The sequence below is a fragment of the Pipra filicauda genome, unplaced genomic scaffold (assembly GCF_003945595.2).
Source record: "Pipra filicauda isolate LSUMZ 115617 unplaced genomic scaffold, ASM394559v2 scaffold83_size3615187_pilon, whole genome shotgun sequence".
NCBI classification, from domain to species: domain Eukaryota; kingdom Metazoa; phylum Chordata; class Aves; order Passeriformes; family Pipridae; genus Pipra; species Pipra filicauda.
Genome location: NW_024105020.1, coordinates 2,252,997 through 2,313,326, shown reverse-complemented (window position 1 = coordinate 2,313,326; position 60,330 = coordinate 2,252,997). Strand labels below are relative to the sequence as shown.

Below are 60,330 nucleotides of genomic sequence, written 5' to 3'. Positions count from 1 at the left end.
TAAATAAATGAGAAAAAACAAATTCCCAAACCCCACAACTCTCAGGAAAAATCCTTTTCTGTAAGTGGCAGCCTCGCCGGCGCAGCTTGGGATCCGCGAGTCATGCTGAGCGCTGGCTTGTGCATCGGCAACAACAATAAAGATAATGCAGCTGGAAGTTAGTTAATCATGCGTGAGTCAGAAAGGAATCCAACTCGCTCCGCAGGGATAACAGGAGTAAAAAAAAAAAAAAAAGGCAACGTTTATTTTAGACACAGCTGTAAACAAACCGCTTGGAGAAGCGGAGAGCCTGTCAGTCCAACTGGAAGGTACCCACATCCAGCTGCTTTTTAGACTGCAGCTAGACAGTGGAGGGTATTTTCAGCTTAGCCTCTCTCCTGCTAGGCCTCCAGCCCCCAAATGTTGGCCTCGTAGCCCACGTCAGGAAAATCTCATTCATTAACTATTGTACCAAATAGTCTTTATCCTATGAAAGGATATTATTTTTGATAGAATATTATTGATTTTCTAAATAGTATGACATTATCTTTCTTTAGATATATGTAGTTTATGTCATATACTGCACAGTCAGGCATAACTAAGGATCAGTATTCACGGTGAAATAAGCATGACCAAAGGACCCAGCTCACGGCAAGGAGCAGGACCTTTGTTTCTCAGATCCTCAAAGCCATCCATGATGGATAAAGGATACCTCCGGACTACCAAAGTCGTGCCAGCCATCCTAACCCCTCCGATACCTCTGTGAAACTCTCCCCTTATCTGGCATAATAGATTAGAAACTCTAGCAAGACTGATTCCAGGGATGTTCAGATCAATAAAGAAGCAGGTGGATGATGTCTGTAGAAGTATTGTTGTTTTCCGGAATGGTGATATGTTTGTGGTAAGTTGCTGCGTGACTTACCCATTTTTCACTGTTTGTGTTTCTAGCAGTTGATTCTTTGAGCAATGCTCACTGCTCTAACACTTGTACTGTCTTCTTTGGCTCACAGTTTCTATCCAGAAGGTGACCTCAGCAGCCTGTCACTATTTCATCATTCTCTTTCTTGACATGTTCACTTGGAATTAGGATGGAATCCCATTACCATTTTACCAAAGTCACCTGGGGACATGATTCATAGGTTAGAGGACAGAAACGGTGCAGCCAGTTCTACTCTGAGGTATCAAGGACAAGGCATGGCATCTTGGACAGATGATGAAAATGTGGACTCACTGCTTAAGCCACCCTACAGCGTTATTTTCTGGTTCCTATAACCCTGACAAGGAGCAATGGCATTTTTGCTGATTGCTCCCATCCCACTCACTTGGCCATTAGGCTCTTTGGCTGGGAACTCCCCAGCAGCCCTCCTTGCTTTCCTGCACGAGACAGCAAGGAAGTCCGTCCTGGTGTGCTGCTTTTCCCCATGTGTCTTGGGATTGCTGCATGATGGTCCTTCAGCTCTAGCTGTCCCTTCTGATGGGTGACTCGGGAGGCAACGGCTCAGATGGTGGTATTGAACATTGCCTGTCAGCCCCTCCATTTGCTGCTGTGCTTGTGTCAGCTCATGCTGTGCTGGCATGCTGGAATGGCTGCAGTCCTTTCCTCATCAATGCTTAGCAGGTGCTTCTAGAAGAACCTACTGTGAAGCAAGGCTACTACTTTATTTAGCAACGTGATCAATAGCCTCTTGGCACACAGCATCTATTTTTTCCCAAGACATCTATTTGCAAGGAACAAAATTACCTCACTGCTGTTCAAACCGACTCAGTGTGCCATCTTTTCCCTGTTTCCCATGTGCAGAATTGCTTGCCACCTGCGTCTGAACGCACCTGCGTCACTCTTCTCCTCAATGTCTATTTTGGGGCCCGTGTTCTTTCACAAGTTTTCTTGCTCCAGAGCATGGTTCGTTTGTACATCTGTCTGCACTTTGTTGTTTCCCTATCTGAGCGACAAAGCCACTTTAATACAATTGCCTTTTGCAAAATCGATAAGAATTCACTGAGCTGCAGATCTTGGAGGGATGATGAAAACGTGGACTCACCACTTGAGCCACCCCAAAGTATTCCTAATTTTCAGGAAAGATGAAAGGATTAAGAAACAGCAAGAACCAGGGTTAAAGAAACCAAAGTAAAATTATTAATAATCTATACTTAAGAAGCTCATGCTTCTCACTGAAATTATCAGTATTATGACTACCCCACTGAATGTGACATAGGAGACTCCTGCCAAGAAATTCCAGTGGAACAGGTACTCCATGACATGGTCATGTGGTTTATGGCTTCTTGCTGGATAAACTACAAGCAAAAAATTGCAACAGCCACAAAACAGAATGAATTGGCCATAAAGGACCTGAAAGCTGACACCAAAAGAAACACCAAAGTTGGTTTATAACTTTTATTAGAAGAAAAGCTGTAGCTACTGCATAGGACTGAAATGTTGTCTACCACAGGAGATAAAGGACCTTCTCTTGTTCTCACCAAAACCATGGCAAAACTTCTGCTGGCTTCATCAACTTAAAAAAACCCCATGCAAACCTGTTACCCAAAATTAGCTCCTGTGTAGAAGGCTGTTAAGAGGTGCTCCCCGTTATCAGTACTATTTTCCTGTTAATAGTACACTTCCCCTTAGGAGTGGCCTCATCACGCTCTCTCAAGCAACGTGTAGAAGTCCATCTGCTTTCCAAGGGGAGAATTATAGGTACTTACTCCACTGAGTCACTGTTACACAGTTCAAAGTTGTCATGAGGTTTCCTTTAAGTTCATAGCCTAATTTTCAACTTCCTCCTGAGGCCCAGCTTCCACAGGGTTTTCCCCAGGGTAGAATTTACTTGAAGCTTGAAGGGGAAAGGAGAAGATGAAGCAACTTTGAAATGACAGCATTTACATATTTGGAGGGCATTTTTAATTTCTCTAACACTTTTCTAATCCAAGGTAGTTTGAAGTATTAAACTCCATTTTGTTTTGATGATTTTTTTGAGGAAATCTGTCTTTTATTGTTTCAAGATGAGTTAATTAGGATATAATCAGTCCACAGGGTCACATACAGGTACCGTGCTAAAATGTTACAGAAATTGTAAAGTCAAAGACACAAAAATTAGGGTACATAATAATTAAGGCTGTATATGCTTATTTAATATAGCCTTCGTGCATTAACCTGATACGATTTTAATTAATGACATACTATTTTCTCAGCAGGATGCATGTCTGTTGTGGTTTAACCACAGGAAAGAAGATAATTAATGGGCATCCAAATTGTAATGTTCTCTCTGGTCACTGTGCAGCCCCCTTACACCTTTTGATTTGTATTAGTCATACTTTGCTGTGGTAGCACAATTACAGATTTCCTTGTGTGCTTTTCTATAAAATTCAGGGTACAGCACTGGAATATTCCCAAATATGCACATATTTATATTTGCAGCAAGAGCGTGAGTCAAAAGGAATAATAATTTGCCCTTTAGCAGCTGGGAACTTGAGGTAAGTCCAGAGTGGCCACTAACTTGGGGCACTGGATTTAGGGGATGAAATTTCAGAATATGATTTTTCAGATGTGCAGATTATTTCAGAAGTACATCTTCCTTCTGCTGAGCAGCAACTGGACGGAGGTGCTGAGACTTCAGCCTGAGTTTGGGCTTCAGCTAGAGCACTCTGCAAACAAGAGCTATGCAAAATATAGACACCACCACCACCACCCAACACACGATGTAAATGCCTCACACTTCGGCAGAGAGGAAACTCACAGCAGAGTGCCAAATGCAGTCCTTCCAGCCAGCACTCAACCTGCTTTTCTCTTTCTTTAATCACTGACTCATTTATTACAAGCTTTCCAGCTTTTAAAAGAAAAGGTCACTGTATGATTATTACTACTAAAGTCTTTGCCAGTTTAATGAATTTGCCCCAACTGAAAATGCAAAAATGTATTTTTTTTTCAAGAAAGCCTTTTTTTTCAGAAGTATTTTATAAGAAAGTTGCAGGATAGTGCCAATGATGAAAAAGTTGCAAAGGTGCTACTTAAAATCTACCAATGTTAAACACAACAAAGATATTTCCTCCCCCCTGAAGAAATACAATATGTTAATCCAGCTGCTGTGAATCGCAGGAGCTAGGATTATTTCTGGAGATTCTCTTGGTTTTTTGCAACATTCCAAAGAGAGAGATGGGTATTGTCTTTTCAGAGTGACACATGTATATTGTGTACAAAAGGTGTTATTCATAACTACACCCTTCATGGGCTGACGGGAAGATTAAACAGCTTAATAATTGTCCAACAAATCATTAACACATCCTATGATGCAAAAGGAGCCAATTAAAGTGTACTACCATATTCTCTTTCAATAGCTTCTGAGATAAGCACTGCAAAGAAAATCCCCTTCCCTAACTATGATAACAATCAGTCTTTATAGAATGAGAATGTATTAGCTTTTGTAATTTATGTATTAGTTCACATTATACACTGTAATGTAATGAGGTGGTATTGTTCATTCTTAAGTAAAACAAACTAAAGGACAGCCCAGTCCCAGTGGCTGTGCTACTTCCTAGCATAGAATCAGGGAATTTTTCAGTCTCATTCAGTAAACATCAGCTTGGATTTTTTGGAATAATACACAAATATTTCCCACTGTGGTGATTCACATACCTGAATAAATATCAAGACTTGTGTTTCTTTCTGTTGCTGGTGCCACCAGGGCTGTTGTCAGGCACAGAGCTGAAGGAGGATGCCCTCGGGTTGAGTGCTGATCTCCATCCACCTCTGGTTACACAGGGTCAGTTTGCCCACTGAGTGGGAGGGGGTTCTGCAAGCAAATCCATGGTGAAACTGGGTGAAGTTACACCTCTATGCAATCCCTGTTTAAACTGTGGCTTAGCAAAGCAGCACTTGCACTACTCTGGACTCCTGTACATGCTTAAGTGCAGCAGCACCTGGCCCAGGCTGAAAGCTAGCAGCCCAAGCATTTACCCTGCATGGGTGGAAAGCGCTGTTGCCCATGCTCATGTCACACCAGGGTGTCCTGGAGTTCAGTGAGATGACACACACTCTGGCAAGGGACTCTCCTGGCATCTGGTAATGAGCTCACTTTAAAAAGCAGGATAGCACACTGCAGTTCATGACATCACAAATCCCTTCTGGTGCCAGCCACCCACATGGGTGGTCATCCAGCTGGATGGTGGCACAGCAGTGGCATCTCCATGGGTACAGCAGACATCTATTGGCATCTGAGGACCTCTCCCATTTCTGGAGCCGTGCACAAATATTTTTCAGGGAGATGGCCTGCCTTGGAAATATGGATGGGGAGAAGCTTTTCTCGAGGTATGATCTCTCCCAGTCCTGCTAGGCCACCATTTTCTTCTCAGATGTTTTATCTCCTTCATGGTATGCTTGACTTTTGAAACATCATTAATCTTACATCTCTCTTTTTACATGGCATTTTTTTCATCCTGTTTTCTGGCTAGTGTTACCAGCGGGAAAAGGACCCATTGAAATGCAGCACCTTGATCCAATTCATAAGGGGTTTCCCTATAGTTTTACAGTGTTGGTGTGACACCACCAGCAAGTCTTCCCTGAGAATGTGTTTGGGAACAAATTTTCTAGAAGCCTGGAGAAGGACATCCTGGTGTTGTGTTCGAGCATCTTATCCTTGGTCAAAGCTTCTCATGCCTTACGGGCTGTGGCCCAGGTACTACCCTTATTGATAGAGGTGTGAGGGCTTTCATTTCAGGAGTGCTGCCTGGGATTCACCAAAGGGAAAGCTGGACCTCAGGCATGAACTTCTTTCCCAAATTTAAAATTCTTGGTTGGTGGCAATCTAGCATGAGAAAGGCAAATGACATCAGTTAGATGCACACATGAAATACTGTTTTGCCTGAAATTTTCTTGTTCTGTTTCAATCAATTCTTTACTGTGAGTCAGCCTATGACACATTTTCAAAAAAACTCCCAGTCATTATGCTAACAAAATTAAATGTGGGTCAAATGGGAAAAACATTGCAAAGAGCTGACAGTGTTAGGGCAGAAGAGAAATCACGTTCTTACAGGTAGAGAGCACTGCCATGTCTTGTCCCCCCTGTAAACTGCTGATTGCTGTCTTCATGACCCTGCTCAAGGAATACACTCTGGGAGTCTCTGCTGCAGCTATCAGTGATTCCTGGTAAGGTGTTTAGCGTGGGTCCCTTACAGACCACCCATCACCTTGAGCCTCATTGCTGTCATCAGCTCAAGCACCAGAAACCTCCTGATGACATCCCTGGCCCTAGAAGTCGAGCAGCCTACAAAACGCATAGGCAGGTTGGACAATAAAATCTGGAGACAATACAGCAAAATAAAAATACATCTGCTGATCTTTTCCAGCCAAGCCCAAACAGGACAAGGCAAGTTTCCACCTTCTAAACAAAAGTATCTTTTTTTTTTTTTTTTTTTTTGTCAGAGTCAATTATTGAAAGAAGAGTATAGTGTTTTTTCATATTTTGATTAAACACTGATTTTGGGTCACCACAGCAGAGCAGGCTGCTACAGTGGAAAGGTCAGCCATCCTGTTCTACAGGGTGCAGCTGAGGGGGTGAATTTCATCAGCTGCCCAAATCAGGGCATCGCTATTTCCGAGTCAGAACCTCCAAAATTTCTACTGAGTGGGCTGGGCTGTGGAAACATGGGCTCAGAGAAGATCACTGGATGGTCACTGGGTGACTTAGAGAAGGAGCTGGCTCCAAGCACCCAGGCCAAGAAGGCAAACTGGATGTTTGCTACTCCAAGAAATGAAAACCCATGTGCTGAGACTCTCCTGCAGCACGAGGAGGATGCTGAGCCATGAAGAAGAGTGAGGTTACATGGCGGGGATCAGCACGGATGACAGCTTTAGGATGGTGTCACCAAGCCAGTAGGTTTGGTTGCACACATCTCCCCAAACTCAGCCATCAGGACACAGGCAGGACCATCTGCCTCCTTTGCCAGGCATTGGGGAGGGCAGCAGCACCACAGCCACGTTATCCTTCAGCAAGGGAGCGGCCATTACCTCAGAAGCCAAAAAGCCAGGCAAGCAGGGCTGAACAAAGCTACAGAAGAGTCTGAGGGGATTTCTGCTCACACAGAAGTGAGGCAATAAGATGACCTGAAGAAGGAATAAGAGAGTAACAAACAGGGAGGGAAGAAGGTTTGAAGAACTGATTAGTAAATGGCTACCATCAGAAAATAGGCCAACTCAGTTGTGGGAACAGCATGACTGAGACCAGGAAAATGCTACAAGAGTGTGAAGAGACAGGATATCTTGTTTGGAAAACGCAGTGCAGACAGGAATAAAAATATTTAGACAAAACCAGAACATTAGGGCCAAACTGTAGGAAACCAAGATTACAGGTCTGAGTAACAAGAAATACAATGATACAGATGGTTCTGATCAAACAGGTTAGCCAAGGCTAGGTACCCACCAAGGACTGTAATGAGCATGCATCATGACTTATTTTAGCTGTGGGGAGAAAGAAGCTAATAGCTGAAGCTGTGTTTGGGCTGACATCACTCAGAGGGGCATTGAAGAGAAAAGCTCCAAGGGACAGCATCCTTCTGCCTTAGGACATGAAAGAAAGGGAATCAGGAGACAACGGCCAGAACACTTCCATGGAGGACAGGATGTAACTGCAAAACACATTGGGTAGGACAAAAAAAACAGACTGGGATGACCTATAGTAGAATTAAGAGTAGCACATTGATAGCATTTGGAGGTGAAGGGGCAGGCAGGCAGGAAGGGCAGTGTTATGTGACAGCTGCAAAAAATGACGTTTACCACATAGGCTGGTAAGAAGCTGAGGGGAAGAACAAGGTAAAGGGTAAGAGAAGGCAGGAGGTGAGAGGCTGCAGTCTCTGGGGAAGGAGAGGCTGAAGATGGCAAGCACTTTTAAGCTTCTATAGCAGCAGTGCCATGGGGAGATGAAACACAACAGGTTCCTTCAGACACCTGGGATGTCTTCTCAAATGTCTTTTAGCTTTGAAGAAATTAGCCAGATTCCAAGTTGGAGAGCATTTTGAGCAAAAAACACTGGATTCAGCCACAGGACCAGAAAGACGGAAGAACAGAAGTAGAAAAAGATAAAATCCTTGCTTTGTTTGATTGATTATTTTTTTAACCTATGTCCACTGGACTCATGTATTAATTACTGAAGAAAAACAAGATCACGTAAAGGAGTTCACAGCCAAAAATAAGGTTATGTGCATGTAGATTGGCTCAGTCACAACAAAGATAATCCTTTATTCTGCTTTATTCACCATCCAGATTCATCGGGTGTTATCCAGCTAAGAATTATTAGTTTTAAAACTAATCCAGATTTAAGGAAGCCAATAGTAAAACTTCAAAGGATTAGATCAGCCCCTTTAATGAAATATCTGAATGCAACCCTATCAAAAGAACTGAAAAAGCAAAATATAGGTATTGACTCCACCATAAACAAGTGGCTATTTTGTGAATCACCCTGTTAGGGAACAAAAGAAGAACACTGGGAAGTGAATGCCTGTGTAATAATCACCATTGCCCCAGTTAAAACTAATTATTTGGAAAGAAGTTAAGACAAGAAGGGAAAAACACTTCTGTGATTAATTGCATTTGCAGTGTGTTAGCTAGCATACAAGCAAAAACCTTTTGTACATGGAAAGTACAAAAATAAGTGTAGGACGTTTGTAGCCATTTTGATTCAAAATACTTTTTAATGAATGCAGCAGTGACTAAAATGAGTAAGAACACAAGAGTGTCTTCCATTAAGATATTTAGAATGAGATCTCTTAAAGCTGTTAAGGTTTCCAGTGAAATGTAGTCTGAACAGCTAGCAGGGTCATGCAGAACCAGATACGGCTTTCAAATGTGTGTGAAGTTCATACATAAAGCTCATTCTTCTATTCATGCAACAACATAAGTAAAAAATTTGTAGTCTCTCAGTCATGGAAATACATGGTACTTACTTCTAAGGGCTATAGGTGCATTTTAAATGGTCATTCTTATAAAGTCCTATTATGGAATATCCATAGCTGACTGCTAAAGCTGACCATTCATTTACTGATTATCACATGAATAAATCCTTTTCCAGCCTACTCTCAAGCAAACCATGCACAATACGTAGTCTTAATCCTCCCTGCATACATACACACACCTACCTTCTGGTTTTATTAAACTAGTAATCAGCAGACTACACACCACTCTGATCTGTTATAGCAGTCTCTTCTCCCCAGACTGCTTGGCTCAAATCCTCTGTAAACATTATTTAGATGGTGTCTTTCAATGTCTTTATTTTTCTAGGTGGGGCAGCAAACCCAATCCTTTAATAAAGTCAGCAGATTTCATGGACCACAGAGTCAGTGTCAGCTAACCAGGTAAAGTAATACAGGCAGGTGTCACTGATGACTTACAACTATATTCAAGGCTAAAAAGGTGTGCCATATCTCACTAGGCGGTCAACTGGCTCACTTCCACCTGAAATTCAAATTGGTCACTAAGAAAAAAGACTCACGGTGTCTGGAAACTTAATCCTCATGTCTCTGGTTTGTCAGGTCAAAGAGAACAAACAACAGTGTAATTAAGTGTGAATCGATGCAAGTGATTTGCAGAAAGATACAGACTGCTGCTACATAGCCGCAAAATTAAATGTCTTCTGGATATCATGCCAGGGGTTTAGATTTACACCACAAAGGAATAAAAGACATCCTAGTGCTTCTCTCTTGAATTCCCTGCTAGGTCAGCTTGATTTGATTTTTAAAACAAATTTCTGGAAACAGGGATTGATAAACAAAACAATGCAATTTTTTTTCTTTTAATTTATCCCTTTCCATTTCTCTTCAGCCCACATATCATGGGACTGACATACAAGGTCGAAGAAGTTGAAAAGCTGACTGTTTCTTCAGTGCATGCCAAGAACAGAGCTTTATTCCATGAGGATTACTAGAGTGGTGATGTACATGAGAGTACTAGGACATAAACCCCACTGCTACAAGTCAGTCCCAGTTCTTCCCACCTCTGATGATTGTTGTGGTAAGGCGCAGGATCCTCCACCAGCATCTATGCCAGAACAGACATCACATCTGATCTCCTGGCTGTAGTGAACTGAAGCATCCCACATTTGATCAGATGAAGCTTGAAGAAAGTTTAGAGTGCAAATGAATAATAAATATTTAACTGTGATGATAATGGAAGGTAAGTACCTGTCAAGGTAATTAAAACTAAGACCTTTTACCAAGAGCTGTGATGACTTCTCTGGTAATGGACCTTTGTAAATTCAGGTCAGGTTCCTTTCTCCTCCCCTTTCCTAAATGTACACCTGTGGTCAAAATAGAGTCAATTCAGGAGTACAGTTTAATGGCTGTGTGATGTAGAAAGTCAGAAAAGATGACTACAGAGTCTCTGTACAACCTGTGAATCAGTCCAGGACAGAGATCCCTAACACAACTTTTCCCTAGCTTCTCTGTGGTCGTTCTGGTTCACAAGTCTCTCTTGGAGTTGTTTGCCCATGTTTGGGTGAAGTTTCACTCAGAGCTTGCACAGCAGCATTAATATTGTCCTGTCTTCACCAGAAACCCCGAAGTACATGCCTAAATAACAAATACTAGGCACAGGAGTGGAGGAGTGGTGACAATGCTTGACTCGCTGCCAGGAGATCTGTGTAAAAGCATTCGCAGCAGGGCAGCTTAAGGGTATTCTGATTTAATTTAGAACTCAAGCATAATTTTTCTTAATTAACTAAAAATACTCTCTTTGTTTCCAAAGTCTGATCCTGGCCCTCATCCTAACCCATAAAATGACCAAAAACCCCCACTTTAGGCCAAATAAGCAATAGTGATGTAAGCTAGTCATTACCCATTTACAAGGATTTTCTCCATGCACATTTCATTACCTTCACACAAATACCTTATGGCTTCTGCAACTGTAAAAGGATTACTAACAGTGGCTTCCCTTCCTACCATACACTGAACATCCCAGTTTCTATGTGCGTGTCAATCAAGGCAATGAGTAGCAGCCATCAAGCACTTACTGTGTTTCTTTGAAAGGCACAGCACAGCACACGCACAGTGCCATTCAGGTGTTCCAGAGGCACTGTCCTCCAGTAAAACTGGGTCCCATAGCAGTAGTGCTCCAGGTTAAAAACCTCCCAGTGAGTCAACAGCATGAGCTGTCAGGCCAAAGGAACTCCCTGACAAGTGAAATTGCTGTTTGTGTTCTGCTCAGCACACCACACCCAGTCTTATGTTACTTGGAAAAGAGCGTGTGAGCAGGAGATCACATTGCCTGGGTACGAAGGTGGTGGTGGAAAACAAGGTAAGAAGGTCAAGAGTACAGCCAAGCAAATGTTGCTTTCTTTGTGTCTCAAAAAGGGGGGTTTGAATGCAAGGAATTCTACAAAGAGCCTTGCTTGCATGCCAAGAGGTTGGAGAGAGTAATGTTAATCAGATGGAGAAAAAAAGGTAGCAGCAGATAGGATCACTAAATGTTCCTTTCTAGCCCACTTACACTGACCGGCACTTGGCAAGCATTTCACCTTCTGCACAGGTCACTTCATGGAACTACATGTTCCATGGGCTCATCCTCCATATAACTTCTGTTTTCAAGAGAAAAAGGACAGAAAGGTAAAGTTAAGCAGTAAGTTGAGGAGAACTATGCTTGCTGCCTCCCTAGACCATAGTAACAGAACAATGTGGATTGTGAAGGATCTCTGGAGATCATCTGCTACAAACCCTGTTCAACACAGGGAAAAACGCAGAGTTAGATGAAGGCACTCCCTGGAGAAGGTTGCTGTGTACAACTGAGTTTCACCTCCAAGGATGGCAATTTTTCAGCTGTCCTGGGCACATGCTCCAGCACTGACCCACCATTGCTACCTGTTTGGTAGTTTAAGAACACAGTCTGTACAGCTGAGGAAAATACAGTGTATAAAAGGGATGGGGGGGTAAGTTTATATACAGTGTGCTCCCCAGCAGGTTGGTCTCCAGCCTGTGCTGATGCCTGGATTGTTCTAACCCAGGTGCTGAACTCTGCACTTCTTGGTGAGTTTCAAGAGGTTTCCACTGGCCCAGACCTCAGGTTTTTCGCTGCTGCTCTACCATCCACAGCATAGCCTTCTCCTGCCCAGCACACAATTTAGTGCCATCCTCAAAAATGGCTGAAGGTGCGCTCTGGCTCATCATCTGAGATCAGTGATGAACATATGAAATAATACTGACCCTTTGCATTGACCTTAGGACACTCTTTTTACTATGCTTTGCCACCTGGACATTGAGTCATTGATTATTACCTTTGAGTCTGGCAATCTGGACAACTTCTAATCCATCTTCCCACTCCCTCACCCACCCTGCATTTCATTAGGAGAGTCCTGTGGGACACCACATCAAAAGACATTTTAGAGAGAAGATAAATGATACCCACCGCTGTCCCCATGTTTCCAGAGCCAGCTGTTCCTGCACATCCAGGCTGACCAGGAGTGACATGCATGTGGTGAAACCATGCTGACTGGTCCTGACTGGCCACCCCGTACTTCATGAGTCTGAAAATGGATTCCCAGGGCATGTGCTGTGTGATTCTTGCCACCCAATGGACGGAGAGAGGCTGCTCACCCTGCTGCTCCCTAGATCCTAATTCACTAGTATTAGTCTTTTTCCCCATCATCAGAGAGATCTCCATGATTTTCCACTGATGATCAGCAGCAGTCTTATACTCACACCACCCTCCAGCCCCAAGTATTTGTGAGGAAAACTCATGCAGTGTATGAAGACTTGTGGAGTGCATTAATGCACGTACCATAAGAGACTCACAGAGACAAATCCTTCCTGGAATTCAGATTGAGATGAATGGCAGCCCTGGCATCCTTCATAGGTTCTTAATGCCAGTCTTCTTGCACAGTCAGTCCCTTGCTTCTCCTCCATCTCCCACCCTGTTGGATTTCAGTCCTGTTATTTTTCTCTCCCAAGCTTTCCTGAAGTGGTCAGTCTCCTTATCTATGCCTATATCCCAGATTCTGTACTGTGGCTCTGGTGCATGCCTTTCACATATTCACCACCAGAGCAAACTGGTGTGACTGGCCCTTAAGAAATACCCTGAGCCCATGCCCATTGGTATACATCCTTATTCATACCAACCCCCTTTCCCCCAAAACCCGAGTATCAAGGGTGCAAAGCCAAGGTCAAAAGTTCAGTAGCACTGAAGTTAGAGTGGCCTGAACAGGTGGGAATTTACTAAGAGAGATCCTAGGAGCTGATCTGCAGAGCCAAGGGTGCTGAGGTCACTACATCCATACTCAAGGGGTTTCTGTTCAGCATGGTATGTTAGATGCTTACATGCATCTGAGGAGCCCACTTCTTGTGCCCCAGGAACAAGACATTTGAACCACAGCATCAAAGGAATGGCCAGTCAGAGGTTTATTTCACAGGAATGCTCCTGACCCACACTGTAACTTCTATCACAAAGTGATAGATAGTCTGTGGATAGATAGCTCTGGATAGTCTGTGATTTCATAGCCAACATTAATACCAGCAACTCTGGGCTCCAGGGAAATGTGCCTGCTAGTCCTGGCTCCCTTTCACCTTACAGCTATGCATTATGCTTGTTTCTCCTCCTTCATGGCTGAGCAGCTTTCCTCTGATTAGTTTTGTCCTTTCAGGGCATGTTTATATGACACTGCCCAGAGCAGGACTGAGAAACTCCCCATCTTTTCTTTTTCCAGCCAGTAATTATTTTTCCAAAATGCCTGTTACCTACTGCACAGAAGGCCTTAAGAAAGAAAACCCACCCATTTTGGAGTGTCAGCTGACGTACCTAAACCTAAGTGTCTTATTCAGACTCCAGCCTTGTCTGACTTCAGTTGCAGCTGTGAACAAACAGGGCTCATACATGTCATATCTGAAGGTTTGCAGTTAAAGAATGAGGAACCTGTAACCAGTGACATGATTAGTGAGAGTCGGGGTTTGGTGACATAATAAGCATCATGCAAAACTTTTGCAGCAACTGCTGGCAGATTGTAAGATCATAATTTTTCTTCATGCAGTTCTCCCCTCTCTTAGTATCCACCTTCTATTTTCTGAGAGAGGTAACAAAGCAGAACCACAGGCATTTTAATTGTCTTCAAGACCTGCTCAAGCGAAGAGCTCCATTTCTCCAGTACAATGAATGAGACATGAATTCTGTGGAAAATATTGTAACGTGACAATAGAATGAAAATAACTTCTATGCTAAGAAGTGTGGGCAAGAGGGGCACAGGGGAAGCCCCTAATATTGGCATTTCCTGGCCTTTTGTACCAGCTTGTTGCAAACTCATCACTTCCTGAATGTAAATTTCTAGACATAGGCCAAACAAACAAACAAACAAACAAAACAACCACACAAACCACCACCACCAAAAAACCAAGCAGACAAATAAAAAATAAAACAACCTCTCCCCCCCAAAAAAAAATCCACAACAGAAAAAGCAAAGCAAATCCAATCAGCTTTAGTGTCATTCATAGGTTCTTAGTGCAAGTCTTCTTGCACAGTCAATCCCTTACTTCTCGTCCACCTCCCGCTCTGTGGAATTTCAGGCTGATTTGTTTTACGTCAAGTAACAGGTGTTAAACAAAGCAAACTCAAGTAACTGCACAGAAGTCCAGGTTCCCTGACTCTCTCTCAGGTAGAGCAGACTACACTAAATCTTTCTGTTCCTTTAGCTCAAGTAAAGTGCCTAGCAAACTCAGTACGTTTCAGAATAAAACTTTACAAAGAAAGCCCTCAACTACATCTTAGAAGTTTCAGATGGCAAATGAAAGTACCATTTGCGGTCTGGAGCATTAGGTTGCTGCACCGATGGCAAACACATACACCTCTGATGGTTTGTGTGTCAGGAAAAACTAAAACAATGCATCAAATTAAGCTCCTGACAGTATTTGGTGTACCCTGTGTTAGCTCTAAGCACTGGCAGCCTACATGCTAAGTTCACTCTGCATGACTGAACCCAGAGGTTACAATTCTCTTTTAAGGGTATCTGCTGATAATAAAGCCATAAATATTTTAGTCCTGCTCTGTCTCCTACAGGAACTTTTCACCTTTTCTAAACATGTTACAAATACCTTCAGTACTCTTACCCTTATAGCACAAGTTTTGTTTACGGGATTCAGTCATCAATAAAACTTATTTAATATGCTGTCCCTCCAGCGACAGCTTCTTCATGTCTGATGATGGCAGTTCCACTCTGCAGAAAGTGCTCCTTATTCTCCCCTTCAGGGATGGGAAAGAGGAGGTGGATTGAAGCTTCATGATTCATTTTCTGGAGGGGATACCTGTTTGAGTGGGATCAGAAGAGCCTACAGCAGTGATGCCTTGTAGAGGTCCTTCCAAGCTATGACATCTGCCTGTACTGTGCCATGCTGACATTCAAGTCAGTCTGGCCAGTTAGAGAGGGCATATCTGGACTTGGAGCAGAAGTCTAGTTTTAACACACTGTCCAGCCTCTCCCTTGGATTAGGAAGGGAGAGAGACTAGGGATCCCAAAAATGAAGAAGTTACTTCCATGAGACTCTTTACCTTCTGTCTTGTTTCCTACCAAGTCACTTCGGTTTGTGTCAGACATCAACTCAAGACACGGACAGGGGGAAGCACTGTAAGCTTTCCACAAAAACCATAAACTTTTCACTAAAAACAAAGTCAGGGAATTGACTCTGTGCTCCTGGGTCCTTTCAAAATTTGACATTTCTTTCATCATTTCCAAATGTGATGAACAAGAGCTAAAGATGATGAGGCAGGAGATGGCAACATCTCTTCATATATATATATCTCCAGATATATAACCCATCCCTTGGCATACAAGACTGAACTGAATGTACATGGCTGTGTGAGATTGGCACTACGTGCCTCTGCTGATCCTTTTCCTCTCAGCTGGATCACCCAGCACACACACCAACCCTGCTTTGCTGTCCTCTCACAGCCAAAGATCACTGGGCCTCACTCTGCAACTACATGAAAGGAGGCTGTAGTGAGGTATTGGTCTCTTCTCCCAAGTAACAAGTGACAGGACAAGAGGAAGTGGCCTCAATTTGTGCCAGGGGATGTTTAAAATGAATACTAGGAAAAAAATTCTTCACTGAAAGGGTTGTCAAGCATGGGAACAGACTGCCCAGGGAAGTACTGGAGTTACCATCCCTGCAGGTATTTAAAAGCCATGTAGATGTGGCACTCATGGGCATGGTTTAGTAATGACCTGGCAGTGTTAGGTTAATGGCTGGACATGACCTTAGAGGTCTTTTCCAACCTAAATGATTCTACGATTCTATGAAGTCAAGGCCTCTGCTGCTTGAACACAGTGGCGCAGCAGCCTGTTATTATTTTGCTTCCTTTGTATACACCAAAATGACAACACAGAGCCTCAGGATAGGAAATCTCCTCCCATTTTCCAGCTTCAGCTGGCTCCTGGCCAACTCAGACTGGTTTGTCTGTGACTGCATTGTCTTCTGGCTCCCCTCCTTCTCTGGATGTGAGCTTCTCCCACTGCTTCATTTGTCCCAGTACAGATTTAGACAGGAATCATACCCCCTCTCCTTTCTTAGGCTGGAACAGTTTCTGGTTGTTCTGCTCAAATGCCAGCAGCTCTGCATCTCTGCTAATTCCCCCTGGTCACACCTGATGAGAACTGGAAATGAGGTCAAGGCAAGGCCTCTCCACAGCCTTAGTCACCTTATTCATATTTACTGACCACTACTGGAATTATTTATCTGGATGCATGCAGAATTGAGTTGTAGCTTTCTCACAGCCATGTTACACTGTAGTGTAACATGTGGCTTGTAGTTCTTCACGAAAGCCTTCACAGTGCCCTTCTGGTGTACCTATAGTCCAGTTACATACTTTCCAATGCAAAGTGTTTAAACCTGAAACAGCTCCAACTAGAAGCTGAAGAAAGAGGCCCCAAAATAACAGAGGTATGAAATCTCTGCCAACATTACTTTAGAACAGGAGAAGACTGCACAAGACAAATCTACCATGCTCTATCTTAAAGACTCAAATCCACAAGTAAGAGGATTACAATAAAAAAATATCACTATCTAATGAAGTAATTTTTTTGTGACCGGCAAGCAATCATATGACAGACCCTTACATGGAGATAGTAGCAATGCAATTAAGTTGTTTTCCATCAGAATGGCATTTCCAGTGATCTACTAAGTCAACTCTAAACCCACAAAAACCAATTGCAATTTACTGCAGTACCTTGCTGTCACATAGAGATAGATGTATTTAAACAGTGTGCTGAAATTAAAACCTGATTAAAATACTGCTGTTATCACTGGTCATCTTCCAAAAAAGCAAAATTATGTTTATGCTGTCTAGTAGTCAAGAGAAGTAAAACAACACACTGGTACTGCTCAGAAAGTGAGGAAACAACACCTTTGCTCCATCTTTGCTATGCAGTGCTGTAATATTTGATGGGACAAAGGTCTCACCTATGAGAACCTATCCGGCTTCTACCAGAGAAAAGCAAGCGTGTGCATGTGTGCCACTAAGACACCAATGGGAAACCCACCTACACTATCCACTACACTTGACCATAAGGCCAAGAACCCAGGTCCTAAAAGCAGTCAAACAAGATGGAGCAAAAGGTATGTGAAAAAAAAACAACTGTGAAAGGGAGTGTGGAAGCCCCTTACTCCTGCTACTTCTTTCTTGCTGCAACTCTGTTCCTAATCCCTTTCCTCTCATGCATTTCTAAATCTGTAATCTTAACCACAGATATATACCCAATGGGTTTTACAGCAAAGAGCTAAACTGAAAAGATAATGAAAGGAAAGCAGATGCTGGCAGACGAAAGCAGCATACAAATAAAAGTCCACTTTGGAATCCTGTTCTCTCCAGAGTATTTGCTGAGCCTTCTTACTTTTCACAAGTACAAATGCTACAGCATTGCAAAGAACAGTCGGAAATCAAGAGTAAGTGCAGAGTCAACTCTTACTCTACAAAATGCTTAAAGTAGAATGAGACCAAAATAAGTGGATCCAAAGCAAAGATTTGTGATGGCAGACTTCAAATTTTACTTGCTGTAAAACCTTACTGGGAGCTATTCAAAACATAAGAACAAAGATTCCAAATATAGAACAGAACAGTGATAATTTTTCCATAAGTGAACTCCTTCCCAACTCATGAAACATCTAAGAAGTAGGTCATACAATCTTGATGTTCCACAGTCACCACAGGTCATTCATGATTGATAACAACTCCCTCAATTTTCTCTTTGTGTTCCTCAAAATTATGGAGGACATTTTGTATTTCCTACAGCCTCTTCCGCCCTTCTGACAAGAGAAAAATTACGTGTCATACTGTGCTATCATCCAAAGACCTCTCTGGGAAAGAAAACTGAATAAAACAGAAAGGCTGTAGACAAGAGGAAAAAAAAAAAAAGATGTACAAGACAAAATGTTCCTATGTCTTAAATCACAGCAAGTGCATAACACTTAGTTGTTGAGAGAGCCAGTTGTCCCACAAGAGCTTTTTCTTCTCTCTTTGTATGCTTCCAGCATAGCTATACATTTTTCCTAGATGAGATCCACTTACTTAGGCACAATTGGGAGTCTTGGCCAGGTTCAGTATTAAATCACTTTCCAGAGCATGTACAGATGCCCTGTGATCCATATTTACTCTCCCATTTGCAGATTTGCATTTGTCCCTCAAACTGCTCAGAAATTATTTGTACACATTCAGGGCAGGGTGTTTCTGGCAGTTAGTAGTGGGTACTGTATTTCCATGGGTGCAACCTTCAGGAATATTTTTTCCTTACTTCCTTCCCACCCTCTTTTTTTAATCCTTTCTGTGATTTCAAACAGACACCCATAGCAGATGCTTCATGCTTTCAGCCTGCCATGTGCATGCTGTTCCATCAGCATCTGCTCCTCCGGCATGCACACATATCATATGGGGGAGCACACTTGCTCCTCTGACACCTCCCATAAAGCTTCAGCAACCTTCCTTCAGCATGGAGTCCAGCATTTCTGGGGGCTTTGAAACAACTGCCCATGGCTTTTGTCAGCATTGCTCTCCCAGACATCATGGCCTTGCCTGGGTTTTCCAGTCTGGAATTTCTATCAGCATGGCTCTTTTTTATGACTCAAAGCAAACACACATCTTTCTTTCCCTTTCACTCCTGCCTGGATTAAAAGGGAAAATGATGATTTTACAGCAGGAAGCCCCAAACAGCACCATTTTGTGCTTTCACCAGCCAGCTGCCACCAGCTGCATGGCTGCAGGCTTAATGCTGCTCACTTCATAAGGGAAACGTCTCCTGCTGCACAGCAAAACAGGCTGCAGGCCTATCAAAGCTGCTCTGGTGGCGATGAGACACCTCAGGCTACTGCTACACACAGGAAACCAAGCTGACAGCTCAGCTGCACACAATTGCATTAAAAGCACAAAAATAGAGATTTATACAAGGCCGCACCAAAGCTGGCTGCTGCACACATTAACGGGAGCCCAACTCACTCCTCCTCCAGGAGGGAGGCACTCCACTCACCAGCCCAAGCACTGCAGGCTTTGCTGCTAATAGGATCATTTCCTTCTAAAACCTTCCCCAAGGCAGCAGCCCAGGAACATGCACAGCTAACTTGGGCTGAAAGGGAATTTTCCACCACCCACAAGCCTGTTTCTACCTTCCATAAATCTTCTAAAGCACAGGCCACAAAGAATCCACATCAGCCTCTGCAGATGACACATAACAAGTAATTGGACGCGCTAAATATTCAGGAACCAACTCCCACGTCAAGTTTCCTTTACACCTTCATGTTTAAAATAAGCACACATTGAATTTACACCTCCTTCCAGATCCCTTCACGTTTCCGTAATAACAGGATGGGGGCTTAGCGTAAATCACTACAGGGCCATTAAGCAGAAAGATCATTCACACTCTCTCTGTCAATTAAGAGATATCAGATACAGGCAGATATACTGACAAGACATGCCTTTTCATCTGAGAAAATAAGCTTAAGCAATCCCTATACAATCACTGTTTTTCTCAGCAAACTTTCTGGAGCACAGATAAGATCAAAGGCGGCTTTCCCAACCAACAAAGTTATTAAGACCTCAAGGAAAAAGTAATGTTGCAGAAAATCCAGAGCTGTCTGATGGCTTCCTTGATCTGAGGATGGAGACACATGGAGCAGCAGGTAGCCGCTACCCCAGTACAAAGAGGGCAGCAGCTGCGCATGAATCAGAAAATAACATTTTTTTGGTGAGAAATATGTATTTTCAGGACATTTTTTAATTATTACTTGTTCGGCAGAATGGTTGCCAAACTTAAAAAATGCATATATATTTTTAACTACAGAAAAACATCTTCACAGCATGCAACCAGAACGCACATCAGTGGTAATGCACTGTGTGCTGAAGTTAAAAGAAAAGGGGACAGGCATGGCCATAAAGTTGTTTTACAAGCAAGTGAACTCTGGATCCATTTTCACAAGGAAGACAAACCCCCACCACCAAGATACCAAAAAACCCCCCAATCAGTTCAATTTTATTAGGAATGTCAAGATAACAGACCTATGGAATACATTTTAATTTAATGTTTGTCTTTGTTAGCTGATATAAGGCCAAACTGAGCACTAGCGAAGGAAGTCCATTAGAAACAAGGAGCTCCATATGAGCAGACACAGTAAAACTGTTTCCTGTCTATATTTTACCTAGAGGTAACATATAGCATGGATTCCGTAATGTACAAAGAATTTTCAAGAATATTGCTGCAACTCACTATCCTTCGACTTTCCTCTGTAAAATGTGGTTAAAATGGGCCAAAGGATTCAAAAGCTGCTCAGGAGAGACAACAAAGAGACAGAGATGCACAAAGTCAGGATATGAATTTGTTTTCTGAAGCAGTAACAATAAAAAAAGAGAAGGAACGATCTGGGCCAGCAGTTCAAACAATATGACATAAATATCATCTGAAAGTGGTATGCGAATGGCATCTGAACAGGCAAAAGACATTCATGCATGCCACTGAGACTACATTTGTAAAAGCCTTATGTAGAGTACAGTCAAGCTAAAACAAACCACAAGGACCTAATTCATCATAACTATCACGGCAAGAGCCTCTTCCCCAGCACAGTGTGCTCTGACCACCCTACCTGCACTGGAACGACTTAAGGAGAACTCTACCATACCTTGGCAAGGACCTTCGTGGTATCCAAGTTTCCTTAAGAGTCACACCAAAATTGTGCCGTTGTTACTTCAGCCATGTAAGGAAAAAAGCTCCACACTTCTAGAAAGAAAACACAGCTCAGGAAGGTATCATTGAAAGGAGAAAGTCTGCATTTGAATTGAAGAAACAATAAGAAGCATTACAGCCTGAAAAGTGTGGGAACACAGAGAAGGAAGAGCAGTACACACCTCTGCCTAGGTCAGTCCATAGCTCTCTTCATAGATGTCCAAGAGAACTCAATGCAGAGAAAGCTATTAGTAAAAAATATTATTACTTAATATTTATGTAGCACTTTCCACCTGGCAATTTTTAAGCAAGTAATTTACCAAGAAAAATAAAAACATACACTGGCATTCTGTGTGATCAGTAGCTTAGGCTTTCAAAGGAAAACAAGTCTATTTTATCTTTATTAGAATTAAACTTTAAGGCCTGAATTTACTATACATTATTTACTGTTACATTTTAAATTGGCAGCGAGGTAATCAGTCAGGTCATTAGCTCCAAAATGCGTTTAACAGTGCATTTTGCTAAGTTCCCATATTAAGAAAACCACAGAAAAACCTGGAGATGTTAACATCTTTTTTTATCATTGGTTAAGAACTAACAAGTTAGGGCACTGTAATTGTTGCTTTTTTCTTTTTTTTTTAAATCCTCCTGAAAAATATCCTGCCTGCCAGCTTTGCCACCCTGGACTATTCTCATGCTGATGATGCCCAGTTAATGATTCTCCCTTATTTCAATTTGTCTTTTGAGATCTTTCTTAAATCATTTCCAGCTCCAACAGGGCTTCCTTTTTGTGGGTAGCAGCACATGTCAGCTTGGCACAGCTTTCCTTTTACACAAGTGCAAGATGTTTCCTTGTGTTAATACAGGAAGCTATCAAAGACATACTGTGGCTGGATATAAAAGCAGATTCCATAGCACTGGCCATCATTAGCATTTCTAGCCACCAACATTATGCTGATCTGCAAATAACTCTATTGGGACTATGATTTCAAAAATACAGTTCACATGCTCACTGTGACAGAGCAATTCCTGTATTTCAGATACGTGGTCTCTCTCTCATGGCCTGCAGGATGAGGGGGCAGCACACCAATTTTTCTTGCTGGTGAATTCAAACAAGAATCTGCTCTTTATGAGACACAGTGCAAACACAGGCAAATATGATGGCTGCATCCACTCAGTTCTGGGGGTTTTTTTTAACACATAAAATGGGTACACAAATTTAAGTGACATTCAGACTCCTGGCAAGTACCCAACCCACCGCACTGGTAACACAGATGTTGGGCATTTTTGAGTTGGGACATCATGGCAGTGAATCACTGAAAAAAAATCAGTGATTCATCCTGTCTTCTTTTCTCCCTTAGCAGTAGGGAGATGGATTTTCAGAGAGGGATAAACTTTCTATTCTCTGAGGTACTGAACATTGAGCAAGGTTGGATATAAGAAAAAGGTAGATGGTTAATCCAAGTAACTCTAGCAGCTCTTTAATATGACATCTTGCTTTTGTGACTTCTTTATTAATCTTAACTGTTAGAAATAAAAACAAGTTATATTGTGTGAGAGCATCTCGTGATTACTATATGTGCTCCCACAAATACAGTGGATACTTTATTTTTCCTTGAAGTTTCCCTTGCAGTTTCATATTTCCTCTGTGTTCCATTTGCATCTGGTGTTCTCAGATAACTTACACAGCCAGGAATTAAATAATATCTCGAAAATCAAAAGCAGAATTATGAGGCTCAATAGATCAGTAGTAAGTACAGTAAACACTTGACAAAAATACGGAGACAACTGGGGTCTGGAACCAGTCCCATTTTTAACACCTCTAAAGCGTCTGTCTAATTAGGTTCATTTTTTGACAAACAAGAGTGGGATTAGATCAGCATTACAGTTATAGCAGCCACATGACAGAACCTAGACAATTTTTGTCAATTTTTAGTCCTATACTGGCCTCTCATTTACAAAGCTCATGGGAGACTACACTACTTCCTCATGAGTATGAATCATCACGTTTACCCACATGTCAGAGTTAACCTACAGCGAAACTGCCATCTTTATAAATATTTCACAACATTTCAAAAATGGCATTCTGTCTGGGAGAAGGAGAGCAAGATCACAGCCCATTTATTCTCCCTCTTTTTTTCCTGGAGGGGAGAAGGGCAAAGTGAAATTCTGTATTTCAGATAACAGAGACACCATTCCTAACATATTGCAATGTCATATACTGAAAACATGGTCGGTAAACAACTGTAAGCCCCTACTTGTTCATATGACAAATATTTCACTGAAAAATGGAGCAACATCAAAAAGCTAGAAAACAAATGGTCATTCTCTGTCAACATTGCAGCTGGTATTCACGCAGGTTTAGATGAATCCACGAGACACTTCTTCAGAGCTTATCCCAGGTGTCAGTTCAGCAAGAAATCTGGCTCCCGATAACCAAAGAGTTTAAAATCACCTTCAAATCGTGCATAGAGGCGTCTTATGTCTCTCTTGCTAATTCCTGAAAAATACCGCTCTACTTTTGTTCTGTTGTACACTGTTATGCCTGGTGGAATGGTGGGGTATGATACCAGGTGGTCTATGCCGGCTGCTTTCAAGATATACGGAGCATCGTCCTCCAGGGTTTCATGGTGTCCAATCACACTGTACGTGATTTCACAGGGAGCGCAAAGTTCCACATATGTTACCCAATGAATGATGTGGTCACCAAACTGAACATCCAACCATCGGTGATTGGGATCACCGAGGTAGCGCACAAAATCCTCAAACTGCAGCCCTTTGGTCTCTGTGCGGTTCTTTCTGTATTTACGAATGATGCCGGGAGCAATTTCATGCCGGTACCAAGGTTCAAACCGAGGATTGTGCACAAACTTGTCTTTAAATGCAGAAATAAGTCTTTCAAATGGATCTCTAACAATAAAAAACTTGAAGTATAAATTCAGTCTAAACAGAGGAAGAAAAAAAAGAAATTAAATAATTAAGGAACGTGTTTAGCTAAGTGTTTAAATTCTTTTTAGCATATACTTACAAAACATACATAAACTGACCACACACATGGCAATGTGAATCCTACACTACTGGGATAGTCTAGCAATATTATAATCAATAGGACTAGAAATACAATTTGTGTCTTCTTACTGGCAGTTTTCGTATATGGTACAAAGACGAAATAGTTTATCCTAGTTTTCACATTTTATTCAACTGGAGGAGATTAGCTTATCTCAGAACATAAACAGGAGATAAAAGATGCTGAAAGCTCCAAATCAAAGGTATTTTTAATGCCATGTGATTAGGCTCAAAAAGCAAAATACATAAAGACAAGGGGAAAAGTCCCTTGGTGCAGCTAAATGCATACAGAGGGGTGCATTTTTCACTGGCAGGCAATAAGACAAATTGCTGCTTAAGTAAAAAAAAAAATCTACCATTTTATTTACTTTTTTGTTATGCTTTCAGTAATGGTTGACAACATCACTGAAATATGAGACTACAGTTTTCAACAGAATTTCACATTATTATTGTGATACTGTAATATGTAATATTCTGTAGTCAGAGATTAAAATAAATTGAAAACAAAGTTTACCTCAGTAAATAGCCGAAAAAGGAGATTGAGAGCCCAGCCCTCACTGAAATAAGTGGATGGACTCTTTTCAGCCTCTACAAGCACTTAAATCAGTCTTCAGGTTCTCCTGACTTACTCCTAGCCAGGCAGGGCTAGAGGTTAGCAAACTAGATCAACAAATCCACACCATCCCCTCTCTGTACACTTAAATTCTCTGATAAATTCAGAATTCCCAACCAATCCCATGTTATGCATCTCCAGCACAGCTTCTGTCATAAGCTGAATGCAACAACCCAAATCATAATGGCATTCAACTTTAAATATCCTAACTATGGCTCATCCTGCAGATGAACAGTTACTTTTATGCAGGGCTATTCACAGGGAGGGAGAACACATCCACGTTCTCAAGAACTTAGTGTCAATATCTTCTCTTGCACAGTATCAACACAAGCGACTCCAATTCCACAGGTACTGCTGTGATAAATGTATTTGTGCCACTGCATGCAACAAACCTTGCACTGAGCTCTACTGGCAGCTGACACATGTATAAGGGGCTGACTCTTCAAAATGGCTTAATACACACAAACCCCCTGTAAGCACATATTTACAAGTGTCCACTGCCATCTTATGTCCTGTTCTCTCCATGTTGCCACCCCTCACAGGGATTATATATGGCATAGGCTCTAGTAGAGATGAGAGCAGAGAGAGTTAAAAATCTAGCCAAAGTAATGTAGAAGGTTCTACTGCAGAGTATTTTTTCGGCTCTGAAAATAACTAGAAGCATCCAAACAGGAAGACAAAGTGGTTCAGCTGAACAGACAATACTCTCAGGCTAAGAGGCACTAACATTTCAAATCTAATTAGTTCAATCCCGGTAAGTCTGCCTGCAGTGACAATCTTGCCTGTAAGCAGTAATCATCCAAGGCATCATCCATCCTTATCATCCAAGGCATCAGGATGGACCTTCCAACTAAACCTTCCCTTCTGAAAGCCAACTATCTAACAATTACGTATGCATTGAACTATGGAAACCCTATATGCAGAGGGAGTTGGTTGGCTCACCTATCTGTATCACAAATTACACTGGTGTTCTCTTTGAAAGCCAGGAGAAAAGTAGACACAGCAACATCTGTGAGGATAATGGAATAGTGCTATAATACAACTGGTGGAGCAGAAATCCTGCTGTCCTCAATTCCAGATGGAGACTTCAGCTGTACCCCTGACTGCTCGTACCACCACTGACTCCAAACTCTGCCCACACCCATTGGAAGCCACCACTTACCGTTTTTTAATTTCAGAGTCACTGAAAGAGGACAAACGTGGAAGGCCGTTCTTCTCATGATCATGTACAATATTTTCTGGGATCTCTTCTATGGAAGAAAATGCCCCTAGACAAACCAAATCGGAGAGCAAGTTATTCTTTCAAGGGAAGAAACAGTGAGTAAAAGTAAGCGTGTGTGCCTTTGGCTGACACATTTATGTCTTTCTCTTTTCTGTATTCTTACCATTTACAGTTACTATGTGTAAAGCTGTTAAATTATGAGAGATTCTGACTGCAAAGCTAGAACCTGTTAAAATTCTTTAGGGTATGTGACATCAAGATCCAAGACCACATCTGCACTTCCCCATCCTGAACCTCCAAATAACTACTTATGTATTTGGATGTAAATTACTCCCCCTCAAGTATCAGTCCTGCCTGCTGAAACCACTCAAAGAGGAGAAAGTTGGGCCAACTGCAGCAGTAGCCTTCATCAGCAGATACTGGTACACTGGCAGCTTAAGGCAGAAGAGACAAGTGTTTATATAGAAACAATTTTCTATCATTATCTGACATGACTGAACTAGGAAGCTCAAGGTGAAAAGTTCCCTGCTGTTAAGACGTGAGTTATCCTCCACTCGGAGTAGCCAATACACCCCTGCCTGTCCTGAGGCATTCTTCGCATGTTATCTCCGACATCTGATAAGAGTAGATACTTCTAATGCACTCACATAATTCCATATTTAGTACTTTCTTTGTGTGTGGCTTTCATAGGTATTATGACATATGCATGCACATATAGGCATATTTCTGCTCAATTTTTACCTCCCATCCATATATCAAAGATGAAACTAATATTAAAGTTTTTAAACACATACTCCTTGCTACAAAGGTCTTGCTGAGGGACACAGTTCATTTGCCAGTTTGTGACTGTTTCCTTCTCTCTGGGTGCACAAACTAGTTCACATAAGGTACAGAAAACAAAAACTCAAGTGCAGAGCTGGCTGTTTGCAGGGCACTTCTAACAAGAAAGCTGGGTTTACAATGTTCAGGTTTTGCCTAGATCTTGGAAAATTATGCCACCTGCAAAACAACAGGAGGACATCAATGACGCAAATATCTGTAGCAAATTCACTGCCCTGGTCCACAGACAGGCAAGATGGTCTCATGTCAAACAAGGGTGTGTTAAATATGATCATGTTAAGTTTACATATACAGATAGTGGTACAGCACAAAACCCTGAGGAAATGTGTTATTTTTATTGGCATACCAGGCTACTAGAAGAGGATGGTAGCCTACATGTAGACAGGGAGTGTTCACCTTGTAGATAATTTTTCAAACACACTAGTCCCTTTACTCCTTTTTTCACAGTCTTTTATAACGTACCTTTGTTGACCAAACTGTTGCCTTAAGCACCTCAGAATCTTCATAATGGTTCACTGATAGAACATACACAAGATTTCAGCCGTACAGACTAACGGCAGCTGCCAAGTTTTAAGTAGCTTTCCTCATGGCTAAAAAACTCTAATTAAAGTCAGTGGCCTTTAGTAGAAATTTCTTATTATTGTTAATTAGGAATTATGACACCTTGTAATACTTTCAAATTTTATAAATTAGTGCCACCCCTTCAAAGATGAGAAACCTGCCTACCACATGCATGTGGGTACTCCATCATGACTCAAATCCCTTTTGAGCCAAGTAATAGCAATATTTATTTTCACAGAAAGAACGGGTCTATCTTATTTTAAAGGGATGTTTTGAAAGGACTAGAAGCAACTGTGATGAATGAAAGGCTGAAATTGAGTATCAGTGTACAGAAATGCAGAAAGAATCCATTTTTGTGTTGCTCCAATTAGACCAATTCCGTTCTCTCTTCCTCCTCCTCAAAGAAACCCACACACCCACAGCAGAGTAGATACCATTTAAAACAATCAAGACTTTTTTCCACTGAGTGTTGCCCACTTTTGGCGTCTGACAAAACAGGATCTTGTGCTTGTCACACACAAATATTCGGTCCAAGACGAATTTGGAAACTGCAGTGTGAGAAAGATCTCTCAATGCAGTGTCTCTGCAGATGTTCCTGAGAAGCTCAAGTCTTTCCATATGAACCAGGGGCTGGCGGATCAGATTTCCAGAAAAAGCTTTTCCAGTTGGCTTTATGAAATGCAGAGGGGAAAGAAAAAACAAAAGCGAAAGAATTTAGTTTTCAGATCAAATTCTAAAAAGCCCCAAGTAGCGCACCCTAATGACCCCCAGATTCACAATTAAAACAGTGCTATGTATTAACTAAAGGAGTAGCCCACAGTTCTTCCTGTCCTTCCTGTGCTACTGCTGTTGGTTCTGTACTCGTTGGTTCTTATCTTAACTCATTAGGTAGTAGGATACAGTAGTAAGAGCTTTTCCATACAATAATTTAAGTCTGCTGCAGAGCAGGAGGGTCTTATCTGTGTGCATAAAACATGCCTTGACCAAATAATGGAACTCCAACAAAGCTTCAACAGCCCCAAGGAAAGCTTCTGAGGAGTTGGGGACAGGAATTTCAACATAAATTATGCTTTAAACTCTGAGGAGTTGTGGCTGACCCATGGTGTGATTCTTGGGGATGTCCTGTGCAGGGCTAAGAGTTGGACTCGGTGAACCTTGTGGGTCCCTTCCAACTCAGAATATTCTGTGATTCTGTGACCCATGTGTCTGGAAAAGAATTTAGGATAAAAGTTCTGTGTTGTTTTCTAGCACCTGTAGGCATTCAGTGTTTCCATTTATCCAAGTTGAAATAAAATTAAGTGGACAATGAGCATCAGTGCTTACTGTGGTAAATAAAATAAGTAGGCAGGATACCTCTCCCCAAAGATGAACGAACTGTTTCATATGTCTCATTTTTCTGAGACTAAGACAGGAACCACAACCACCTCTTGCTGCACAATTAATGGGGAGAGAGGAAAAAGAAGATTCTCTGATTAAGAGGTGATGGGAAATTTTAAATTTCTACTGACAAATTTTCACCTTTCCACTAACTGATATACATAGTTGGCAATCCCCAATATCAATACAGACTAGAGGATGAACTGATTGAGGGCAACCTTGTTGAGAAGGACTTGGGGATACTGATGAATGAAAAATTGGATACGTGCTGGCACTGCATACTTGCAACCTGGAAAGCCAAACGCATCCCAAACCACATAAAAAAGCAGTGTGGCCATCAGGTCAAAGGAGATGATTCTCCCCCTCTGCTCTACTCTACTGCCACCTGGAGTACTGCATCCAGCCCTGGGGCCCCAACACAGGAAAGACATACACCTGTTAGAAAAGGCCCAGAGGAAGGCCATGAAGATGGTCAGAGGGACAGAGCACCTCTCCTATGAAGACAGGCTGTGAGAACTGGGGTTGTTCAGCCTGGAGAAAAGAAGGCTCCAGGGAAACCTCACTGCAGCCTTTCAATGCTTACAAAGGGTTTATAAGAAAGATAAAGAGATACTTTTTTCCAGACCTTTAGTGACAGGACAAGGGATAATGGTTTACAACTAAAAGAAGATAGGTTTAGATTAGACATTTAGAAATTTTTTCCTACAAGGGGGAAGCATTGGAACAGGTTGCTCAGAGAACCTGTGGATGCCTCATCCGTGGAAGTGTTCAAGGCCAGGCTGGATGGGGCTTTGAGCAGCCTGGTCTAGGGAAAGGTGTCCCTGCCCATGGCAGGGGTGTTGGGACTATATGGTCTTCAAAGGTCCCTTCCAACCCAAACCATTCTGTGATTCTATAATTTTAGGCAGTGTCCAAGCTATAGATGAAAAAGAAATGATTTTGCTTTTTGTCCCAATACTCCTTAAGGAAAAAATAATCTCATTCTACTTTTTTGGTTTGTCACTCTTCTCCAAGAATGTAATCTGAACAGTTTGTCAGACTGTTTATCTTTCAAAACAATTCCTTTTGCACGCAACTAGAATTAATGCTGTTATTCTACATTTCATGCTCCCAGGAATTCAAGAGGGAATAGTTTTAGATCCAGGAACCTTATTATCCTCTTCCATACAAGTAAAGGAAGATATTAAAACTGACTATACAGATCTGCCAGCCTTCCACTGAACAAAGTGTTTTTTCCAAACCTCAATTTCATGGGTTTTACATATGAAAACAAAAAGTGTCACATTTATATAGCTAACCTACCTTCTATGCTGCATCACAAAAGTACTTTAAACATAAGATGACTTATGTCATTAAGGTACCAATGCAAAAAAAGTTGGATTTTGCCCACTGTGCAACTGGTCTCAAATTTACATTTGCATAAGGGATTTTCAGAGTTTCCTTGTCAATTAGCAAGTACTACTTTATTGCTGAAGGCACAGAACTATGCATCTAAAGGATCAACTTGTATTGATTACTATTGTGTTCACAATCTACTTTGGAAAAATGCTGAAATGGAAAGCACGAAGAGCATAAAACATGAAAAAGAAATAGAGACTGACAAAAAGAAAGCAGAGAGTTTTGGCAGAGGACTAAGAGAATAGACAAGATAAAGGCTTGCCCTCAACAACCACAAACCTGATGGTTATGGCAAGGCAGAATACAAGTAATCCAAAACTGGGCCATTATATTAAAAAAAATGACAAAAAATTAACAAAAATTACTCTCCTGACTTGATAAAGGAGTACTGTAACAATTTTCTCCTAGAAATGGAAACATGGCAAGTTGAATCATTCAGATGAAACAAAACAGCAGATTACCGAAACAAACTAGCTTTGTGAAGTTAAAATGAATTCTGTCGGCTCTATTAAATAGAACAGTCTCAAAATAATTCATGTCTAGCAATTCATTTTAACAACAGGAAGTCCTTACTTAATCTCTTATTTTCACCTACTCTTTAATACATGTAACCCTTATCTCAGCAGTAAGCACCTGGAATTCTTCAGGCCAATGTTTTTCCTCTGGCGCATGTACCTCCTCCACTTTTGTCACAGCTGTCAGTATCAATGACTCTTGCCTGACACCGTAGCCTAAAGAAGGAAGACAGATAAGAGCATTACAGAAGGTGAGGGGAAGGTAACTACTTCTGCTTTATCGCTAACACAAATGAACATTACTTTCTGTATTAAGCTTACAAAACGTTAGGATTTGTTTCTACATGGAAAGGTATTGGACAACACACAAGACAGACTATGAATATTTTAAAGGATGCACACTGTAGGAATTTTGGATGCAATTTCAGCTGAGTTTTACCAAACATGCCCATTATCTTTTACTTGGGATCTTTTTCTTGTTTGTTTTTTTTTTTTAAAACAAACTGTGCAGAGACATGGTAATCTTGAATTCAAATGTCGCAGGTCACAGACAATTTGGTACAATGATATGGACTTGTGTGTAGCTTTTTATTTTTCAATAAACTTCCCAGAGCATGTCCAAATAAAAAACTTAATCTATAAGGTTTCTCTCTCCCTTATTATTAGTAGATAGGTTTCTTCTGCTGTAAACTCCTAAACTTATCAGAAGAAAAGTGTCATTAAGGACCACCTTTTATTTCTGTGGTGCTCTAAGTAAATACCTCTAACCAGCAATAAAGATCCCCTCTTCCCTTATTACTGGAATGATGGCCTTCCTTAGACAGTACCCTTAATAACAAACTTAGCTGATACTCTTGTGCTCTTTTAGTGATTTTAGGGCAGCTAATATTTTGAGACCAAATTAAAGCATCTAAGGCAAGAACCCTTTTCATCTTTTGCATACGGTATGGTACAGAAAAACTGAAAAATAACACAAGGCTGTAGCTTTAGTCTACACAGTGCAGAAAGATCAAAAATAATTTCAAGCAGATTTCTCTTATTACAAAGCAATAAATTATTTCTCCCTGAAAATTTATGTACATCCACATTGGACTACTTTTCCCTTCATACATCTTCTTCAATGAATAATGTTTCTTCGTCTGCATCCACAGGGGCTTACTGTTTTATGGTTGAGAAAATATGTGTACTCCCTGTGTTCTTTACTTAAGGCAGTACTCTACTCTGCTTACACTGGATTTTAACAAAGGGCACGCATGGAGAAACAAGTTAGAATTGAAAGCAATGTAAGCATGCAGCCAATCAGATACTGTAATTACAGTTGTGTGCAGACTTACTTCATGGTATTCTTTTGTAAAATAATTTGATTCAGTAGAAGAGCAGGTCAGGTATTTTTCATTATCATTGTGTAAAAGCATGCCTACAGATGCTACTAGCGATGGACAGAACATTCCTCTTTCTCATTAAGAAGTTCCTATTGCTCATGCTACCCAAGACGTCGGTAAAAGGCTTAAGCAAAAGAACACTGATTCCTTGATCATCTGCCAGTTTTATTCTATCTGCTAAAAAGATACATCCAAATAAGGAAAATTTCTGACAAGCCATAGTTTATTTAGTCTGGAAGAGTTTCTCCAGGATTTGCCATCCTGTTTGGACTTCCTCCAAAATTCTGTTGGTATATTCAGAGTACATCCCTTTATTAGTTCTATTTCAAGCACTGGTATCTCCAATACATACATACACTTAACCACACTCATGCCTTTGCAGGGCAAGCTTGAGAGTTTATACATTTTCTGCTCAGAGAACTATTCAAAAAGAGAGGAAGATTCAGTATAGAGAAAAAAAAAAGAAAAATGGGCAAGCCAAGGTAATAAAAAGCAAGTAAATGCAGAGGGTATAATCTAAAAATTTATTTTTTAAAAAATACATTTTAATCTTCTTGACAAATTCTGGAGGAAAGGACCACTCAACGAATAAGTGAACTGTGAAACAAGACTTGGTATAGAATGAAATACTGGAAGATACAACTACATAACATAAGGTCAGCTGATTTGCAGATGTGCTAGGGCTCAAAAACAGTTGGGTCCAAGGAAAGCTAAGTTAGCCTACAGTTCTCCTCTGTAAGACTTTCTGAACACATCTCCAAATAGAGGCATGCTGTTTATAAAGGTACACCTGATATATTTATCCAGTTACATAATATGTTATCAAGTTACTGAAACATGGCACCAGTGATGTCAGCGCTTCAAAAATTACAGATTTTTTCACATATCTTAGGAAGATGCAGAAACACAAATCTCTTAAGGCTGTCATATCATCACCTTCACCCAAAACTCTCTGTAGGATGACTTTGTAACAGCAGCTGCTTAGCAGACTGAAAACTGTGCTGTGTGGTGTCATCAAATGGCTTAAATTCCTCATCAGCTTAATAACATCTGGGCTACTTAAGCTAAGCAAAAGCCCGTAAGCTGTTTGTAAGTCAAACAGCAGAGGATAACACTGAATGCAAGAAGCAGGGCAGAGGTGGCTACACAGACTGCACTGCAAAGGAAATAAAACTTTCCACAAGTTTTACATAATACCTCAGTCACAAGACAAGCAGCCACGAAAGGACAGAAACTAATATCACGTGAAATGAACTCTTCAATACCTTGTGAGTCTCCTTTGGGTTTAAGCAGGTAATTGTGCTCTCTTGTTTTGCTCAACATCTACCCCAGTAGATCGTGCTACTGAAACTAAATGTACTTGAAAAAGCTGACCTAAAAGACAGTACTTGCAAACATGATCCCTTCTGTTCTTAAACACCAAAGAAAAGACATGATGTTAGTTTTCCAGAATTATACCAAGAAAAGCAGGAATTGAATATCAGCCGTGTCACTTCTAGAAACTTAGTTGTTCTGTTCTCAGTCCTACTGAAAAGTGGTAAACATGCTAAGAGCTACTTTTCACAGAAAAGAGTATTTGTGTGAAACACTACTCAATTTTCTGTTTCACATCAAAGTTGAACTTACCATCTGGGTCTTTAAAAGTCAACGTGATAAACTTGCTAGCAACCATGAACATGAATATCACCCAAAAGCATGCAGCTAGCAGCAGCCACTGGTGGTGCATGTTGTCAGGCATGAGCCATATAAAGTTGATGTTTCCTGTTTGAAAGAGGAAAGATTGACACATTAATTATTTTTGTCCCAGTTTAGAAAAATACTTTCCATAACCAAAATGCAAAAACCAAAATGTGCATGTGTGTCATAAAACATAGTAGTAGATTTCACTTTTTACTTTTTGCCTATTCAGCTGGGTTTTCAACTAGTGTTAAGGCTGAGGCAATGTAACCACCAGCTGCTATCAAAGGGAGGCTTCGCTCCTCCTTCACCCCTACATACACATTCCCAGCTCCCTCCTTGTACTGGCAATAGCACTGTCTATCTCTCTGGGGAGACAGATCAGCAAAACCCATGATTTTTTTACAGCATGGTTTATTTTTCAATTTAAGTAAGCAAGACAGGTCATTGTAGGAAAGGCAGGGAGAATGAAGAAAGCTGCGCTCTCAGTGTTAGATGTAACATTAACACCGTACTTGGTTATCCCAAGTCACCTCAGGACATATAACACTAAGCACCATCCACGCAAATAATAAAAAGGGTTTCCTTGCAGCAGTGCCTCCTACCTGTAGCTGCATCCCTGCAGGTAAGCCTCACAGATAGGACTTCCCCAGGACAGCAGGAAGAGTTACCCAAACAATTGAGACTGCAGATTTAATGTGCAAAGAAACCACCCACAGGAACTGACAGAATCCAAGCAGAGTGAAGATGAGGATACTGCACAGTATTATGAATGCAGCGTCTACCCTGCCTCGCAGCTTTAAAGTCTGCTGTACTGCTCTTAGCACTTCTATCCTGATTTTTCAAACTGTAACCCTAATAAATTATTTTTTTATTATTAGAAGTTAAGATTAAATATAAGGAAACCCATGACAAAAAAAGTCCCCAGCCATTAAGAGAAACGTATCATTTTAAGCTACATCTTTCACTGCTTCTGATGGGCAATACACACAGGGGCTGCCACCGAGTATCTGTGAAAGCTCCACTGCAAAAAAACTCCAACAACCCACAACAAAAACCTAACAGCAAACATCATCACTTACATACCAAAATCTGAGACTTCTCAGGTTTGAATATTTATCCTGCAAAAATACAGCACCATTGTCTCTATTGTTGCTGGAGAGACAGACACCTGAGGGCCTGAACTCAGGTGCTGGAAAGTTAAAATGTAAGTGAATGCTTCCTTTTGAGGACACATGCAACACAACATCAAAACACTTAACCAAAGGGGATCTAATACAAAAAAATCTCATACAATGACATCCTCACAACAATCCTGTGAGATTTGTGTTTGTAGCCTCAGGAAGAACAAAAATCCAAAATCACGCATGCAACTATCAATAGGATCAAACTCACTCCTAAAGTAGCCACATGCAATTTCAAAGAGAGTCACGTCTGCATGGTTTGTGATCACAATTTCTATACAGCCATTTGAGTGAATTACCAGGGAATAAGCCATATGCCCTCATTCCCATTTAAGATGCTAAAAATGTGCTAATATATACTTCTAAAGAAATTTATATTGAGTTTTTCAGTCATATACCAGTATTCCACCTTCTTTGTTCCCACAAAGCTTCAATAACAGAAGTAAGCCTGGTTTTGACGTTGTTTCAGCATGTCCATCTGCAACATCAGTACTACTGCTACAGGTGCCAATCACTTTTCCAACTACCTTTTGCCTTCCAGCAATGCAAATGTTTCCAGGAAGGGTTCTCACTGTAGCAGACAGAAGTGAAATGTCTTCAGGGTATGTTGAAAGCCTGTGCAGGCAGACAAGCAGATCAAAACAGATTTAGGACCAGAAGGATGTATGCAAAATGGGTAAGAAGAGGAAAAGAACAGAATATCACAAATAAAAAAAAATCATAATTTTTAGCAAGGATGGCAGTGTTCAGGCCTAATTTTATTTTCTCAGCTTGGTTTTTGAAAGATCCTTTTTTTCCTCCTCTTTTATGGTTTCATTCTCCTATAAGCACCACGCTTAGGTAAAAAGATGCATCAACTGTCTTTTGGACAATTACAGGTGCTGTGACTTCCATGAAGACAACATTTGTCATTGCCTATTTTCTGATGCAATTCCCCAACTGCCAGTTGAGCGTGCATGAATTCCAGAGGACTGACCTGTTTCCAGCTAAGCAGTTCAAAAGTTATTCTCTATCTACCATTGCACTTGTACAAAACTTGCCCTAAGATTCATGCTGACAACCACTAGGTCTCAAAGGTCCTCATTTTTCAGTCTGCCATGACATCCACCATCTCCCACTTTAAGCACTGATATTTATCTTTCAGACCTAATGATCATTTGAAAAATTTTCTAACTCTCACAGATGAGGGAAATTTAGATCAGATATCAAGACACAAAAATGTAGTAATGACATTTTTGCTTTTTAGGTAGCTCTGCTAAGCCATAAGAACCATTCAACACTCAAAAAACAACAGAACCTCAGTTCAAGGCAGCAGACTGACAGAAGCTTTAAGAGGACACTCTGCAGGAGGAAATTTCTTTCTAACCATCAGCTATGGGCTTTTCAGACATATAATGAAAGGTCTGGGCCAGACCTTTCTATCCAACTCAGTATATTTGTTCTGCATTAAGAAGGGTAGAAACAGCCTCCAACATTCATAGCATCCCTGCTAGTCTGCCCACTTTTATAATGGTGATGGATACATACCATTCAGTAAGACCTATTGATCTATATCCCCTTATGTAATTTACGTATTGGATTTCTAAGAAATTGCGTTAAATGACATGGGAAAAGCAATTAGCATACACAGGACTGTGCTGCCAGGTCCTGTGCTGTAGGGATAGAACATTTCAGCCAAAATCACCCAGAAGCATCTCCGGACTCAGAGAGCAGAAAGGGAGTAGAATTGCAGTCACATCCATAACCACCACCACTATTACCCTTCAATATGTTCATGCTGAGAGGAAAATGTAAAGCAGCTTTGTCTGCTTTTTTTTTTATGCACGCAGCAACTCTGCAACCATACTTATCAAAGTAATAGTCTTGTCAGAGGATCTCTCATAATGTAACTACAATGCCTGGCACTGTTACTCACTTCCAGCATCCTACACTACATCTGTATCAGCAGCTTACCACCGATCTCAAGAAGCAGGACTATTCAAAATTATATATAGGAGTACCTCAACCATTACACTCACTTAAATGCAATGATCAGTATTTTTTTTTTAAATAATGTGTTTATGTCTCCCTTTCTCTACCTACTTTAATATTTTTATTGTTTTCACATACGGTAATTGCACTTCCTGCTTTATTCTGATATTACTGTATTTCTGTCGCCTCTCCTGTTACTTATTTTCTAGTGAATACATGTACAAGCTACTGTTTTTTCTCTATAATAGTTTTCTTCTGCTTCCAAAAGTGTCTGTTACTTCTTGTTGTCTAAAACATTTTTTTCTTTACAAGTAGAAGAAGCAAAAAATATGTTGAAGGTGTAGTCCATTTGCTCACAATGAAATACACTGTGAGTTTTCCAGTTACTCCTTCTCCCGCTTATTACAATTCTACACTTTTTAGGAGCACAAGATCCCCAAAACTCCTCTCTCCATCCATTCCTCTGTCCTTCCCTCTCAGGGCTACTTAGCACAAACTGTCACATAACCCTCAGGTTAGCCAGATGCCAGTTTTGCAAGAGAAAAAAATGGGACTGCAAACACAAACAAGAACCAAAGATCAAGACACAGAGTTGCAGGCTTGACCCATGGCTCACGAGTAACCTGCTACCTCAAATAAACACTCATACTTTGCCAAAGACTGCTGTCTTCATGGGAATGATGGGATAAAGTGCAGAACATTTAACATTAAAACTCGGTGCACGGACTCTGCTCTGCAGCTTGTGCTGCTTGGACTGGGGCTCCTTGGCAGGACAGTGCCTGGGGGAATCATGACTGGCAGCAGCATGCCAGTAGTCCCAAACTCCCAACTCTTTGCCCATCTGCACGTGATTAATGATGTCATTTCAAATGGAACTGGTAATAAAGGCCAAACAACAGCTAGCTGGGATAACTAATCCATTTTCATCAATGTCTCCTATGTGGTATCTTAGAGGTGAGAGATCTGGCCAATTTATTACACTTTAAAAAAATCTTGGATCAAAATCTGTCACACAGGCTCCTTTGGCAAGTTGTGTGGTGCAACTAAACAATGTTACATTATACTAGGCCTTTCTGGAAACTGGTAATTTCCTAAGGTTTTTCTCCTCCCGACGGCACGAACAGGCCCGTGGCTCTGCTCTTCCAGCTCCTGCTGGAGAGGGGAGCTCTCCCTGCGCACGCACAGGTCACCTGTCAGCGGGATGGGAACCAACTATGGGAGCAGCAGCGCCTGCACCGCTGCGTGACCCACCTCGGCCCGGGGCAGGCTCGGGAACGGGACCCTCCTCCACCCCAGCACGCCGTGCCCTGTCTGACAGACACCAGCTCCCACTCCAGCGGGCACCCCACGCTCTTCACAGCCGGGAACGGCAGCAGCTCCTCTTTCGCCACCGTCGGGGCTTCCTGGGGGCTCCACTCATTCCGTAAACACAGGAGGGTCCCCCCCAGGAAGCCGGGACACGGCCGTGATCTTACAGGCAGGGGACGAAACGAGGCAATGCCCACCCCCAGCCCCGGCTCCGGGCGCAAGGACCTGGGCTGAAGAGGCGTGAACTTTTCCCGTTCCGGAGGAGGAAGCAAGGCGGGCTTCTTCTCACCCCCGGCAGGGATGGATAAGCCATGCCCGCAGCGCCCGCCGCCTTCCTCGGCCGATCCGGGGTGCCGGAGGAGCATCTCCCAGGGACTACCGGCCGCCAGGCCTCCCCCGCCCGGGCCCCTGCCCGGCCCTCCCCGGCTTACCGGCCCTCCAGCGCCGCTCCCCGCAGCGCCGGGGTCCCGCCTCACTCGGCGGCACGGCCGGCCCGCTCGGGCGGCCCCGGCTGCCGACACATCCCCCCCGCCCGGCTGCGGGCGGCGGCGGCGCCTCCCCGGGCCCGCTCAGCCCCTGCTGCCGCCGCCCGGCCCTGCCACCACCGCCTTCATTTCCTCCCGAGGCCGCGGGCAGGCCCCAGCCCCGCCGCCGGGAAGGGGAGGAAGATGAAGGCCGCCACAGGAACGGCGCGGCTCGGCTCGGCTGCGAGAAGACGCAGCGCCGCACCCGGCCGCCCAGAGGCGGGAGGGGGAGGGATGGAGGACGGGCTGGGCGGCTCTGCCCTTCCCTCCCTTGCCCTCCCGTCCCCGCCTCGTCTCGGCCTGGCGGGAGCGGGGCGTGCGAGCCCGACTCGCGTAAATACACGTGTATACGTATGCTTGGTTTGGTTTGGTTTTTTATTTACTGTTCAAAAAACCTTTAATAGGTCCCTAACGCTCGTGTTTAAAAAAAAAAAAAAACAAACCACACAACCCCCCAACAACAACAACAACAAACCTGAAAATGAGAGAATCACAGAATCATTTTTATTGGAAAAGACCTTTAATACCCCTCGTCCTGGCATGGCAGATGCAAGGCGGGTTTAGGCTCCAGGAGGAGAGGAAAGGTGCCGTAAAATGTGGGAAGAACAGCAGTAGTATGAAGGCAGGTGTCTGAGCCCTGCTGTACAGCCCAAAGCCCTGCCCGGGCTCCTTTCCCCCCAAAGACATGATGTAGTAGTGCACACACAGTTGCTGCACACAGCACTCTGATCACTGGACCGGAGAGATGCTCACCTGCAGGACTCTGATACCTGCAAATCCCATCAAAACCGAGTGCTGGTGATGAGTCTCTTTTTAACAACTATTTAAACAAGTCCTCTTGGGCACGTTTTGCAGTCTTACAGTGCACTCTTCCCTTTTAGAGGGGGATTTAGAGCCTCTGATCCATGCATTTTCAGACTTGACTACCATGCTGCACTTTGCTAAAGCCCAACCAAGTCCAAGGATGATGTCATTGGTATGGATGCCACGGTCAACCTATGGAGCAGAACAGGCTAATGCAAATGTCTTAGCGGCCATGTGTTCAGTGCTATGTTGACGGCTGCTAGCCCTCAGTGAGGCAGCAAAAGCATAGCTTTCACTGGGAACCAATGGCCAAAAGCCAGTAATCAGAAAACCAATTCTCTACCTGACTCTATGTTTGTTTGTAACAGCATCTTGGGACACCACATTCTTGTGCCTCCCTTCCTCTACCTGTGAAGTAGAAATTGTGATAAGTGACAGTTACTTTGTTGGCAAAGCATATTGGAAATCTGTGGCTGTCACCAGTTTGAGTCTTGAACAGGCTAGAAAGTTGCTCCTTTCTTCAGGCTTCAAAGCAATGACTACAACCGCAGCCACGCAGATTTATTAATAAGCTGTCTCCAGCTGTGGAACTAATTCCTGCCAGATTATCAGGCTCAGCTCAAGAATTTTAACCTTTCAAGTATGTTGTTACTGACATGTGTAATAATTAATCCAGTACAAAAGAAACCAATTTTCCAAACTAAGCACAGTTAATAAGCTTTGTTGTCAGTAATTGGGCCTGAAAGTGTCTGATGAAGTTGAAGAATGTGTTGCATAGGCAACTGTACTGTTGGATTATGCAGTTGCTAGTTCAGGCCAACAGGATTCTTGCTACTAATAATGTTAAACTGTTAGGTTTAGTACTTTAAATAGGCAGCAAAATCAACAGTTGAGTGTGAGTTCTTTTTAATACTAGAGAACTTTTACATTGTCAGAGCAATGCAAAGGATAGTTGAGTTGGTGAAAAGTCACTCTTCCCCTCTCTGGGACATTCTAGAGTGACTTCTTGAGAGATATGCCTCTGTAGCCAATGGAAGTGATGCATCCATTTTTTCTTTACGAACATGGGCCTAAATCTAAAAAATTCATCTTAATAACATGTTCAGTGTTTATGCCATTAGAAAAAGGTTTGTATGTCCTAATTAAATATGTCTTGTATATCTTCATTCCAGGTTTGACGTTTCTCCTGGAAGAGTCTTACTTGCAAGAGATTAACATTTGCAACTTGGCCAGTCAGGGAGGACTGAGGTGGTACTGGACATTTGAGCTGCAGGAACACATTCAAGCATTATAAGAAGTTATCTGTCAGTGGCAGGCTGTCTTGACTGCTCTTGGTATGAGTTAATTCCAAATAGCATTTAAGCATAGCAAAAATGTTAAAATGAGCCCCTGTCGTGGGCAAGATAAGTAATCATACTGCAGTTTGCATTTGAACACTCCAGCCTAATCACACTGAAAGAATCCTCATTTTCCTTGACCTTCCAAGCTTATCCTATTCAGCAGAAGCCTAGGCTTGCCAATACTGTTCAACTTACACTGTTTATTTTTCACCCTTTGGTGTTATTTCAGGTTTTAATCCCATGCCAGTTACTAGGATTAGTCTTGGTAGCCCTTTTAGTCATGCTTTGTTTCCTTAAGAGCTGACCTTAAGACAAGTCACTTGGTTCTGCATCAAGTACTCAGGAAGAACAAATCTTATTTAAATCAGCAGGAAGACATGCTTTTCCTAGCGCAGTGCCATTATTAGTGAATTCATCAATCTGCTTCATGACTGTATTTCTGAGGCATAACTGATCACTAAAGGAGATCTCTTGTGTACAAGTGTCTTGCTTTGCAGCTGGTCAGACATGGCACCTTTGGTATGTAATACATTTATCAAGATGTGATAGTCACCAGCAGATTCTTTTTCTGGAACATAAGGGAGCTTATTTAAATGTGGTTCTGGTTGATACAAATTAGAACATATAGAATACCTTGTGGCCTCTATAGTCACTAAGAAACACATCAGAAATAAAAAAAAAAATCAGGCCAAGGAATACAAGAATATACAGCCTCATACAGATGTAAGATTTTCTAGTATGGCCTAAATATAATACATAAAGTAGTATGTATTTCCTGGATTATTTTTTATATAAAGCAATTTCAACTAGCAATGACCTATAAAGTGCATATCAAACAGAGCTGGTGCATAGAAATGACTGAGGTGTGTGGAGAGAGTGGGGGGCCTTAGGGCTGATATCTGTAGTAAAATCATACTGGCTGCAGTAGGGGCAAGATTAGATCCGTAAGCAGCAAATCAGATGTGTTCATTTGAAGATTAAGTTCACTTCTTATTTCAGGGTAGAAACAAATTTTACCCCATGATAAGTGCCTTGGAATTGTTAAATCTTTTCATATCATTACACCATTTGTTGCCCTTTGAGAAGGACACAAAAAGTATAGACTGAGGTAAGTAGGTCATTAGCTGAACCATCTAATTTATCTTGCATTCTTCAGACACTATCTCTGAGCTGATAGTTTGAAAAGCAAAAACAGCTTTTCAAAGGTTTGTTAATAGCAATGAACCAAACGTGCTGCTAGGACTGGGCTAGAGGAGCTAAGAACTACATTTAATTATCAAATCAATGTCAATTAAAATTGAACTCAATGATTCAAAATTAATTATATAGGTCACAAAATGAGTGCAGCCAAAAAGCAAATTATCATGTCAATGTATCGAGGTAAGTCAATTCTTTAAATAAAAATCAGAAATAACAATAGAGTTTTAAGTCCCAGTTATGGGTGTTTTCCAAAGTAGAGAAATTAAGAAAATTGACTTAAGCAATTAGTGTTCAAACCAAGTTACTATCCTTCAAAGTAACCTGCTACCCTCTTTTAACCCTCTCCTTTCCCCATGGCCTGAATCAGACGGCTGGATTTACCAATTTTCATTTCTCTCTATAGCTGGCAGAGTCAAACTGGCAAGCAGCTGAGTCTTAAGTTCACCTGCCGCATTCACCAAGGTACAATTTCCAGGTGACAAAGTTGCTGTGATACTGCAGGTACAGTGCTCACTGTTACATCTGTGACTTAGATTCCAATGAGGGCAAGCTGCATGTACTCATGCACTGTTCTGTGCCTCAACAGGAGTTGCGAGATTGGCATTGCACAGACAGAGTGCCAGAACTGCTCTGGCACAGATAAAGAAGCAAACCAGGTTTTTAAGGGGTTTTTTTTTGTCATTGTTTCTCAAAAGAGAGTATTGGGTGGAGACAGCAGTGCTACTCTAAGCCAATATTTTTCTTTGCCAGTGTTTGAGATCACATTCTCAAATGTTGAAAAAACACATGAGGACAACATGGTAAGACGCAACTCCTGACTGACCTGATACCAGTGGTGCTACATTATCAAGAGTTGGGAGAGCTGTTGTCTTCTATTTGATTATCACTGCCTTAGAAAACTGACCAGTTTTGGGGTAAGCAGAAATACCTGAAGGAAGCTGAGGGGTGACTTGGGTCATGGGAGTGTAAGGATAAAAAAAAGAGGTGGACGCAGGTACAAAACCCAGGTCCCATTTGCTAATGAATGCATGTAGGATCAGAGTATTTCACATTAAGTGGAACAGCTTTCACAGGGATATTGAGTGCTTAAAATAATTTATAACTTGCTGGTTGGAGCTGGCTCTTAGGAGATGGCAGTTGTGGTATCTATCAGGAGAAATTTGAACATTTGTTTCCCATATACCAGTAGCTCCATAATTAACTAGGAACAGCACCACTCTCGTGAAGGCAAGAAAAAAATGTTTGTGCTACAGCTACTAGGAGATGCAAGTCTAGAAGTGTTATCCAAACTGAGGAAGGCAAGTCAGAGAGGGCTGGGACTTCATAGCTCTTGGCATGTCCTCCTGGCCAAGGCAGTGCAAAGGCAGACTGTGCTCTGGCATCAGGGAGTCGCTCCCCAGGGAGGGCACATGTCCTCCTCCACGGTGCAGCCTCTGTCCCATGCTCCAGACTATGGTCCTCTGGGAGCATGCTCCTCAACCAAGAATAATTTTGGAGCTATTTATGTCTGACTGTTTTCAGTGGAAATTAAGGGTCTGTCATTTTACAGAATCTGGAGCTTAGTCCATAGTTTCCTTGATTCTTTATTTAAAAATAAAAAGAGAAACACAAAGTGAAAATGCCTTGTGTTTTTAGGGGGTTATTTTGCTGCCTTCCTGAATGAGAGTTAATGATGTTACCATGTGTCCTGTAATTCACCATACATGTTTGCATGACACAATACTAAAAAAAAGAAATGGGAGAAGGAAGTTCCCCAGTCAACATGTAGACAAAAATAGGGATAGGAGGAAGAATTAAGAGAGAGAAGTTGGATTGTTTAGAAGAACACGGCCTTTGGAGTTGCAATACTGAGGTCAACAGAATTCTTCAGTCACTGAAACTTATGTTGAAGTTTCTTGCCCTTGAAAAAAAGACATCAGGCCCACAAGACCTAGCCTTGCCTTGATTATCTCTGGTAAATTTTATTTCCTTCAGCTTAATGTTTCCCAAGATATTAGTCCACAGTCAGTCTGGGGCTGCAACAATAAAATCTTGTTCTCACTAAGATGAGAACACATGGGGGATTGTCTATTTGAAAATTCCTATTTCTAAAATTAGTGTATTTTAACCAGCTTTGGCAACCACCACCAAGAAGAGCCCTGAAAATATGAGGGGCTGGGTAAATAGAAAGTTTTATTGACACAGCTTTCAGCCTTACTACAAGGAAAAGGCTTGAGAGTATAAGATTATTTCAACATGTAATGTGAAGCTTTGACATCCCCCAAAGTATAACTGATGGTTAGCAACCAGCTTCTCCATTTATTCAGCTCACTGGAAGAGCAGTTGATGTTTTGGAACTGTGTGACCATCAGCCATTCATCAAACCTTATGTCAGCACTGGCCATGATAGCTCAACCATGAGAAGCATTATGGCTTATCTCCAGGAGTTTCTTCATCTAAAAAGAGGGAGAATGATTTTACATCTTCTTGCTATGTATTCAACTTAAATGAAAGAAGATTAACAAGATGAAATCTGTGTTCATAGACAATCTCTGAAGAGTATTATAATATACTCAGCTACAAAGTACACAGTTAAATGAATAAGTCACTGTTGCTATTGCAATAGGTATTTGATAAATGGCAATACTGAAGGTGCCAGCTTTATACTTCAAACAAAGTAATTGTTGTTTAATGTTTAATGCTCTATATCCATCACTGTAGCGTTCAAGAAAGTATCATGATGTGTTTTTTCAGGTGATGTTGCTCTAAATTGCAAAATCTACAACTGAGCTCAAAATGATGAAATGAAATAAAAAATGAGCAAGCCAAGGCAAAATGTGTTTTTCAAATGTGAACTAAATATTATCTCAAAAAGCAGATTTTTTTGGTGGTTCAGGATACCATCTCGTAGCAGAGATCCTACTGACAGGACTCTTTTCTCAGTTCCTTTATAAATATTGTGGGTATTCCAGAACAACTGTATTAAGCATTCCTCCCCTTGCCATCTAACATCATAAATTCTTATTCCATACAATCTTTTTTGACCATTCAGAGCCAAACCTTCCCTTTTCTTAGGCTGTCAGTTCTTGTTCAGGGCACTAGGTCCTCTGTTCATCTTCAGGGTCAGCTCACAAGAGTCTCTGAGAATCACTATTTCTTTTTTCAGCAAAAGGGACACCCCAACCCTGCATTTGGAAGCATTGCACCATTTAGGCATGTTTCCACAGCAACACTGTCTATTTTAAGTTGTATCACCAGAAAAGAAGGAGGCTGCCATCTATCCACCCACTTACCATCTCCCTCTAGACATTCTGTCCTTTTGTATTTTACATCATTTAACTAGTGGGCTTTCCCTGGTTTGGAAAAAAAACCCAACAAACCCAACACCAGAGCAGTTAGCATGTACTTTGTTGTGACATCATTCTAGACAAATCCTTGATGAACACTCAACCGCAGGTATTGACTGAGTTATCTCATGGGTTGCCTAAGCAGAAGAACATACTGCTTCCTTGTCCAGCTGGAGCAACACTGAATAAAATTAAGCCAAGTCAGAGTTCTAGGTTGAAGATCTTTTCAAATGTCTTGATCTGTACTAATTATACTGAACTTTCAGCTCAGTGTAGCCCAATGCAGTCCATTGCCACAGTACTACTTCCACACAGCACAACCTGGTAGGTGCAAATTGCTTCATTTCAAAGGATTTTACACTTCTCTGTCTCAATGTTGCAGACATAAAATCATGTTTCTCCAAGAAATTAGCCAAGAAACTACCCAAAAGAGTACAAATGTTGAGATTCCTGCTGTAGTTTCCTAACTTCCCCATTAGTATCCATTCTCCATTTTGATGCCCTTGGTTAACTTCTTGTCTTTGAACTCCTACTCTATGAGACACGTTTTTACTGATCCCCTTCAAATATCTACTTGTTGGTGTACTCAACTTTAAGACTGTGGCTTTATATCTGTAAAGTACAACACACTAAACTCGGCCTTGTATTCAGCATAAGTAGGCACTGTCATGTTTAATAGAAGATGAGTAGTGGGAGATCTCTGCAGGCTTTGTGGCAGGTTTGCCTAATAAACACCCTCTGGTTTCTTCAGCTTTCCTCATCTTTCGAAACGGGTCATGGGTGAGGTATAAAAAGCCCTCAGAGCAGGATAAGGCTTTGTACCAAGCACTGCTGAGCTGCAGAGAGGGAGATGCATGAGAAAGCAGAAGGAGCCAGCTGGAATGCCATTTTACAGGCTCTGTCCTTGCTGTCTGTGATAACTGCTGATTTCATTGCAGAGATCATTTACAAAAAGGAAGAGAGCCCTTCACCCTTTTTGTCCACTGATGCCAAATTTTCTTGTTATTAATTTATCAATCACAGCATGTTTTATACTAAAATTATGGGTGTCATAATATTGCTGCTGCTAAATATATGCCAAGCCTCCTTACCATAAAAAACCCTCATTGACCCCCCACTAAAGCTTAATTTTTAAGTCATTTGTGAATCACTGTGGGCACTGAAACTCACCCTATTTCTCTCTCTTTACGTGGGGAGCCCAGGACCTTAAAGCAGAAATTTTATTTTTGCAGTAAAAGTATGGCTCATTAATGTGGCTTGGTGTTGATATATCCATTGGGAGAGCTGCACCTTAGCTAACACCTTTGAAATGAAATGTACAGCAGCAGAGAAAGTTCTGATTTAAGGAAGCTGAATGTGTTCATAATACGACATGCTCATCTATTTGAAATTTTGGTTTTAAACACTTTTCCCATTCTTCTCTCATACCACACAGACTGTGATAAAATACTACTTTCAGTTTGGTGACAGGTTGTACTGGTTTTTTTTAATGGAACTTGACTGAGTTAATTTTTATCTCATCTTAGCATAAGCCTCATGTGATGCAAATCCACAGGCTTCACTGCACCAACATATAGGCAAAATTTGCTGAAGGAAGACACAGAGTACACATAGGGTACTCCCTGGGAAAGGGTGAATTAAAGCAGCAGATTGTTTATTGTGCATGAGAACGAAGAAGGAAAGGTTCAGGTAGCATCCAGTATTTTATGTCAGGGAGAGGTAGATTTTACCCACCCGACATGATCACACGCCTCTTTCCCTATGCTATTACAAAAAAATCCCACTACTGAACTCAGATATGTTTAAATACTTTGAAAGGGGCTACTATATAACTGGCTGTGTGGGAAAGAAGTGGGAATTTAAGCAGGTAATGAGTTGCCTGAGAAAGAAAGCAACAGACTGTGCCTTTCTTACCAGACGGGGAAAACAGAGAACCACATCCCATTACAGTGAATAATCAGTGGCAATCTTAATCTGGTAATAATTTCATAGTATTCTCTAGAAAAAGGTAGGAAATATTTAGAATTTAAAAGTATTGGTATCTCATATGCTAATACTAAAAAAATAGTAGCAAACAGTGAATCTATAATGACTTTAAGATCCTGCATTTCTGCCGCATGGGAGTGAATTGGATGAAATATCTGTGATAAGCATGGCAAGAGAAACACTGTTGGTGAACAATAATTTTCAGTTTGGTTAAAGTGTCAAAAGACAGAAAGAAGACAGTTAATATGAAAATGTACAGTCCTTCAGAGTATATTCTCTCACTGTCTACCTCTGATGCATTCAGCTCACACTCAGCTCTGCTTTCACATTTCGGTGACTACATTGGCTTAAATGAAATTACACCAAACACGAACCTGCTTCTTGCTGCCGTGAAAAACAAATTGCCATCCTCCTTTCACTCTAGGATTTTATGGGCTTGGACAGAAAGCAGGGTCATTGCAGCATGGAGCTATGGGCTTCTTGGAACCCTGCATCTCCTTGTTACTGAAAGCCTGGGAGGATTTGCTGTGAGAAACCATCATCACAAAACTCACTGCAATCTGCTTAGCTCCCACAGAGGATAAAAATTATACAGTCAGAGGGAATAGTCTTTTCTAATACTATCCTGTCTTGAAACTCCCATTTCCAGTTAAAACAGTGAAAAGCTGACAGCTGAGTGTCTGCTATAGGAATATCTGATCTCTCCTGAGAGCTTCTCGCTCAGATTATTGCCCCCAGAGGGCTGTGATGAGGCGAAGACCTCTGTCTCTCCCAGGAGAAGGAACAAAGGGTGAACTAATGATGCTGGGGTCACTCAGCTCCTCCTACACCTCTTTATGTGCTCAGGACACACAGCTGTGCAGCTGACGAAGTCACATGAAGTCTGGCTCCCCTTTTCTTTGTGAGAAAGCAGGTGCATCTCCTCTCTGACTGCTCTGAAATGTTTCCACCCGGAACAGTCCTGCCGTCATCCTTTTAGTGTGCAGCACAGCCATTGAGGGACATTATGAGATGAGGTGGGCTGCTGTGACAATAATACCTTCTGCAGCTTTTTATGTCTTACATCCTACATTGGAGCCATTGCCTCCCAAGCATCTCTAGCACAGAGAATCATAGAATGATTAGGGTCTTGGAAGGGACCTTAAAGATCATCAAATTTCAGTATGTTAGAAGCTGGAAAACTGACTATGTATTTGCTTTAGCACATCCAAAGTCTATGAAAATAGTGTCTGGGAGGATTCCGCCTTCTCAGACTGTGACCTGTTTAGAAAGCATTACCCTGAGAACTCTCCCAGAGAAAACCAGGAAGTTTTCCATAGTCAAACCCAAGGATTAAATCGGGAAGAACAGAGAATCACTTTCTGTTGTGAGCAGATCTATGTCTTGTCTACAACCACATTCACTATGAAATTAATTAAGAGGTGGATGGCTTTCCTTATTTCACGCGAAGGTAAACATAGTAAGATTGGCCAGGACTTGTTCAATATGAAAGTTCACATCCCTTCTAATTAGAATGAAAACGTTATTTTCCAAACTGTCACGAGGAGAAATACTTTTTAAACACGCAGCAAGCCCTACTACAAAACCGAATTTTTTGCTTAAAATGAAAATCCCAGCAGCTCCGTCGCTTGACCACGCACAGCGTCTTCTTTTCTTCCCTCCCTCCTTCCTCTTTGTCACCTCTTCCAGAAAAGCAGCTCTGACGGAGAGTTCCAGAGGGCAGAGGACGGGATGTCTAATGCTGGACCTTTCGCGGGCGGGCCGGTCCAGAGGGGCGGCAGGGGGTGACAGCGCCGTGTCCGGCAGAGGGAGCGACAGTGGCAGCGGTGCTTGGGACCGCCCCGGCGCCCATTGGCTCGGCGGCTCCATATGGGGCTCGGCGCGGCTCCATAAAGGCAGCCCGTCTGCCCGTCCGTCCGTCTGTCCCCGGCCGGCCATGCCCTCGCCACCGCCCGCCCTGCCCTTGCTCCTGGCTGCCTGCTGCCTCTGCGCCCTCCCGCGGGGCTCAGGTACGTCCCGGCACCGGGAGGCGGGGGCGGAGAGGGGGAACACGGCAGAACCCCGAAACATTGAAAGGGTCGTCTCCCCTTCAGGGGCGCCGTCGGGGCTGGGCTCCGCGGCATCCTAACGCTGCCGTGTCCCTGCAGGGTTCCCGCAGCCTTTCTCGCGCTACTGGGACGGTGTGGAGCTGCCCCAAAAACAGGTACGTCTGTCGCTGCCGTCTGACAGCGATGCGCGGTGGACAGGTAGGGCAGAGACGGTCCAGCCTGGGACGGGCTGACCGGGAGAGGTGGGAAACGAGACTCGCCCGTGGCAGGGAAATGAGGAAGGAAATGGGCAACGGACTGGGAATACCTTATGAAATCCCTGAGGGAGGAGGGAGGCTGGCGCCCTTTGCTGCCCGCAGAGGTATGTGGGACAGGTGTGGGCAGGGGTGTGATGTGCATCAGGGTGCAGAATAGGATACCTGGGTAACCAAAAGCCGGGAAGGCTAATAACCAGCCAGTCCCGACTCCCCCAGTGAAAACACAGATCCTAAGGTATGATAGACACACTGCTAATGTCTAATCTTTACTTTTTAAAGCAACTGGCACTGTGTTTCAGTCAGTGGATGGAAATGTCCAATGAACCCCAGGTAAATTGACTCTGGTAATGTGTTTGATCTCTCTTCCAGACATAGTAATTGTCCTCTATAACCCAGAGCACTGATGTCTGCTGGTGGCAGAGCCTCTGCCAGAGAGCCAGTGGCTCTGGAGAGCAGGGAGAGTTTGCTGGTGTATGTGCTCTCCTCCCTGTGGAGCTAACACAGACCTAGAGAAAGAAAAAAAAAGTGCTTTTCTTGCCATCCCAGTAGTACCTAACACTGAAGCAAGAAGCGCCAGACAGTGCTGCAGGAGTTATAGGTCCTGTCTGGTCCCCTGGGTGCTTGGTGGGTTGATGGGTTTTCTCTGGGGTTCTCAGAGGAGAGGGGAGTGAGAAGATATTTTCACAGCTCATTTCTGCTCTAGTGTCTCTGGCTCAGAACTTGCAAACACTTCGAAAAAAAAAAAATCAGTATCTGAAAGCTCAGCCCCACTGCATTTGATATCGAGCCCAAGGGTCATTTTGAAAGAGGAGAGAAAAATATTTGCAGGATCAGGAAGTATCTGGAAATTTTAAACATTTTGTGCTGGTTTTTTCTTTCTGAAATCTTTCAGGTTTTTAAACCAAAACAGTTTGAGGAAAACAGTTCCCAGAGTCCATTGTTCAGGTGTCTTACACTTCACTTCCTTTGGAGCTGTAGTTTTTTCTCATCTAATGTGATTGCATGCATAAGCAAATCACTCTCCTGTGGCAATGAGTATGGGACAGTGTATTTCAGTATACAGTTAAAGATTATAGAATTGATCTGCTGAAATGCTTGTAGATGAAAATGAGCATAGATTAAAAATGCCAAACCCCAAAACTATTCCTAGAACAATTAGCATAGAAAAATGTATTTTAAATGTAAGAGGTTGATTTAGGTCTCTTTATAGCACAAAACTGTATTGACAATAGTAGTATTGTGTGTATTCTCCTCATACAAAATACTAGTTTTTCAGGTCATAATAGCATCAGTAGATCTTTCCCTGCTCTGAATGGTTTTAGTGAATCTAAATTGTGCTGGGATCAGAATCAAGCCTGGAGAAGAGGAGACTGAGGGGAGACCTCGTTGCAGTCTACAGTTTCCTTGTGAGGGGAAGAAGGAGGGTAGACAGTGATCTCTTCTCTGTGGTGACCAGTGACAGAGCCCGAGGGAATAGCCTAAAGTTGTGTCAGGGGAGGTTTAGGTTGGGTATTAGAAAAAGGTTCTTCACCCAGAGGGTAGTTGGGTACTGAAACAGGCTTCCCAGAGAAGTGGTCACAGCACCAAGCCTGACAGAGTTCAAGAAGCATTTGGACAATTCTCTCAGGCACGTGATGTGATTCTTGAGGTGTCCTGTGCAGGGCCAGGAGTTGGACTCGATGATCCTTGTGGGTCCCTTCCAACTTGGCAGATTCTGTGATTCTGCGAAAACTTGTACACCACATCCTTCCAGTAAATGTATTAAAGTACTGTTTGGTTTTTTTTCAGATCTCCAGCTCTGTTTTGGATCTCTGTTATTCCATATTCAACAGCATGCATAAAAATGAGGTAGGCTGTAATTGCTTTTGTTTCAAAGCACCCGCTCCTTAAAATTAAAAAGCAAGCCCTCCAAACCCAGCTTTTTGACGTTTCTCTCCAAATAAATGTTTTAAGAGACGTAGGAGAGTATATAAAAGATTATTTCTTCTTGTTAGTAGTTTGTATGTAATTCTGAACTACATTAAACTATATATGAAATTGCTGGTTTTCACCAATTCAGAGCTCAAGAACCAAAACATTCTCTTACAGCCAGTCAGTACTTAAACCTGACTTTCACTTTTTAATAATACAGGGTTGACTATGCTACAAATATACGTAAAATTTGATCAATAGCATAACTTAAATCATGCTGAACATGGAGGTGTATGATTTGCTTTACCAATATTAATAGTGTATTTGAGCTTGAGGGTTTTTTTGTGTTTCTGACTCAGATTAAAAAGATTAAATTGAGGAGTTATTGAGTATAGCTTTTTTGCTGGTGCAGTCATATTAGGTCCCAGCTCAATGTCATCTCTGCTTTATATCACTTTTTTATTATCACCACTCTATTAAGAACTTTTTCCATAAAATTCACTCAGCCCCTGGGTATGTTAAAAAGGCAAATTTACTTGTGGAGTTTGAGTTCTCTGTTGTCTCAAAATGGGAGTAGATTGTCCAAGACAAAAATAGAAAGTATTTTGACATGTGTTTCAGTATCTCTTCTTGCCAGTGTCTTTAGCTTATTATAATTCCAAGCATACTTTCCTAAAGCAACCATAAAACTCTATCATATTGAACTTGATTGTATAAAAAATTCTAATATTTCAGTCATAAATGTCTAATAAATGTTTTTGAGTTTGATATTGACTCCTATGCTTCCACAGCTTAGCTAATGAGGGAACATACAGAATCATCTAGTAACTTTGAACAGAGTCCTTTTTACCTTTCAAAGAATTCACCCTCTGTTATGTGCCCTCAAGATTGGGAGCTGAATCTCATAAAATATCCTTTCAAAAATATGACTAATATCAGCTATATATCTGCAATATGATTTTTAGGTGTGGTCTAATTAAAGTGGAAGATTGAATATAAATGTGAAATATGGAAAAAGAACTATGTAAAGTTTTACCCAGCTGATCAAATCTATTACATGAAGTTGTACTTTCTTAGCCCACAAGGAATCTTGTGTCTATGTAAGACTCAAACATGAGTCTATATGTAGTGCACCCAATGAAACAGTTATGAAATCCTACTGATTTCAGCTGAACTTCAGCTTTCACCATCATACTGTATTTATGTGAATTAAAAAAAAATTAGTCAGAGTTATAGATTATGTACAGAATGTAGGTAGTGTTTCAAGAGAAGGAATGAGGCCTAACCACTATGAAAGGCAAAGTCAATGGCAATTTGGGACTTGAACTCCACCTGGGGAACTTAAAATATTTTGTGAGACTAAGACTATTTAACATCAATGTCTAATGACACTTAGAAAGAAAGCAAAAAGAGCTATCTAAACCTAGCTACATCACAATCACCTCACTGAACATTTGCCTAAAGTCAAACCAAGACACTGTTTAGAAGCTCAGTTTTTACCATGTTTCTTCCACATAGTAACCTCTCACTGTTATAAATTAGCTAGGATAGTTGACACTGCAGGTTAAGTCGTGAGTCAGTCTCTATCTTTGCTTGGTATGTAATAATCATATCAGAACAACGGTAGCATTCACACTGTCTCTTTGATGTACTCTCCTTCTTTGCATCCTTAAAGCACCTTGATTAAGCAAACACTTTTTTCTTCCGTAGCGTTTTATAGCCCTGTAAGTTGATGTCAGTTGCTTTATAAATTGTCTTGAGGCTTGAACCAAAGAAATCCTCTTCTCGTACCGTGACTCAATGATCCTTGTGGGTCCCTTCCAACTCAGCATATTCTGTGATTCCGTGAAATGTGATTCCCTCCTTCTTGCTCGTATATTTTGTCTTTTAAAATTCTTCCTCTCCAGTTTCCCATCTGCATGTTTTCCTGTTTTCACCCCCTGTCTTCACGTCCTTGCTCATTTTATGTGCTTGTTTTTCAAGCCCACCCCAAGTAACTAAACCCAACTGTTCCTATGGCACACAAAGCCATCCCATTCCTGGCTGGCTGTGAGCATGCAGCCTGGCAGCCATGTCATGGGCAGGATGGCTCCCAAACCAGGCTGCAAGTTCAGGGCTGTGTTAGATGAGGAGCTTAGTCTGCTCACATAAAGTCATGGGCAAAGTTTCTATTCCTTGATGTAAGGCTGAGTAGAAAAATGAGCAATTTTCTGAAGAATAAAGATTTTAGAGGAAGGCTTAAAACCAGCAATCATTCTTGGGTTAAAACCAAGGGCAGTCTGAAAGGTGAGGAGCAGCCACATTTTAACAAGGTAAGAGCTATCAGTACAATTCAAGCCTGAGGAGTAGAGCTGCTGCATTTGCTCCAGGGTGAGCTCTGCTTCCCCTACCAGAGCATGGCTGCGCTTTGCTGTACAGTGAGGGAAGCATATTGAATGATGGTAATGAATGCAGTAACATTGATTAAGGCAAGGCTTGAAATCAATCTTTAGAAAGATCCATTTGCTGCTGTTCCAATATCTGTGGTAAGTGTAAAGTTATCTCTCTTCTCATGTGGAGTGCACCAGCCTCATCAGTAATAGAGGGTCTGTACCAAACCAAAGAAAAGCTGGCATGTTGATTAACTTACACTATCTGCTTGCAGGAATCACAGATTGCTTCTGCAAAGTTTACAAAGAAGGTATGTAAATGTGAAGACAAGCAAGTAGCAGTGGGCAGGGAAGTATGTCCTTTTCCTTGTTTCTTTTGCTGCTTTTTTAAAGTCAGCTTGGTTTTTTTTTCAGTGGTTGGGAAGTGATCTGTGCAGACCCTGCTTATACCTACCCTATGTGTAAAGATTTCTTTTATACCTTCTCTAAACCCTGTGAATCTTTAATTTTGGTAATTTAGTATATTTACACTAGACAGAATGGATAAGTTCTTGACAATGCCCTTTGGGCATTAATTTTTAATCAGCATTCCAGATGAATGGGCATTGGGGACTATCAACATCTTGTTTGCATGCTGCTGAAAAAGGCATGAATTATCAATATTCTGATAGAATGGTACCAAAATTTGTCAACAGATCTATTGAACTGAGTTTAAAGTACTTTGTTATTATGTTTTATTTTACAGGACAGTCATGGGACTCTGGGACGGCCTTTTTTCCTTTTCAGGGTATCTGAATCTCTTACCTTCTAAAGATTCTGAATCACAGACGATATATGTCCATATAACAGGAAAGCTGTTTCCCTTCACCAATTCTTGCTGCAGTTGTTTTGAGTAGAGGCCAAATATCCCTTGCTTGAAAGCTGAGGGAGCCATTTGCTTAAAAAGCTCTGATTTGACTAAAAAAACCCAAGATAATGAGAACTTGGGTAGTAATGGATTACATGCATTTTTTTGTTTGAAGATATGCTGCTGCAAGTGTTTTATCTTGAGCCAAATCATCCATGTGGCTTGTATCTCCAAGACTGTCAAGGTGCACTGATGGTAAATGCGTTAGATAAAATGTGCCTGAGCTGACTGTCCACTTGGCCTGAAAGGTCTGGCCAGTAAGTGATGTCAACAGAGTGAAAAGCCAAAGCAAAATTATCATAATTTCTCTCATGTCTTTCACCCCTTGGCTTGCTGAGCTATGACATGGTCTAATGCCAAATGAGCTGGTTTGGACACACTCTGATTAACAAAAAACTAACTTCTAGGAATATTTTCAACATATTTAAAAAAATTAAAAATATTATCAGGTAGGTCATATCAGGTAACCAGAGTCCCAATTAACTGTCATTTGCTTACTTCAAGTGTGTCCAGCCAGGTTCTCTCTGTGCTGGTATTTGTATATTCTCTCTTAGGCATGTGCAATTCCCCAAGGGATTGAGACCAAAACCCTGAATGAGAATGATTAAAGCCAGAATTTTAGCTGTTTGGACAGAGGCTGAATGAATATTTCTCAAATTCAAACATACAACCCACCCTGCACGGATCCCCTGATATTTGATATAGGAAATCTTACTGCAGTCTTCTTATACAGTACGCTGTCTGCATGATGGTGATTTATTTTGGTGTGCTTATAAATCTGGTATCTAGTACTTCTGCACAGTCATCTAATTAATATATTTTTCAGCCTCGAAATGGAAGAACAATCAAAGGCAGCGGTAAGTGGACATCCAAAAGTGACAAGAATTTGTTCTGATTTTTTCAATAATGATGATCCTCGTGACAGAAGGAGTTACTGAGAAACATTACAAACCTAGTACAAACCTAGATACACATGTGAATGTTTCATATGGTCACTAGGAGATGTCTTGACAGAAATGTGATTTTTAAGGCTCAGAGCCTTAGAGTGTACGCTCTTGACAAAGGGATTGTTTTCTTGTCTCTTTAAGGTTGAGTAAGAAGGAATTTTCATCCTCTGCAAAATGATAGAAATGGTACAGAAACTGTAAAGTTTAAAGACAGAGGGTGTAGATGGTACTTGAAACAGAAAAGCTAGACTTTTTTGTTCAAAGCCACCTTCAGTCACCTAATCCCACATGAGATCTCCCTAACACTGAATCTGTACATGCAGGTGGTAGTCCTCACATCATAATTAGGACCTTTTTGAGGGCAAACATTCTCTATGAAGAGCAGGGCTGGGGATGTAAGGGAGGAAGAAAATGAGATCTAATAATATCACCTAGCACTTACATATCCATCTTTGAAAGTATCTACTTAAGGTCTAAGTGAGCTTTACTGGGAAATGGACAATATAGTCAATATACCCATGTACCCTTCTTCAGTCTCTTTTCTTCCAATACTTTATCTCACAATAAAAAATCACCATTTTTGTTTGCAATCTAAGAATTATTTCCAGCTGTTGACTGAAAGGGGTTTGGTTGGGTTTTCTTTTTCTTTGTTTATTTTTTTGGGTTTTTTGTTTGTTTGTTTGGGGGGTTGTTGTTGTTGTTGTTTTTTGGGGGGATGTGTTTGTTTGTTTTTTTATGATAAAACCTGCAAAACCCCCCCACAAGTAAAGAATACCCTTGCTGTATATTCAGGATGAAACTATTTTGGAAAGAAAGGAACCAAAGATTTAAGAGAGTGTTGTAGAGCAACATTGCTACTTGCTTGCTCTGGTCTTAGGCACTGCCCTGGGCAATCTGTTGCTTCTCATAGATGAAAGGAACATGAGGAACTCCATGGATCTCTGGTTTGAGCTGATGCAGCTGTTCTTGTTGTTAGGTCCATATGTGTGTGGGAAATGTTTCATAGCTCAGTAGCATGTTGGTGTAGAAGCCACTACTCTATACTCATGCCCTAGCCTAACATACAGCGGTAAATTTTATCCATAGTTCAGCCCCCTGAGCCAACCTGGTTGCAAGATGCATTCCATGATTCCATACTCTAAAAGGTCAGCAGAGTGAGGACATGGAAAAGAGAAGAACTGTGTGGGGAGGGAGGATTAATGTTTGAGTACAAATAACAGATTTGGGCACTTAACTAGATGTACAGAAGTGAAACTAAGTCATATTCATCTCAACATAAAACATGACATTGTTTTAATTTGTTTCAGAATACCATGGAATATGAAGTTCATGAGTTGATTTACCAGCTTGATGACTTGGTTTACGTAAAGAAAGGAGACTTCCCATTGCACTGGTTGTCTATTATGTGACTCAGTTGAATTTGCTGTTCCATGTAATAAATTTGCAATCATTAATTCTTGTTGTCCCTTTCTTACTGAAGCCTGTCCTAGACTTCATTGGGCTATAGTGTAGCATTGCCTGGTGCCAGCTGTAATCAAAGGAAAGCAGTCATCTCAATATCGACAATTTTCAAAACCAACAGTGCATTTTATAACATCTTCTTTAATAGGGTCATAAACTATAAGCTTGTCCTTTTGACTAGATAATGTATTTCCCCAGAATTTCAGAGTATGCATCCTGAACAACACGGTATTAAAATCATCATGGACATTTTAATGATTTATTTCTTATTTTGAATAACTAAGGGCTTCAGTGTGATTATTGATGAATCCAATGCACTTTAAAAGAAGGGGAATAAGTACTGCTGCTACACACAGACATTATTTGATCAAATGATGTTTTTTTTTTCAGCCTTGCCTTATTGGCTGTCATAAAGCACAAATGAGGCACTTTTGAGAGATATTCTGAACATCTGCTCTTTTTCTCTGAAATCATACATTTAAACCTGTGGTGTAGCCAATTGTGCTTGCACTGCATAGAGTGTTTTGGTAGGTGGAGACATTTACAGGCACAAAACTTCAAGTACTAAGCAGTTACTTCCTTAGGAAGAAAAGAGCATAGTAAAAGCCAGAATCTGGGGATACGAACAAGGCTGCAATTCCTGAACACAGCATTGGCTTCCTCAAGCCCTTTGTTATCCTTCTGTCTCCTTTTTGGCTACTCAGTCATAGTACCATGGCATAATACCCTCTCAATTACACTGGCACAGCCACACGTGAACTGGATTGGGAGACACCTTTGTCTTTAAAAACAAACCCTGAGAAACCTGTATTTTGTTGTTTTGTGGGGGTTTTTGGAAGGTTTTTAACCAGATAGGTTCCCAATTTGGGCTGTATTAACACAAGTTTGGCTGGTAGGTAGAGGGAAGTGATGAGTCACTTGGCAATTGTTAGGCCACATCTAGGGTGGATTGTTCAGTTTTGGGCCCCACAATACAGGAAGGGCATGGACAAACTGGAGGGAGCTCATGGAGGGCCTCCAAGGTGATGAGGACTGTATCCCTTACCCCTGAGGAGGGGTGAGGTTCAGCCTGCAGGAGGGATGCCTTCAGGGGTGTCTAATAGACTTTCCAATGCCTATGAGGGTCATCAAGGAGACAGCTGGGCTGCTCAGAGAGTGGAGTGAGAGGACAAGTAGCAACGAGCGTAAGTTGAAGCAAGAGAGGTCGAAGTGTCCAGGCAGTGCAAACAGTTGTCCAGAAAGGTTGTGCAGTCTCCAGTCCTTGAAGATTTTCAAGACCAGAGTAGACAAAACCTGGTCTGAATTTCCGCTTGGGATCAGACTAGAGACCTCCTGAGGTCCCTGCCAGCTTCAGTTATTCTGTGACATGAGTACAATTTTATGCCTCTAACAGGGTCAAGACCTGGCTGTGTTATACCTCCTGTGCCTCCACCTGGGCAGAGGGTGCTGGTGGGGTGGGGTTCCCAGAGAGGCTGGTCAGTTAAGGCCTATTTGTGCTTTCATAGCACCCTATTGCTGTTATTCAGTGTGTTGTCAATTCCTGTTGGAAATTATTAGCCCTGGGAAAGACTACCAAAGGGATGCTTGCTCCTCTGGCTTCTCAGGTATTTGGAGCCAGCTAGGGTATCCCTCTGGAAGAAACAACTAAACCAAATACGAGTGGTGGAGGTGCACTGTGGTAATGCAAATAAATATGAGATAATGATACAAAAGCACAGCAATGGCATTCCTAGCTTATTTCATCTCAGAGGCCAAAGCTGAAGAGTATAACATTTTGCACAGTTCTGCATAAATATTTGTGTTGGTTTTGTCTGGGATAGCGTTTTCTTCATAGCAGTTTTTATGGTGCTATGTTTTGGATCTGTGACCAAAGCGCTGTTGATAACAGAGGGATGTTTTAGCTATTGCCTAGCAGTGCTTGCACAACCTCAAGACCTGTTTCCCACCCCACCAGCCATGAGGCTGGGGATGCACAAGGACTTGGGAGGCGACACAGCTGGGAAAGCTGACCCCAACTGCCAAAGGGATATCCCAGACCATATGGTGCTGTGCTCTGCAATAGACGTTGGGGGAAGGAGAAAGGGACACACACACACACGTTCGGATGGTGTTTGTCTTCCCAAGTCACAGTTAGGAGTGATGGAGCCCAGCTTTCCTGGAGATGGCCATCACTGCTGATGTGAAGAAATGAATGAATTCCATGTTCTGCTTTGCTTTACCTATTGAACTGTCTTTATCTCAGCCCATGACTTTTCTCATTTTTACCCTTTGAATTCTCTCCCCTATCCCGCTGGGGGAAGCAATCAAGACAACTGAAGTTAAACGACAGCAGTACTGTACCACAGGCAACTCATGCTGTGCTCTCACAATCAGCAGTAGCTTTCTCCACCCACAAGAGGTTTCAGGAATAACATCTATTGGGGCATTAAAACTGGTTAATAAGACTGATAATAATGGGTGGCAATTTGTGGGTGAGAACCTATCTTATGTTCCTCAGTCATATTCCTGTAGTAACTGTGACTCCTCTGTAAAAAGCACAGAAGAGCTTTTGTTCACTGCTCAGTGCAAATCTTTGCTCCCTGGAGCACTACAAATGTCACGTGTGAAACGGGAGAGATTAAAAATATTGAAATGTAAAGGTCATCCCTGGCCTGAAACTCTTTATGGGCATCCCACTGCAAAATCCACAGCAGAAATTGAGGAGTGCAGACACAGGTGACAACAACCATTAGAAGCACAGAAATATTTCTGCAAAAAAAAAAAAAGAGGTGAAAGCTCAGTTCCCATTGTCAGCCAGAGAAGAGACAAATCAAGAGTGACATGACAAGGCATACAAAGTAATGAGTGAGTTTAGAAGAGTAAATTGGGTGCTTATCCATTCTCTGGTAATAAAAAGCACCAAGGAGAGACACTCAATTACACTGAGAGGCAACACATTCCAGCTGCACAGGGGAATTTTTTTTTCCAACAATCAACTCTTGAAACCAATTGCTGCAGCTTAGAGC

At 41.8% G+C, this 60,330-nt stretch overlaps 2 protein-coding genes and 1 long non-coding RNA gene across 5 annotated transcripts; 2 read left to right on the top strand and 1 right to left on the bottom strand.

Moving 5' to 3' along the window:
- Positions 1-5,170: 5,170 nt before the first annotated feature.
- Positions 5,171-10,129, top strand: LOC120325128. The gene is made up of 3 exons (XR_005566990.1): positions 5,171-5,281; positions 9,245-9,318; positions 9,785-10,129. It is a non-coding gene; the product is annotated as an uncharacterized LOC120325128 (long non-coding RNA).
- An 11,085-nt stretch (positions 10,130-21,214) lies between these two features.
- Positions 21,215-39,002, bottom strand: CHST10 (carbohydrate sulfotransferase 10). Of its 3 annotated transcripts, none has more exons than XM_039390542.1 (7): positions 38,677-38,764; positions 35,365-35,581; positions 33,732-33,866; positions 30,842-30,939; positions 27,868-28,102; positions 25,973-26,078; positions 21,215-24,074 (listed from the first exon to the last, which is right to left on the bottom strand). In XM_039390542.1, exons 3-7 carry the CDS (start codon positions 33,841-33,843, stop codon positions 23,537-23,539), a joined length of 1,089 nt encoding a protein of 362 aa, XP_039246476.1. In that variant the 5' UTR covers positions 33,844-33,866; positions 35,365-35,581; positions 38,677-38,764; the 3' UTR covers positions 21,215-23,536. The 3 variants fall into 3 exon arrangements, with proteins under 3 accessions (XP_039246476.1, XP_027573900.1, XP_027573902.1); XM_027718099.2 differs by having other exon boundaries at positions 35,494-35,581; XM_027718101.2 differs by lacking the exon at positions 35,365-35,581 and having other exon boundaries at positions 38,677-39,002.
- Positions 39,003-40,740: 1,738 nt separating this feature from the next.
- On the top strand, positions 40,741-57,270 carry NMS (neuromedin S). The gene is made up of 10 exons (XM_039390580.1): positions 40,741-40,907; positions 42,517-42,614; positions 49,115-49,434; positions 49,573-49,628; positions 50,010-50,060; positions 51,519-51,578; positions 54,286-54,321; positions 54,756-54,797; positions 55,744-55,774; positions 57,172-57,270. The coding sequence occupies exons 3-10, from the start codon at positions 49,164-49,166 to the stop codon at positions 57,186-57,188; spliced, it is 564 nt and encodes a 187-aa protein (XP_039246514.1). The 5' UTR covers positions 40,741-40,907; positions 42,517-42,614; positions 49,115-49,163; the 3' UTR covers positions 57,189-57,270.
- Positions 57,271-60,330: the final 3,060 nt, after the last annotated feature.

Excerpts from the sequence above, each read along its gene's own strand:
- CHST10 (XM_027718101.2), bottom strand. The coding sequence starts at position 33,843 with ATGCCTGACAACATGCACCACCAGTGGCTGCTGCTAGCTGCATGCTTT. Across the intron at positions 28,103-30,841 it reads ATTGGCCTGAAGAATTCCAG|CCAACTGGAAAAGCTTTTTC; the intron begins GTGCTTACTGCT and ends CATTTCATAAAG. Across the intron at positions 24,075-25,972 it reads GACTCTGAAATTAAAAAACG|ACTGAATTTATACTTCAAGT; the intron begins GTAAGTGGTGGC and ends TCCTCTGTTTAG.
- NMS (XM_039390580.1), top strand. The coding sequence starts at position 49,164 with ATGCTGGACCTTTCGCGGGCGGGCCGGTCCAGAGGGGCGGCAGGGGGT. Across the intron at positions 49,629-50,009 it reads TGGAGCTGCCCCAAAAACAG|CAACTGGCACTGTGTTTCAG; the intron begins GTACGTCTGTCG and ends TACTTTTTAAAG. Across the intron at positions 54,322-54,755 it reads CTGCAAAGTTTACAAAGAAG|GACAGTCATGGGACTCTGGG; the intron begins GTATGTAAATGT and ends TTTATTTTACAG.